Source organism: Brienomyrus brachyistius, unplaced genomic scaffold, assembly GCF_023856365.1.
Source record: "Brienomyrus brachyistius isolate T26 unplaced genomic scaffold, BBRACH_0.4 scaffold250, whole genome shotgun sequence".
NCBI lineage: Eukaryota > Metazoa > Chordata > Actinopteri > Osteoglossiformes > Mormyridae > Brienomyrus > Brienomyrus brachyistius.
The window spans coordinates 1-54,212 of NW_026042525.1; the positions used below are offsets into that span (position 1 = coordinate 1).

The 54,212-nt window shown below is 50.0% G+C and overlaps 1 pseudogene; it reads left to right on the forward strand.

The window, feature by feature from the left end:
- Positions 1-3,557: 3,557 nt before the first annotated feature.
- On the forward strand, positions 3,558-31,498 carry LOC125728341 (intersectin-2-like; annotated as a pseudogene).
- The last annotated feature ends 22,714 nt before the right edge of the window (positions 31,499-54,212 follow it).

Sequence of the window (54,212 nt, forward strand, 5' to 3'; positions counted from 1 at the left end):
CTGTTACATGTTGTTAAAATGGTTTAATTGAATATACGTGTAAAAGATAATCCATGTAGAAAACGTTAACAAAATTAGAACTTAAAGAAAGAATTCATTTATGTTTTGGAATAAGGAAAGGTTGTTAAAGGTAACTTGCTGTCTGAGCTACTAATGGTGATTATTTTCTGTACACTTTATAGCTCTTACGGTGAGTTCACAAGGCAAGGTTAAATAAAGGATTGTGAACCATCAGTTTGAGAGACCATCATTTCAACCGGGGACGCTACATTCTGTACTTTTGCCTATTTTGACGCTAGTTTCATCACCTGATTCTACTCATCAACTCTGATCTGAGGAACTTTGTTTCTAGTGTCGACGACATTCCTAGGGTGAGTTACGCCCCACTTCCGTTTTGTTGCTAATATGCTAACATGATTGTAGTTTTTTTTTTCGGTACATTGCCTATTTTGACGCTAATTTCTTCACTCGATTCTACTCATCAAGCCGGATCTGAGTAACTTTGTTTCTAATCTCTAGGGTATTCCTAGGCTGTGAGATGCCGACTTCTGGTTTTGATGCTAATATGCTAGCATGATTGTAGTTTTTTTGTACATTGCCTGTTTTGATGCTAGTTTTATGTCTTTACTCTACTCATCAACTCTCATCTGAGGAACTTTGTTTCTAGTGTCGACGACATTCCTAGGGTGAGTTACGCCCACTTCCGGTTTTGTTGCTAATAGCTAGCATGATTGTAGTTTTTTTTGTGCATTGCCTGTTTTGATGCTAGTTTAATGTCTTTACTCTACTCATCAACTCTCATCTGAGGAACTTGTTTCTAGTCTCGACGACATTCCTAGGGTGAGTTACGCCCACTTCCTGGTTTTGATGCTAATATGCTAACATGATTGTAGTTTTTTTCTGTACATAGCCTGTTTTGACGCTAGTTTTATTTCTTTACTCTACTTATTAAGATGGATCTGAGGATCTTTGTTTTCTAATCTCTAGGGCATTCCTAGGCTGGTGAGATGCCGACTTCTGGTTGTGATGCTAATATGTTAACATGATTGTAGTTTTTTGTACATTTGATGCTAGTTTTATGTCTTTTCTCATCATGTCTAATCTGAGGAACTTTGTTTCTAGTCTCTACGAGATTCCTAGGCGGAGATACGCCCACACATCTGGTTTTGATGCTAATATGCTAACATGCTAAGTTTTGAGATTACCTCATATTCTGAATCTGGGTGTTGCTATACGCCTAGATCAAACCTTTCAGCCTGATCTGAGCATGCCAAGGCAATTTTACATGCTAACAGGCTAGCATGCTAACTTTTGAAATAATTAAAATGCTTGTAGCTTTTTTATACAGTGCCTATTTTTGACGCTAGTTTCATCACCTGATTCTACTCAACTCTGATCTGAGGAACTTTGTTTCTAGTGTCGACGACATTCCTAGGCGGAGATACGCCCACTTCCGGTTATCTCACTGCTGATTTCCTGGAGCTGCTAGATTCCCTCAACCTACAACAACATGTTGATGTCCCCACACATTCCAGGTTCACACACTTGACTTGGTCATTTCAAACTTCGCCCCCATCAGTAATCTACAGGTATATGATCTTGGTATCTCGGACCATAAAGTAGTGTCAATGGAGCTGGCCTTTCTCTCCGCCCCATATCAAACCAAAACGTCAAGATCCATGTCAGAAATCTGAAGACCATCAATGCAGATGCCCTGGCCCTGGACCTTTAAATTTCTCTCCTCTGAACCTGTCAGCAGTGCAACAGCAGAGGTGCAACATGCACATCAATTTCTTCAGACAAAATGTTGATAATATCCGTTCATACCTCTCCATCACGAATATCTTGCCTCCTCCAACTGTCGACCTACTACCTGAGAAGGTCCAGCCACTTTGCTCCTTCTCTGCTACCACACGGGAAGAGGTGGAGAACGTCATCAGGAAAATGAAACCATCTACCAGTTCCCTGGACCCTTTCCCTTCAGCCCTGCTAAAGGTCAACATCTCTGCCGTCTCTCCACTCATCACCAGGATCATAAACCAATCCCTCCTGACTGGCCATATTCCTTCTACTTAAAACTGCTGTCATCAGACCTCTATTGAAAAACCCACCATGGACTCTGAAGTTCTCTCTAACTATGGGCCCATCTCCAATCTTCCATGCCTCTCTAAGTTCTGGAAAAAAACAGTTGCAGCACAACTTCATGATCACCTCAAACTGAATAACCTGTTTGAAAAATTTCAGTCCGGTTTCCGCCCTGGCCATAGCACAGAAACAGCCCTGGTCCAAGGTCACCAATGATCTTCTGATGACTGCAGATACTGGTTCCCCTTCTATACTCATCCTCCTTGACCTGACAGCTGCTTTTGACACAATAGACCATAACATCCTCTTTCACCGCCTGCAATGCACCATGGGACTCTCAGGAACTGTTTCATAACTGGTTCACGTCATACCTAACTGGCAGAACCGAACATGTCACCCTTAGCAGCGCAAAATCTCACATCCACAACGTCACCTGTGGTGTCCCCACAGGCTCTGTGCTTGGCCTCACTTGACACCAAGTCAAGTGTGTGACCCCTGGAATGTGTGGGGACATCAACATGTTGTTGTTGTAGGTTGAGGGAATCTAGCAGCTCCAGGAAATCAGCAGTGAGATAACCGGAAGTGGTCTTTACTCTACTCATCAACTCTGATCTGAGGAACTTTGTTTCTAGTGTCGACGACATTCCTAGGTGAGTTACGCCCACTTCCGGTTTTGTTGCTAATATGCTAACATGATTGTAGTTTTTTTGTCGGTACATTGCCTATTTTGACGCTAATTTCTTCACTCGATTCTACTCATCAAGCCGGATCTGAGTAACCTTTGTTTCTAATCTCTAGGGTATTCCTAGGCTGTGAGATGCCGACTTCTGGTTTTGATGCTAATATGCTAGCATGATTGTAGTTTTTTGTACATTGCCTGTTTTGATGCTAGTTTTATGTCTTTACTCTACTTATTAAGATGGATCTGAGGATCTTTGTTTCTAATCTCTAGGGCATTCCTAGGCTGGTGAGATGCCGACTTCTGGTTGTGATGCTAATATGTTAACATGATTGTAGTTTTTTGTACATTTTTGATGCTAGTTTTATGTCTTTTCTCATCATGTCTAATCTGAGGAACTTTGTTTCTTAGTCTCTACGAGATTCCTAGGCGGAGATACGCCCACACATCTGGTTTTGATGCTAATATGCTAACATGCTAAGTTTTGAGATTACTCCATATTCTGAATCTGGGTGTTGCTATACGGCCTAGATCAAACCTTTCAGCCTGATCTGAGCATGCCAAGGCATTTTACATGCTAACAGGCTAGCATGCTAACTTTTGAAATAATTAAAATGCTTGTAGCTTTTTTATACAGTGCCTATTTTGACGCTAGTTTCATCACCTGATTCTACTCAACTCTGATCTGAGGAACTTTGTTTCTAGTGTCGACGTCATTAAACAGCCATAAACGCTTTTCCTTTAATGATCTGAATGTGGGTGTTGCAGTCATAACAGTAAGTAATTCACAGAGATGTGTAAGGAGTAGATTATTCAGATGCCACCTCTGCACTTGACAGGTTCCCCAGCGGAACCCAGTTAGCACCTTTTAATGACAATTAAACACAGCATGTTATTTGTAATAAGCTTGTTCAGGATTCGTCAGGCATGTTCGTAATAATAGGAAAGCAGTTCACATTAATTACAGACTTTTGCATCACTGGTAAAAGGCTCAGGGGCTCCGGCTGTTGATTTAATTACTCCAGTAATTAAATGAGTCACAGCTCACAAGTGACATTGCAGGCTGTGTTCGACGGGAGCTAGATTATGAAACATTTTGTACGTTAATGGTGGTTTTCTTTGGGTGGGAACCCCCCTCTCCCCCCCCCCACAGTTTTCAGGTCGTTCAGCTTGAAGCTCATATTCCCCTCGCCATTTTTCTACCTTGCAGGTGTGCAGGTCAGGAACGTTCTGGCCTCATCCCAGCTCATTCAGACTCAGCTAGCCACTGTTTGGTGAGTGTCCACTGAATTCTTCACGCCGCAGTGGTGCGCTTGGTTTATTTGCCCCTCTTAAATTACGTAGCTCAATCCTTTTCAGCATCCACTCTATGCGGGCAGTGTGTGGCTCCACAGGTGAGGACCATATGTCTGTAACCGCAAGGTCGACAGTTCAAGTCCCCGGATTGGCAGTGATTTCTCTGCTGGTCCCCTGAACAACCTCTAATTGCTCCAATTGACCCTGCGCTGATTTCAGAAGCCATCATGATATTTCCAGGGCTGGTTGCTTTTCTTAAGTGGTCTGTTCCTGTTAGCACGCGTCAGGCAGCTGGTGCGACGGCTCGAGGCAGGAGGTCTGTACTTCTGAGTTGTGACTCATGGGATCCTACTGATAATCAACTAATAGGAAAGCGTGTCGCAGGTTTTTAATGTGCTGCAATAATCACTGCTTTTAAAAAAAAATAAAAAAAATTTAAAGGCATTTTGTTTTTTATATGTCTGTCTCTCAAAATACTGCTAAAAAATATATTGTTAGGTGAGAATACATTTTATTATTACAGCTCACCTAACAAACTTCATAGCCTAGCCTAGCATACCTTAAACATGCTTGGAACACTTGCATTAGCCTACAGTTGGACAAAACTCAGGGTAAGTTGTCATTTTTTTGTAGGTTAGTTTGGTTTTTAAATTGGACCCTCATGGTCTGGGTGAAGTTATGCTGGTCTTCGCCATCTGTGCACCCGGTTCGATTACTGACCTTCCCACATGTTCTCCCCAAGGGAACCTGGCAGATGTGGACAAGGACGGCAGCTGACAGGGGAGGAGTTCATCCTGGCTATGCACCTGGTGGACATGGCGAAGGCCGGACAGCCGCTGCCCCTCACGCTTCCCGGGGACCTGGTGCCCCCCTCCGTCAGGTAGACAGCCGCCGCCGGTGGCCATCGGTGAACCCGGCAGAGCAGTAAATAGAGCTCTGGAAAAAAATTGAGACCACTCTATACTGGAAAAAAAATCTGCCTTGTTTAAAGCTGGTTTTGCTGGCAGAAAGGTACGCTGAGCGTCAGGTTGCTTCCAGGTTCCTAAGTACGCAAGTGTACAAGAAATATGGTGAAACGGGAGACACTGAGAAAGGCCAGAAAGCAGCCAGGTAAAGGGTGGAAAACGACTTCCCAATGCTTGAGATGCCCGTTCACTTATCCGACAGTGCCTCATGAATCATGACCTCAAGTGACCTGTACTTGGTGGAAACGTTAAGTGCAGGTGTGAGGTGCACTGCTAGGACAGTTCATAACAGGCTCATAGAAGCAGGGCTGAAGTCCCATAAAGCAAGGAAGAAGCCCTTCATTAATGAGAAGCAGGAAAGAACCAGGCTGCAGTTTGCAAAAGAAAAAAAAACATTATTCACAGATCCATACCCCAAAGGAGAACTGAGTGAAACAAAAATTGGTTGCTATGGTCTCTAACTTTTTTCCATAGTTTATATGTAATGAATGGGGAAAGGCGGGGGGGGTTGAATATGCTGTGTCAGGCTGGACATTGACCATCTGGAATCACAGGCTAGGAGGCTTTGTTACAGAAAGGGAGAGTGTCCCCATACACTGAGATACTTCGACTGAGCCCAGCTAAGGGACTCCTGATGAGTGAGCACGGGAAGCTGTATGGTGGTTGTTCCTGTGTAGCCTGACTCAGAGTCTCAGGTTCTAGCACCTTCTACCTACACGGAGGCATGTTGTATTTTGCAGAACGGGGAAGCAGGGGAATTGCTTCCTTTGAATCGCACCATCGTCCCTGAAGAAATTCAAGTGAACCACCCCAGAAGACAAAGAGTAATGGGTAGCATTACGTAGAACGGGACAGACGGATTTACACACACACACACACACACACACACACACACACACACACAAAGACAGGCACCTTCAGCTAGGTGAAGTTTTTGGTGACACAAGTGTGTATTAGTGATGTGCCGTTCTTAGTATCTTTACAAAGAATCACCTGATTCACATTGAATTGCAGGAGGTCAAAGGTCACTGCCCCTATTGCCATGGTTACCACGTGTGCGTGTGCATGCCCTCCTTGCAGTTTCGTTCGAGGACAAGCTAAAGGAGAACTTCCAGCGGGGGAAACGCTGAGCTGGAGAGGCGGCGGCAGGGTCTTACAGGAGCAGGAGCGGCGGCGAGCAAGAGAGGCGGGCCCAGAAGGCCCGGGAGGAGCAGGAGCGGCGTGAGCAGGAGGCGCGGGAGCAGGAGAGGAGGCGGCAACAGGAGCAGGAGCGGCGGCTGGAGAGGCAACGCGAGCTGGAATGGCAGAAGGAGGGAAGAGCGCTTAAAGGAGCTGGAACGCAAGGGAGGTCAGTCTTTCTAGTATGGAATGCTAGCATTGTACTTGGGGGTTAGGCAGTCGCTCTTTGGTCATTGGTCCAGTCCCAGCCAATCACATTTGGGTTTAGCAAATTAATGTTGTTGGCGATTCACCAGCACTGTTGCCTCATACCTTTCAGAGCTGGGGGTTGGAATCCCACCTCCACTCTTTGAGAGTTTCCATGTTCTCCCAGTGTTGGTGTGGCCTTCCTCCAAAACATGCCCTTAGGTGGTCTGGTGCCTTTAAATTCTCTGCAGTGCGAGGTTCTAGTGTAAGTGCATGTTTTGTGCCCTGCGATGGGCTGACATCCCGTCCAGGGTGTACCCCCCCAGCCTGGTGCCCTGTGCTGTCCTGGATAGACTCCAGGCCCCCCCCTGTGATAATTGGCTGGAAGTTAATAAAACTTCATTATTGTAACCCTGTGTTGGGCAAATACAGCATTATAACTAATTAAACTAGTTTACTGGTGAAACTCCGTTTATGTACATCTCTGAATGGCTGGGGAAGGTTTGACAGCATGTATTTGGTTATTGGTTTAGCTTGTGTGTGAACGTGTGCGACCTGTGATTAGCGCGTGTGTGTGTGTGATGTGTGTGTGTGTGTGTGTGTGGTGTGGTGTTTGGTCGTGATCATGTGTGTGGTCCCTGCAGGCTGCTAAGCAGGAGCTGGAGCGTCAGGAGGAAGATGGAGCTGGGAGCGGAGGAGGCGACAGGAGCTGCTGAATCAGAGGAACCAAGAACAAGAGGACATCATCAAGCTTAAGGCCAAGAAGAGGAGCTTGGAGCTGGAGCTGGAGGCTGTGGTGAGGACCAGCCGTCCTGCACCTGTTTGCCCCGACCGACTGCATTCCCTTCAGGAACGTAGGAACAGCCAGCTGTTGAAATCGCACTATCAGAGACGCACGTTTTCCCTTTCAGATGTCAATGGTACACATGCTTGTGTCCACAGCGACAATATTCCCGCCCTCAGGACTCATAAGACCACTGTTTAATTTCAGAGAGACAAGCACAAGCAGAGCTCTGACCCGACTCAGGGACGTCCAGAGCAAGAGGAGCATCCAGAAGGGAGAGCTGGAACTGATCAGTCAGAAGCAGGACAGCTGCCTGCTGGAGGTCAACGCCCTGCAGCGGCAGCTTTGAGGTCTGCGGCCTTCCTCCGCTGCCGTCCAAGATCCCAGCAGCTATGGGACGAGCACCAGCTGCAACACTGATAAATAGATTCAACACGGTTCTTTTTCCAGTGATCTGGCGTTATGTCTGCTGTGCGTTATACAACAGCTGTGCCACTCCTGTCTGATTAGCAGTCTTCAGATTTTGGCAACCAAGGGAGAGACTGTTCTTCACACCTTTCCTGGAGAATGTGCAGTTTTTTTGGGGGGGGAATTTACTATAAAAGCAATAGATAGATAGGGTGAAGTTTCCAGGGAGGGTTTATTTCAGGATTCTCCAGCTTTCTGAGGGGAGTTTGGCCTGTTTTTGTGCAGGAGGGGCAGAGGAAACATTCTCAGCTGATTGTGGAGCAGCAGAGATGCAAGGAGATCCTATGCAACATGGGGCTGAACAGTAGGTCTGGTGAGTCTGATCTCCCTGCTTCTCCCTGCGTTACCTGGCGCCCCCCCCCCTGCAGTCATCTTGAAGTACTTAAATGTCATGGTGGCACATGGGTGGTACATGCTTCTTGTGCTTCTAAATGTAGGTGTACACTACCAGACAAAGTTTGGATGCACCCACTTGTAATACATCTTTATATTTTAGCTACATTATTCACCTTAGACTAAAAGGCTTGGAGGCAGTCGACAGTTTTGCTTCGATGACAGCAATGCAGAATCTTGGCGTTCTTTCAGCCAGCTTTCAGATGTAACCCCCCCTGGAAGGCTTTTCCAGCAGTACAGGAGTTTCCAGAAGTTCTGGGCACAAGTCGGCTACCCAACTCATCTCGGCTCTGTAGGGTTTGGGTGGAGTGGGGGATTGTGGGGGCCAGGTTATCTGTCACAGCCCTCCCTCTCACATGTCAACAAGAAAATACTTACCATATAACCTTGAGGTGCACTTAGGGTTGTTAATGTAAGGGCCCCCTGCTGATACAGCGCGTTGCTGCACCCTCCACACGAACCACCTCAGGGATGAGAACCTGAGTGTAGTCGTGCAGCGGGTGACACCTCAGCATCACACTAGTCCGAATGGAATGGAACAGTGTACATTTTTTTCCGGTGGCTGGAGTGCCAACCCTGCCACCAACCCCCTTGCAGTTTTCCCTGCAAGTTGGAGGACTTCCTTGCAGGCTTAGATGTAGATTGTCAGTCCCAGGATGAAGCAATTGCAGGTGAAGGGTCTTGCTTAGAGGTAGTGTTTCTGTATACAGGTCCGACACTTCCTCCGTAAAGAGGGGCGTGACTGAGAAGGACATCGTCTGTCGGAAACTCAAGGAGCAGCTGGAGTGCTGGAGAAGGATACCGTGGCAAAACTGTCGGAGATGGACCAGTACAACGTGGACATCAAGGTGAGGAGGCATTACTGGTGGTAGAAAGGCATCAATGTTGTGGCTTGCCTCTAGTTAGCCCAGTGTGCTGTACAGGGCCAGTAGCATTTGTAAATAGAATAAAGTGGAGAAGTGAAGCCTCAAAACATCCATAATCTATGGCCCAGAATCCGTGTGTTCTGAATTGATTGGTGTCTGTACCTTGTATAGCGAGTGGTGGTTGGCGGTGTGGCTTGGTGCTCTGCGCTAATGGTGGTGCGGGCCCGGTCCCTTCCCACAGGAGCTCCGGGAAAGCCAGACCCAAGCAGCAGCAGGTCCAGGGACAGACTGCGGCAGGTCAAGGCCGACAAGCTATGTGACCTGCAGCGGAGGCGAGAACTGGAGTTGGAGAGGAGGAAGAGAGAGGGAGGAGGAGGCGGTCAGGTGAGCTAGGCCTCCTGCAAGGCCTGCATGCTCTGTTGTCGTTTTTGCATTTCTGTTGGCTGTCATGGTGCCAGGTTTGTTTCCCTGCAATGGTGACTGACCTGTCCTAAATCGCTTTTTAATATCACTTTAACACTGTGCTTCCAAGCTGGTCCTTGGGGATCCAGAGCTCCCTTTTACTTATTTTTTGTTTGTTTTTTCTATTTTTAAGTGGGTCAACACATCACCTACATAATGTCAGAAACATGTCAGATGGCTAAGAGCAATTTTAATGTCAATTACAAGACCCCAGTGTGACAAAGTTCAGTTAAAGCATTAAATTTGAATGGATGACGTGACCTTGATGGTTTGTTTAAAGAAAATATAGCTGCATCACGTGATTGAAGGGCCATGATGTGGTGCTGGGCCAAATTCAGCTTCAATGTGATGCATCATGTCATTCACAGGCAAGCCAAGCTGGAGAAAGAGCGGCAGTGGCGTGTGAAGTTGGAGCGGGAGGAGGAGGGAGCGGCGGAGGAGGATCCAGGAGGAGCGGGAGGCCAAGCTGAAGGAGGAGGAAGAACGTGAGCGTGAACTCCGGGCCAAACTGCGCGCCGCTCAGGAGCAGGCTGAGCGGAAACCGCCGGGCCGCTGGAGAGGAGGAGGCAGGAGGAAGCCCAGAAGAGGGAGGAGGAGAAGAGGATAGAGGAGGAGAGGCGGCCGAGGAAACATAAAAGGGCGGAGGAGGAGAGGAGGCAGAAGGAAGAGGAGAGGAGGCGGCAAGAGGAGGAGCGGAGAAAGGTGGGAGGCAGAGAGAAGGAAGCTAGAGCTGGAGAGGAAAAGACTGGGAAGAAGAGAAAAAGAGATTTGCGGAAGAGAGGAGGAGGCAGGAGGAAGAGAGAAGGAGGCAAGAGGAAGAGAACAGAAGGAAGAAGGAGGAGGAGCAGGAGCTGGAGAGGGAGGAGGAGGAGAGAAGACGTCAGCGGGCTCAGATAGCTGCTGTCAGGGATGCAGAGGAGCGGAGGAGACAGGAAGAGGAGCGGAGGAGACAGGAAGAGGAGCGGCAGGAGACAGGAGGAGGAGCGGAGGAGGCTGGAAGAGGAGAAGAAGAGACAGGAAGAGGAGAGACGGCGAGAGGAGGACAGGAGGAGAAAGCAACAGGAGGAGGAGGCCGTGGCCAGGACAGCGGGAGGAAGAGGCCCGGCAGGCAAAAGCAGCAGCAGCAGCACAATTTAGGCAAGACAGACATTCATGAGAAGCTGTCGGCCCTGATCAGGGGCCTAGAGGAGCGAAAAGTAAGGATTATGGCCTCGATGCAGCCCCCTTCGGGAGGTGTGGAAACGCAGTGACAAATCACAATCTCAGACACGTAAAGCTACCATTAGCGGTGGGGTTTGTACAGTTTCTTCATCAGCCTCCAAATGCAAGTGTCCCCATCAGCAGACCCCGAGGTGTCGTGTGCTGGTTCAATAGCTGCAGTGCGTCATTAGTGACACAGCGTTCTGAAGAACAGTCACACAAGGAGGTGACTGACTCACTGTCGTTGCAGGGAATTTGAGACCCGTCAAGTCAACACACAGGAAATCGCCTCCTGACAACCTACAGAGCCCTGTACCCCTTCACAGCACGGAACGCGGACGAGCTCACCTTTGACACGGACAGCTTGATTGAGGTATACAGAGTGCACCCCCATATGTTAATCTGTTTTGTACCATAAATTAAATGTGCTGAATCATTGCCCTGGTGCTGATTAGCTCTTTTTTCTGAATCCTTTTCGGGTGTTTTACAGTTAGATCTAGAATCCTTTTGTTCACCATAAAGTGCAACAAGGAGCAGTTTTTTGGGGGGGGGAGGACAGAGGGGTACAAGTGCCCCTGTGACAAAATAAATAAACATGTAGACATTATTTTAATTTATTAATGGCACATTTCTCCTTTCATATGTTTTAGGGGTGTTTTCTGGCAGTCGTGACCTGGTTTTGGATAGTACGCCCATGTGTGTCATGTGGTAGCCCTTAACCAATCGCCTTGAGTCCGCAGGTGGACGAGAAGACGGAGAGGCGAGCAGGGCTGGCTGTATGGCAGCTACCAGGGCAAGATGGGCTGGTTCCCTGAGAGCTACGTCGAGAAGCACAGCCAACCGGAATCTGCGGCCAGCACCAAGCAGGCTCTGATGCCCACAACTGCATCTACCTCAGTCTCTGCAAGGTAATGTTGCCCCTTGGTGTCCAGCATCTAAACTGGTCCTGTGTCATATCTGAATGCTTATGTGGGTCTCACTGACCGTTTTCTCCTGGTCTGTCCCTACTTCAGCAAGGCGGAGGCTAATTCCAGTACCTTCCCAGCAGGGACAGAGCACTCCTGGGGGGGCAGGGCAGAACTCTTGCCTTCACTCCACCCACCCTCCAGGCTCTGCCTCTATGGAGTAATGGACAGGTAGTTATCCTGGGAGCGCCCCCTACCTGAAGAATACCGTAACTGTCTCGAGTGAGAATTCAGAACTGGCCCCACCCGATCGGTCGTGTTTCTTTTTTCTGTATTTCCACTGCATGCCTATGCGTATTTATGTGCCAGTGAGTCTGTGGCCTGTTGCATGGCTGCATCTGAACCATGTCTGTTCAGAAGCCTTCAACTGCTTCTGCGACTGTCTTGCACGTTACTGCAGTATTTTGTTCTGTACTATGCTTTTTCTTTATTTATATATAACAATCAGAAGCAGGTTTGCTGTTTCTGGGGACCCATTTAAAAAGCCACTTTGGGGCCCCTCCACAAGGTGGTGACTTGTGGCCAGCAAGGGGCCCCCAACACAAATGCATGATTTTATCGCCATAAACAAGTCAACTATGTTTGCTAATAGTGTAGTTTGTATATATGTTGTTTTTTTGGTCATATTTGTGCATGTGTTTGCACATATATAACAATACACTGAGATGTACCATGTATGCACGAGAGTGTTAACTTTCTAGGTATATTCATAAGTTGGTAAACTTTCATGTTAACATTTAATCAAAATGTCCATTTTTTGGGGGGATTTTAAGGTAGTTTCAAGTACGTTCTAGATCAGATCTTGTTTCCTGAGTGGTGTCCCGGCTGACAGGACATGTTTTCTGCGTTGTCAGGTGGCAAGTGGCCTCCAGGTGCAAGCGCTGTGCTCCTGGACGGCAAGACGGACAACCACCTGAACTTCTCCAAGGATGACATCATCACGGTGCTGGAGCAGCAGGAAAACTGGGTGGCTGGGGGAGCTGAATGGGGTGCGAGGGCTGAGCCGGGAATGAGTAAGTGACACTCTTGGCGGTTCCTCGGGAGGTTCCAGAAGGGTTCTGGTTCTGCTCAGACCAAAGCCTGTCAGCTACCTGGAGACTGGGTGGTCATTTACTGAGCCATTTCCTTATTCTAATTCCATATTTCTACGTATTATTACTGAAGTGGTATTTGATTTGCATTTTTCGGGGCAGGCATCTAGGAGTGATTTTAAATAATCCCTGCCTTTTCTTTGTGACATGTTTGAGAAAATGTGCTAGATTTAGTATGGTAAATTTGGTTTGACTGATTGACTCAACACTTATGAATGCTATTGTGATGTTTTTGTGCTTATATTGATTGGTTGAGATAAGCGAGATCAATTTGTAAGGGATTTTTTTTCTTTTCTCTATTGAAAAATGCGTATGAGCAGAATCGCCGATCCATTTTTTTTCACTTTATTTTGCCAGACCCCTTATATTCTTCTGTGGATGAGTTCAATAACCCTGACAATACTCTACAAGAAGGTAAGTTTCTTTTCCAGGGAAGAATTTGAATGAAAAGAAGTTAAATTAAGCTAAGCAGAAGCGCATTTTGCATACATTGTGTCTTTCTTTGATACCCAACATTCCATTTTTAGCCAGTCACTACTCTTCACTTTGTTTGGCCATATTGTCATCTTGACTTCTCTTGCGTACCTTTTAATCATCTTGATATTAATGGTATTGCTGCTAGCATGTCAGAAGTAACCTTGAAACAGGGTCTGGTGTGAGAGGCCATTGTCGAAAAGGAGAAAGCCGGATTTTGTCACTGGCTGTTGACCGTTGATTTTCTGTCTAATCAGAAGGCAGGTTTTGTGGCAGTTAAAAATCATTTGGCCATTCTGGTCTCTCATCCAATCAGAGTATGTAGCCTTATATACCTATGAAAGCCCAGAGTCAGGAGACCTCACTTTCAACGAAGGAGACACCGTCGTTGTGACGGAAAGAGAAGGGGACTGGTGGGAAAGGGTACATCGGAGACAGGTGTGGAGTCTTCCCTCCAACTACGTAACGCCAAAGGAATCTGAAGTAAATTGTCATGAACGACTTTCTCAGAGATACTTAAACTGCAGAGTTTATTGTCTTATAAATAATAAATCATGACAGGCTAACTTTTGCTACTCTGACCTCTACCAATATGTGTGTCTGTCTACAGACATATAGCACCACTGGAAAGGTCAGGTGGAGTCGGCAAAAAGCCAGGTAAGGATGCGGGATCCCACAGTTCCACCACTCAGTAAAGAGCCAAGAATTCACTGGCAGCCACCACACACCTTTATCTTTGCCTTTCCGTTGATGCTGGTGCATCTGCAGCTAGGCTGTGTCCTGTATACAGATGAAACACAGCTGTGTTCAATAGTCTTTGCGATTTGGGATGTGCCGACTGTTGCGAAGCTCTATCTACCTTGAACACGTGTGCTTGTTTGCGTTCGCATTCAATTTGTGAATGTGTATGACAGAGGTTGCCCAAGTGACGACTGCGTACACGGCCACCGGGAGCGGAGCAGCTGAGCCTGGCCCGGGACAGCTTATCCTCATCCAGGGCAAGAACCCATCTGGGTGGTGGCAAGGGGTTCTGCAGGTCTGTGGACCCGTGTTGTCATGATAGTGACGTTATCAAATGTGGAGGCCCGCCCATAATGAGGTCTAATCCTGGGCTGTTTTTGGGAGGAGGCATTGAAGTTTGAGTTGCGGGTCTCTCTCAGGTCAGATGCATTTGTCCTAAATTAGGTTGGGCATGTATGTCCTGATGAGGAACCTCTTGTCTTGTATCTGTCCAGGCTAGGGGTAAAAAACGCCAGAACGGATGGTTCCCCGCCTCCCACGTCAAGCTCTTGGGCCCCACCAGTGGGAAGTCCACACCAGCTCCAGTTCCAAGTAAGATCAACAGCATCACATGCCAAGATCTGCGATGATCTCCCGTCTGCATCTTCCGTAACAGCCTTTCCTACATGTTGGCTGTTCCTTCAGTTTGCCAGGTCATCACCACACATCACTACAAGGCGGGCAACGAGGATGAGATGAGCTTCTCCAAAAGTCAAACTGATCAATGTGCTGAACAAGGACGATGCTGATTGGTGGAAAGGGGAGCTGAATGGCGTCGTCGGCTTGTTCCCCACCAATTACGTCAAGATGACCACGGAGTCCAGATCCCAGTCAACAATGTAAGTTTAATTTTTTTCCCCCCCCCAAGTAATATTTGTTTGTCTTGTTGATAGTTGCAAATGTCCTTAAGATACAAAGTTTGGCAAGCCTAGTGTTTCATGCTGTTGGCAATAAATGAGAGAGCGGTAGTTCCAAAATCTAAGGTGGAAAGTGACCTTCGGGTAAAAGTTGACCCCACGTTACAGTGCCCACCTGCATTGTATGGGTCTCTCAAAGGGCTTGTTCTCCTGCTGACTGCAGCTCTACCAAGGCTTACGGTTTGGCTTCCTGCCTTGGGTCTGACTTTCTGAACAGAAATGGTTTGTGTCCAAAGATGAATCGAGAGAGTTTGCAGTAGCTGTGGTTGCTGCAGGGGAAACCTAAACACAGATAGAAATGATTCATTGGTGACCTCATGGGAGGCCTGGTGATGTGAAGTAGGGCAGTTTGAAAGATACTACCTGGTATTGGCAAATGTCTTCATAAAAAACCATGATGAGAGGGTCGATGAGTTTTCCACATCATGGCGTTGCATACTCTCTCTTCTGCCATCCGCCTATTAGGACTGGGTTTCTTCTCAGAGTTGTGCTTCAGAGAAGCACTCCTCTCCTTCCATCCATCCGTCCACCCTCCTTACACTCTTCTCCTGCCATCTTCCCTTCTTTCCCCCCCACCTTTCCCTCCATCTTTCCCTCTATCTGTGTTTGTTCTTGTAGGACGGCATCGTTGCCTCTTCCTCCACAGCTTCTCAGAGCTGTTCAGATACCTTTAGGTGCTTCCATATCAGTCAATGCTTCCTCGCTGGATAGGGCCTGCCTCTCATCAAATTCACTTTCTTTTTACTTCTGCTTAATATTATTATTATTATTATTATTTAAATTTTTTTCCTCATGTGTTGAAGCAGGTCCCACACACCTACCAGTCCAACAGCAAGTGCCCCCCTCTGTAATTTTTATATTCATGTTTTTAGTCTTTAAAATTGTTCTTGCTTATGATGCAAAGCAATACAATGCCAGTGATAGATGCTGATGCCATATTTAAAGTATAAAGCATATCATTTAAACAGCTTTTTGGTGAGAGCGTGAAGGTATGTAGAGTCATAGTCATTAACTATTTAAAACATATTTTTCTTTCAAAAATGGGCTTTTTACCCTAAGTGCAATTGAGTATCCTAACTTTTTTTTTGTTTTGTTTGTTAAAACGTCTCTCACTGACAGTTATATCTGAATGTTACTGCGCAGATGGAAAATCTGGGATAATCTGTGCAGGCAACGGTGCGTTTACGCTTAGCTTGTAGTTCAGTTATGGGCTACGTACCGTTGGGTAATTGCATAAGTGTGTGTGCGTGTGTTCACAGTATGAATTCACATGTACACAGACACATGCTTTCCATTGGTAGTTTTTTTTGCCAACCCCATGAGTGCAAACCTAACCCTAACCCTAACCCTAACCCTGCTAACCCTAACCCTAACCCTAACCCTAATCCTCTCCCTCTACGAAATCCCATGGCTTTAGCTATAGTACTGTGCTCAGTGCTGGTCAACCCATTAGGTGACATAGGCAGCCACCTGGGGGTGCCATCTTTTGGTGAGGCGCTGCCTTAGCCAGCCAATATCACTTTGTCGCAGACAGGGGGCCCCCCCTGGGTGGTGTAGCTTGCCTACGGCGACACATGAGCTTCAACGATTACTGGCTGTTTACGTACTTCTTTAAGTACTGTGTTTTGCCTATGGGTATAGTGTGTAGAATATTCGTCATACATACCTAGACTAAGGGGAAACCTTTGTTGCCTTACATGGTAAGTTGTGTATTTTGAGGGGTGTTATTTGTTATAATGTATGGAGTGGAAGGGTATTCAAGCAGGCAGTCATACACTGGTTTGCAGCCTTCATCTTTTCCCTATGTGGGGGGTCGGTGAGCCATTCGAGGGTCAAAGTTCTGGGTCCTTGCTTCACTGTTTGCTGTTTTTTTCCGAAACCACTCGCGGCGGGCTTTGGTGGACTTTGGTTTGCCCTGTTAGTGCCCCGGTGCAGTGTCTGCCGCTTTCCCGCCTGAGGGGGTTTGGACCAGGATGCTGTGAGTTTTCAGCTGATCTGCATAATACTGGAAATGTTTTAGAATATATTTTTTTTTGCTTTAAGTGACCTTAGGGAGGTAACGTCAATGTAAATGCCCCCCCCCCCCCACCAAGATGGAGTGGTTAATTCAGGTAATTATATGCATAACCTTTAACGAAACAAGGCCTGCTGGTGTTTTAACAGTACATGTTTTGCGGTTTCTGGGTTCTAACAAGTTTAAAAACTAGTTATAACTAAGATACATGTCTTTATTTAATAATAATTGATACTTTATTGAGCCCTATGGGGAAATTCTCTTTACGCCACCCCCAGTTTGCTTTCTGTAAGTGACAGCAAGCTGGCCGCAAAGGGTAGCCACCCATAGCAGCATCCAGGGAGCTGGGGGTTAAGGGCCTTGCTGAAGGACCCGCAGATGTACTGAGGCTGGGCGAAAAACGAGGCTTTAGCCCACTGAGCCTCACACTTTGCTTTTTCATGCAACTTAAAATGAAAATCTGCCTTGCAGTTAGATACCATTGATTATTTGGTTATTGATAAAATTCAGATGTTAGATGGGCTAATTCTTTTTTGGTCACTAAGGTTTAGACTCTGAAGATTATCCTTCTGCATGGTGCCTGCTGACTATTTGGTCCATGCCAGTGTAACTATTAGCCAGAGGTAAATTCATGTGTTGACAATGTCCTTGGAACAAATGCTAAAGAATCGTATTACTCGGTTAAGGATAAAAATGGCAGATTTGGTGGTTTATAAAGTGTGGTCTTTTGCTCTCACATCAGGGTGAAACTCTCTGTGCCTCAGTGTTCAAGAAATCATCACTGCTGCGGCACTTTGTAGTAAAACTACAAGCATTTTTGAATGTAACCTGGTTTGCCCAGATTTTACTCTTAGTTTGTATTGACTTATTTTATTTTATATGAAAGTGCAGTTTAATGAAAAAAAAATGGATGACTGTGATATTGTGTGCTCAGTCTACAATATGTGTGATTACTTGCAGTAAGGCATAGAAATGTCTGAATAAGGTATTTAACAGCTGAAAAATATCCTCTACTTGGAAAACATTTTGCAAGCAATTAAAGGTTTGCTCTGTTTATGCAAATTTGCAATCTGTTTATGCTGCTGGCAAGAGAGATGCATTTTGAATGAATCCCTTGCATTAATTTGTTAAACAGTCTATGCAGTTTGAGGGTTTCATTTGGCCCCACTGGGAATTTACCCCACAGTGCATTGGCAGTAGTCAAGTCAGTTTGTCTGTGTTAAAGTTCCCAGCTGTGTTACTTTGAAAATGTGCTTCAAATTATACATATGTACTTTTATCGTGAAAATAAAGGATTTGCTTAAAAAAGCACCTGCTTTTTTTTGGCAAGTCATTGTCTTACACAAGGATGGTGTGAGGTTTGGTTATTAGCGTCTAATATATATATATATCCAGGACCAGGTTATTCAAGAAGCTAAGCACTAGGATGGTTACAGTCCCAGGCAAAATGGGTTCGAGAGAGGAAACCTGGCTGCGGTTTTTAAGGCTTGGGGATGAGGCTCATGCAAAAAAGGCGTATTGAAAGTTACCCAATGGAGTTTCAGCGTCTGCGCGCATCTGAATTTTCAGCAAAAGGTAAGACGGACGGGAGGGTTGTTCTCGCGCAGTGACTTAGCGACAGCTCCGGGTAGCGGCTTTCTCAGCCAGTGGTTTAGCCACATGTTTGGGGCCACGCAAGACAGCTGCTTGACCGCGGCTGCCCCCCCCCCCCACTCCCACCCCCACCCCCGTCATCCCCGACCCTGCAGGGTGTGCTGACCTGACCAGCCTGGACACCATGAGTCCGCAGGAGAGGAAGCGACAGGGGGTTACATCCACGAGCTCATTGAGACGGAGGAGCGATACATGGGCTGACCTCAGCTGGTCCTGGAGGTATGATCTGCAGTGGGGCCCCCGTGAGGTCCTTTGCACTTCAGTCTTGCTTTAAGCATTTGCAGTTTTGAGTTTTTATATTCTTGTCATGGATCTCATGTATAGGGCTTTGAGTGTAGGTTTTGTGCCAGAACATGTTTAACTTATTTTCCCTAACATTTTGTTATCCCTCTTAACCTTTACTAACCCTTTCCAACTTTGCCCGTCTCTCATTTTTTTTTCTCCAGGTGTTTTACAAGCCCATGTCTGAGTCGGGACGCCTGACAGATGTTGAAATGGCCATGATCTTCGTCAACTGGAAGGACCTGATTATGTCCAACACCAAACTTCACAAGTGTGTCTTTCCACAAGCTTGTTTCTTCTTGGTAGCTGAAATTCTTGGAATGAAACGTGATCCGATGCTGCCACCTTGCTCTAGGAATACGAACTGCGAGTATCGTGTCCCACAACAGCAAATGTCATAGGCAGAGTGAAGTCCCAGAAATAGAGAAGTGCCAGGAAAGGAATTATCTATGCAGTCGATGGATAATAACAAAACAGCTGCACAGTTTTTGCACTTAAAGATCATGGAAACTGGAATGTTTGTTGAGAATGGCACTGGCCAGCATTCTGTTTTTGAAACTCACCTGAACTTTTACGAAGAAATTGCTTGGTACTGGACTTGGCGGCCTTTGCGGTTTTGGTGATTGTGTTTGTGAATGGGCAGGGCACTGAGGGTGAGGAAGAAAACGGGTGGCGAGAAGATGCCGGTGCAGATGATTGGGACATCCTGGCCTCGGAGCTCTCGCACATGCAGGCCTACATCCGCTTCTGCAGCTGCCAGCTTAACGGTGCAGCCCTGCTGCAACAAAAGACTGACAAGGAACCCGAGTTCAAGGACTTCCTCAAGGTGAGGAATGGTGGGCAGCAGCCCTGGAACAAATGGGAGGGGTAGATAGTTCATTGTTAAAGGCTGTTCCAGAGCGATCGGTAAGCGGGGAGAATTGCAGCCGTCCAAATGTCCTCAGTGAAAAAGCGGGGGTAGCGGGTTAAATGGATGTTGAACTGTTCTTTGTAATTCATTTCAGAAGAAAATAAAGATATCTTGCGGGCCAATACTATGTTCTATGAGACCTCTGGACTCAACTCTTCTAAGCACCTAGACTGAAATTTAGAGTGGTGCTTTAGATAAGGACGTAGGCTAGGGTTTCTGACTCCTAAGTGTGTGTGTGTCTCTCTCTCAGAAAATCGCTACAGATCACCGGTGTAAAGGTATGCCACTGTCCAGCTTCCTGCTGAAGCCTATGCAGAGAATCACCCGCTATCCACTCATCATAAAGAACGTAAGTCCTGCACATTGTCACCGTGGTCCCTCCTTCAGTGTGCGATGTGGGAGGCATGACGAATTAGCCTCATCCAATTTGCCTTGGATTTAGCTCAATTTGGGTTGCTGCTACGTATGACTTTTGCCCTGCCAAGATGCAGTTCGTGTCAATTCCTTTGGGGACCAAATGATAATGGTTGTGACCATCATCATGGTCAGCAAATACAAGAAAGAATGTGCTGTTTTGCTGGAGTTAAATACCAATGAAATGCAAAAACTTCAGGCAGAAGAGTGAGTGTTGGGGAAAGCGCCCAGCGTTTCACCCCAACTCCACATTTACGAGACACACACAGGTTACAGTTTTACTTGCAAGGGTACCCACACTCTCTGCAATGCAAACTACAGCAGAATGTGTTACAAAGGGTGGTTCCCCTTGGCTTCTTTATTTATAGTCAATGGGGGGCGCAAGAGAGGGAAGTGAGATTCTTATCTAAGTAGGCAGCTGTTAACCACCTACTTAGAGTACAATAGCTAAGAGTATGTGGCTAGAAGATAAGAAATAACGTATACATATATATTTACACTCATTGCTGATCATACAGAAATGATTAACAACTGTTCTTCAACCTAACAGTCCCTCCTGTTTATCATGACAGTATGATCAGAAGCATCAACATTGTAGAAGTTGCAAAAGCACTTTAGGTACAACCTTCATTTAGACCACATTGTCATTATCCTGGAAAACATTTAATTCCGTTTCTTCAGGTCCGAGCCCTGCACGGGTGCTTTCGGCTCGGCCGTCATTATGAATTATATGTCTTCTTCATCGCCATCGCTGGAAACAGGCTCTGTCTCTATAGTTTGGGTAAGGAGAGAAACATTGTACTGCGTGGTCCGAAAAGCAGCATTAAGAGCTTGATTAATAAACATTTCAAACATGGTATAACAGTAATAAAACAACAGAAAAATAAAATGAAAAACAAAAGAAGAGGTAGGCATGTTTTCATCAGTATTGACCACCATGTTCCTGTAATAAACCAGTCTAACCAGGATGAGGAGGACTGCGGGTCGACTGTCCATGGTCATCACTTTTTGTAAGTTTCGGAGGCGGTCTAAGGCAGATGTCATATTGGGTGAGTGCACATTGTCAGGAATGTAAGTGCAGCACGTTTGGTTCAGGAGGACACATACTCCTCCTTGTGCGGCTGTCAGTAGGTCTAATGCCATACGATTCTGGATTACCATCTGTCTGGTTATGTCTAATTGTCATTTTGTTTTTGGTTAATCAGTATCGAATCATTCATAAATAGACCTAGTCTATAATTTAGAGTTTCTACGCGTAGCATGAGTTTTCCAATTCCTAGCCCAGGGAACAGGGCCAGCATAACTTTACTGCCTGTTCCCCACAATTTATGTTCAGCGGGCACGTCGGTTCCCCACACACTATCATGGGGTTGTATTGATATCGAACGCCTTCTCCTGCTTCTGAAGAAAGTTTTACTTTCCTGTGCTATCAGGAAGGTGTGATCTGAAACAAAAATAAGAGCGCACACTCCAAACCAGTTCGGTGGTAAGACAAAGTATGCACGAGGTCCACACAACCATGCTACTCCGTCCACCCAATATGTTCCATTACTGGGGCGAAGCATCGAAATTGGAGATCCATACATGCTGTCTACATATGTTAGGTTACAGTTCGTGGTGTTTCCTCCTATCCATCGCGTACCATTATCTTGCTTAAAACAAATGGCATGCTGATATGTCAGTGGGTCTCGGTCCATCAAGACAGAAAAAGGAAGTGAGACATTAGTTTTAGCAACAGCGAAGTCTACCCAGAAATCCTGTATACAGGTACCATTTGAAACCCAACGTCATCTGGGTAGTTTCCTGTAGCTCCTGATACTTAATTCGGACCACTGTCATTCTATTAGTCCCAGGTATAGTTATGTTCACATCTTCCCCTGCTAGCGAAAATATAAGGGAAAGACGGCTCTGGTATCCTATTCCTGCGAAAGAAGCAGCGCACTTGGCTTGGGATATGTTCATAGCTTTACCATACACCGTAGGTCCTTCACTATGAGTGGGCATTACTGAACAAACATAGCAATTTGTCACATTTTTCGCTGTTACAGTATCATGTACATATCGGTACCAGTAGTTTTGCATAAAATGGATGTGAGTGGTCAGCGGCAACGGGCGTAGATGGAAGTCATCATGGGTCCATCGCCGTAGGTGCTGTAATGGAGCTGGTGAGAGCCAGGACAACCATACAAGTCCTACAACAAGAATGACCCCTAGAGTCACTTTACCACATCCCCACCCTATCAGGGCCATCCTAAATAGAGTGCAGCTCAGTTGTTTTCTTCACGGGTTGAGACAACAGCACCCTATTGGTTACTGTGCCTTTGTAGCGGACTTTCCACTGCTACTCTGTTGCTGAGGCCTCTGATAAGGGCTTGATGGGTTTACAGTGACTTTTGTGTATCCAGGAAGGTCGTTCTGCGATCTTTACTGCTGTTGGTGTTGTGAGGAGGACTTGATAAGGGACCGTCCCACCGAGGTGTGCTCCAATCTTTCCGCAACAGGACCTTGACCAGGACCCAATCTCCCGGCTGCAAGTTATCCTGTTGAGTAGAAACAGAATTTACCGGCAGACTACTGGGGCTATGTTTTTGTTGTGATGTTAGTAGTTTACGCATCCAATCAGCCAGCGTATTTTCTCGGTCTGCTTTTTCTATGTCATTCATTTCAGTTGCTAGGGGAAATGGTCTACCATACACTATTTCAAAAGGTGTTAATCCTGCAGGAGTGGGAGTTATTCTCATCCATAATTTTACTAGAGACAAACATTCTGGCCACGGCCTTTTTGTCTCTTCCATTGTCTTTTTTAGCCTTGTTTTAATAGTGCCGTTGGTCCTTTCCACTAAGCCTGCGCTCTGGGGGTGATACGCACAATGATTCTTAAGCGTAAAACCTAATGCTTGTGAGCAAAGGGACATAGTCTGATTTACAAATGAGTCCCATTGTCTGATCTTATAATATGAGGTATGCCATAGGTAGGGGAAATAATGGCTTACCAAACATTTTGCAACGGTCATTGCATCACAATGCTTTACAGGGTATATTTCTACCCACTTAGAAAAGGTGTCTATAATAACTAGACAGTATTTCTTTCCTTGTGACCAAGATAATTCAATAAAATCCATATGTACAACTTGAAACGGATACTCAGCTGTGGGGAACTGGCCACGTTTTGGTCTGATGTTTCCTTGTGCATTGTGTTTACAACAAATTAAGCATGTCCTACAAAATTGTTTTGCATAATCAGAAAAATTTATAGCATAGAAATATTGTTGTATGATATGTACCATCCCTCCTGTTGAGACATGAGTATTTCCATGGCTCACCAAAGCAGCTGTTTTGTATAAATTTTTTGGTAGGATGGGCTTGTCATTCATATAGTAAACTTTCTCTCGTTGTATTGCTCCTCTTTTGATCCAACTTTGTACTTCTATTTTAGGAGCATGAATCTGTGCATCACATAGCACATCGCTATCTATAAAAAGAATGTCTGCCACTGATAAGGTAGGTTGTTTCAGTGCCGCTTCTTTGGCGGTTTTATCTGCAAAACTATTTCCTGCGGTTTCTGCAGAGTCATCAGTCTGGTGTGCTTTGCATTTGCACAGTGCAAAGTGAGTCGGTAAATGCACAACGTCTAATAATCTAAGTAGCAAATTCGTATGAGTAAGAGATGTGCCCTGTGATGTTCTAAAACCTCTATTTTTCCAGACTCTTGCATGGTGATGGACAGCTGCAAACACATATTGACTATCAGTGTAGATAGTAAGTGACTTGTTCTTGAACAGTTCACATGCCCTGATCACAGCATAAAGTTCAGCCGCTTGTGCTGAACAAGTAGAAGGGAGTGCATTGGCTTCTAACACTTCAGTAGATGTAACTACAGCATACCCAACTTTATTTTTTTCCATATCATTTTTTGATGCGAGCCATCTACATAAACAACTTCTGATCCTGGTATAAAAGTTTGCAGAATATCTGCTCTTGGTTTTGTTTGTTCTTCTATTGTTGCTTTGCAAGAATGTGGCTCCCCATCCTCTGCGGTAGGGAGAAGCGTACTAGGGTTCAATAGGCCACACCGCTGAAGTTCAATGTTACGTTGTGAGAGCAAAAGTGACACTAAGGTAAGATGTCTTGTATGTGTTAAGAATGGAAGCGGTGTCTGCAACAAGATTAGAGACACAGAATGAGGAACTTTAAGTATGAGGGGGGTGACAAAGTACCAATTCTGCTGATACCTTTACTGCTTCTGCAGCAGCTGCACAGGCCTGTAAACACTGTGGAAAGCCAGCTGCTACTGCATCTAATCGTTTTGAATAGAATGCTAACGGTCTCTCTTTTGCTCCGAATGGCTGTGTTAATACTGCTTTCATATAACCTTGATTAGCATCTACACATAGGGTGAATGGTTGTTGATAATCTGGTAGAGCAAGGGGTCACATTGGTTTGCAACATTCTTTTTAAATTTGTAAAAGCATTTCTCCGTCCTCAGTCCATTGTATTTTGTCCTTTAGAGTCATCTCCTTCCGTATATTAAATTTTGCAAAGGTTGAACTAGAAAAGCATAATCTGGTAACCATTCTCTACAATAATTGCATCTGTTGTTTAGTCTGTGGTTTAGGTGCTTCCTGTATAGCTTGTTTCCTTATCTCTAGCAGCGAGCGACCTTTTTGTGAAAGGTTATGCCCTAAATAGACAACTGTCTTTTTGCAGTACTGCAACTTCTGTTTAGAAGCTTTATGTCCAGTATTGTATAAATGCTGAAGCACAGTTAGGGTAGTTTCTTTGCAATGTTGTTCTGAATCTGCTGCTATTAAGATATCATCCACGTATAGTAATACCTGACTATGTGATGGTATTTCACAGGTACTCATAGAGTATCTAAGGGCCATGGTATATACATGTGGGCTTTCAGAAAAATCCCTGAGGGAGTCTAGTATATGTATATTTTTTCCCTTTATAGGTAAATCCAAATAAATGTTGAGAATCAGGGTGCAATGGTACTGAGAAAAATGCATTACTAAGATCCACTACTGAGAAGTAGCTTTATCAGGAGTCAATGAGTTGAGGCAATAAGTGTGGGTTAGGCACGTCTGGTGCTGCATGTTGCACTATGTTATTAACAGGTCTTAAATCCTGCACCATGCGCCATTTCCCTGTATGTCCCTTCTGGACTGGAAAGATAGGAGTGTTGCAAGTGGCTTCAGGAGCCTCTCGCAATATTCCTGATGCTAACATGTCTTGCACTACAGGGGCTATACCTTTCTCTGCTTCAGGTTTTAATGGGTATTGCCGGACGGTGTTCTGATTTCACAGTTACTTTGTAAGGTGGGAATCCCTTTACCAGCCCTACATCAGTGGGGGGAGGACGACCACAACCCTTCTGGAAGGCGATCTAGATCTGGACATGATCCCTCCTCCAGGGTTGAAAAAATTTGTCAGGTTGGGTCCTTTAAGTGTGTGGTGGGAGTGGTTTGAACTCTCCATCCCAAAGGAAACCGCCACACATTGTGTTTCTCATCATAGCTCCAACAGGAGCAGATACGGGTTGGTAGTCATTGTAACTGTGCATAGAATCTCGTAAGAACATCTCTACATCTCTCCACTGCATCTGGGGTGGTTTTGAAAGAGATACGTGTGGTGTTCTCTCTCTAAATACAGCTTGTTGCTTGTTAGATAAAATGACTGAGGCTGCTGAAAACCCAGTGGTGGGGTTAACATACATATATTATACAAGTGTCTTGGAGGGCATGAAACGTTTTGTCATAGACGTAATCTGGTCCAAGGGTGTCTTTTGTACCACATAGTGACGTGTAAGGCATCGTCAGGCATGAACTGGGCCTGTCTAGGGGACTGCTTTTCTCTAGTTTTCCGCAATAATTCTCGTGTCTGTGCAGTTCCCCCTAGGTCCAGAGACCAGTAATATTGTGGTGTTGTGGTTCCTTGCACACATAAGCTTCCTCATTTACGATTGCTTTCATGCCAGTGGCTGTGGCAACCACGCTAATGCCCATTTGTACCATAAGGTCTCGACCTAACAAGTTAACAGGACAAGAAGGGCTTATTAACACCTGTGCTTGACATTCAAGTCCAGTTTCCTTATCTTTTACTGCAACTGGGTTTGTTAACTGATGTCTGTCTGTCTGACCTCCTGCCGTTTTTATATTTATGACTGATGAAGAATATGTGACTCGGGAGGACTGGAGGTTAGGACAGTCCTACATGCTCCAGTGTCACACAGACATTCATATACTTTGCCGTTTATGACTAACTTCCGACTTGGCAAGGTTTCCCACTGCCTTTCTGCTAATAACTGACACACTGCTTGTAAATCTATTTCCTTATCTAAAAGGTCTTGTAAAGTGACCTCCGTTTCCTTTCTTAAAATCACCTCTGTTTTGCCTCGATGGGTGTCGGTAACAGGGGCCTCCGAGGGGGGTCATTGATCATTGTTTTCAATGGAGTTTGGGTTATATGGTTGTTTCCCTACTCTACAATTCCTAGCTAAGTGTCCAGGTTTCCTGCATGTCCAGCAAATGTATCTTGCTGAGACGAATTCCTGTAATTGTTTCTGAAAACACCTCTCCCCCCTTCCTCGGCCTCTTGACCTTCCTCTGAATCCTCCCCTCCCCGGAGGATTCATTTGCACTAACGCTACTACATCTGAGGCGCTGAATATTGTGTCTGTCTTTTCCTGTTTCTGCGCTCTCTGCGCGTGTTGGCATATTCTAGTGCTTGTTGGACTGAACCAGTATTCTGATGTACCCAATGTTTGTCAAGATATTTTCGCAATCGGGCTTTAGGCCTGCGACAAAAGCTCGTTTTAGCTGTTGTTGGTACACTCCTACTGCCTCTTCATCAAATGGGATCCCTGAGTTTCCTCTAAATACAACTCTCATTCTATCCATAAAATCCTCAGGTTCCTCTCCATCTTTTTGTTTACATTGCGCTATTCTGCCATAATCTGCTCGTCTCATAAACACTATCTCTATCCTTCCATGTAATTGTTGCATACTCTGTTTTCTACGTACATCTCTTAACTTACTTTGTTCCAACCATGCATCAGAAAAAACATATTCTTTTTTTCTGTCTTTACCTTCTTTCTTATTGGTAGTCTGTAACATCTCCAGTTTTAAGTTTAGCTTTTATACAAAAGTCTGTGAGCTTTTATATATATCTGGAGTGTGGAGTTTTCCTTCAAACCCATGTTTTTTCCTCCATCTACTTATTTGTCCTGATCCCTGGCTTATATCCTTCCATAAACTTCTCATCTCCCTCTAGTTCCATTTGTTTACTTTGATTCTTCCCCATTGTTACCTTTTAATGGATACACTACAAAAAATAAAAATCCTAAAAGCAAGTATCTGGCATGAGACCTCAGGAGGACACTAACACGGCCTTCTACTGCTCCCTATTAGAGCAGCGGTGTTAGTTTTCAGGGATGAAACCCGTCCTTGATCCTTCAGTCACCAGTATGTTGTTGCTTTTAGGGTGGATCGTGTAGGTTAATCTAAAACCTATAAAAACACATCCACATACATCAATATATATTTCCAACAACGCCTACTTTCTCTCCCGGTTAATTTCCGGCTAACCTCAACCACATGCATGTCTTGGCCACCTACTTATTTAGGTGCCGTATCTCTCACTTGGCCACCTACTCACTTAGGTGCCGTATCTCTCACCTGTATAGTGTGCTCTCTGATCCGTCACCGAGGTCCTTCAGACATCACCAGACGTCGAGCGCAGTTCTAACCACCGGCCTGATGACGAATTCACATCACAGGTCTTTCTTGCACCCGACTTCGAGTGGCTGTCGACAGACTTCGGTGTCGCTTCTCTCGGCGTACTGGAGACGTCTTCGGGGTTCCTCGGATCCGGCTCGAAGGACCAAATTCTATGTTGGGGAAAGCGCCCGGCGTTTCCACCCCAACTCCACATTTACGAGACACACACAGGTTACAGTTTTACTTGCAAGGGTACCCACACTCTCTGCAATGCAAACTACAGCAGAATGTGTTACAAAGGGTGGTTCCCCCTTGGCTTCTTTATTTATAGTCAATGGGGGGCGCAAGAGAGGGAAGTGAGATTCTTATCTAAGTAGGCAGCTGTTAACCACCTACTTAGAGTACAATAGCTAAGAGTATGTGGCTAGAAGATAAGAAATAACGTATACATATATATTTACACTCATTGCTGATCATACAGAAATGATTAACAACTGTTTCTTCAACCTAACAGTGAGTATGGGTATTGTGAAATGTTGGATGTCAACTGTTACAAAACGTGCTGCACCAGTTTATTTATGGATGGATGGATGGATGGATGGATCTGATTAACATCAAACCGCCAGTAACTTCACTCTACCCTGAACTCCACAGTCCTTGTCCAAAGACAGAGTTCATTCTTAGGCAGGTCCCAGACCTATTTCCAAATCTCCTGCTCCCCAGATTCTCGAGAACACTCCAGAGAATCACTTGGACCATGGGACACTTGCGGGAGGCTCTGGACAGGGCCGAGGAGCTCTGTCTGCAGGTCAACGAGGGGGTCCGGGAGAAGGAGAACTCCGACAGGTTAGAGTGGATTCAGAGCCATGTCCAGTGTGAAGGCATCACTGAGGTGAGCACATCTAATGCAACTATATCACGAAGCTCTTGTCTATAGCCTGGGTTTTATATAATCTACAATATTCCCTCCTGAAGTTCTTAACAAATGTTTGTTTACATGCACAGCCTCTAACAAAGTCGTCTACAGAGTTAATCCTACTACAAGTTAGGGTCTGGATTTTTGCAGCTTTCCTACAGTTTACTGGACACTTCCAATTGTTCCATTTCCCTACAGAACTTGATATTCAACTCCTTGACCAACTGCTGGGTCCCCGAAAGCTGCTACACAGCGGCAAGGTCTATAAAACTAAGAGCAACAAGGAGTTATACACCTTCCTCTCAATGACTTCCTGCTGCTCACCCAAGCAGTGAAGCAGTTCACCTCATCAGGGACGGATAAGCTCTTCAGTCCCAAGTGCAACATGCAGTTCAAGATGTACAAGAACGTGAGACTCTTTTTCATGCTGGGGAGTAATGGAGGGGGCTAGCAATACCAGACAGTTACATTTACGGCACAAAAATCATACATTGCGTTTTAAATGAACTTTTCATATCCATACAATTCGGAGTAGAACTTTCTAGAAAGAGGTGCCATTTCCTTAGTTGTATGTTTAGCCCATTTTTACGGGGCTTTCTCTACTGTGTGTACTTCCAATTTAATGCGAGTCTATGACCCGATTTTGGTCTTCTATCCAACCAGCCAGTGTTTCTAAATGAAGTTCTGGTGAAGATGCCCTCCGATCCGTCTAGCGATGAGCCAATCTTCCACATCTCCACATCGACCGTGTTTATACTCTCAGGACAGAGAACATCAATGAGTGGGGAAGGAAGGGAGTTAGAGAAGAGACTAAGGAGAATTGAACAAGGAAGCTGTGGCTTCAGTCCACAAGGAGGCTCCCTCGGTGTCCTGTTCTGGTAACAAATCAGGTGTTTCTTCTTATTTAATCAATCAGGACTGCCTGGGCGCAGAAAATCAAAGCTGCTTCAGAACATTTCATAGAGACTGAGAAGAAGAAGCGAGAGAAAGCTTACCAAGGTGAACTATTTTATTTGCATTTAATCCTTTTCAGTGTCTTAGCATAACCCTTCAGTCCAGTTTGATTATGTAATGGTTTTATTCATCTGTCTACAAAATTGCTTGTCCTTTTCCTATTTAATTTAGTTATATGTATGTGTGTGTGTGTATATTTATGTATCTGTAATATAAAATCCTCTAAGTCACCAGTATATATTCATTACCCTATTCAGTGTTTCAGAACCCTGACCCCATGTTTTAGTCCATGTTGGACGTTTCACAGCCAGAACCTACAAACCCCATGAGCAAGAATTTGTTTCTTCCAACCAGTTGAGCATAGAGAGTCAGTCAAAGGCTACTCAACTGGTTTGTAAAAACAAAATCTTGGTCTGAGTTTGTAGCTGAGCACTGGTTTTTCCTGAATTTGAGTTCCCTCTTTTACACAGCCTGTCCTTCCAGTGAACACATCCGTTGCAGTTTAAGAACCTACTACTTTCCCTTTTGGTTGCTGTACAGTCTATTTATGCAGACCTTCATTACTGAACCCTTGATAACCCTATCATAGACTGCAGTGCCCATTAACTACAGTTTTTTTTTCCAGTTGCTGTATCTTATTTCTGCCAATTCCTTGGAGTTCCCTTGCATCTTAACTTCTTTATTATGAATCTTATTTATTGTTCCTTGGTCTTTCGACTCATGCATCACTTGCTGTATGCATTTCCAGCTCGTTCCCTGAAAACCCAGTGGCATTGGCCGCCTGCTGGTCACTATTTTGGAGGCCACAGAGCTCAGCCCTGCAAGCCCAATGGTGAGGGTCAAAGGTCAAGTTCCTATCTCCCGAAACTCCAGCCGCTAACCCCCTAATGCCTTGTACCTCATGTATGGCTTGATGGTTGGGTTTAATGGTTTTTTTGATGGCCTACACCCTCCAGGAAAGAGTAATCCATATTGCGAGGTGACCATGGGGGCACAGTGTTTCACCTCCCGGACAATAAATGACACAATCAACCCCAAGTGGAACTTCAACTGTCAGTTCTTCATTAAGGACCTGTACCAGGATGTTCTATGTGTCACCATCTTCAAGAGGACCAGTTCTCTCCCGATGGTTAGTCCTTTCTTCAGATGTTTATTTCTCCTCTTTTTACACGTTGACACTTCCTGAAATTCGTCTTGGGAACAGTTCTGATGTTAAATGTGCTGATGTTAAATTTCCCTTAGAAAAATTTGGGTGTCATATTTGAAGTTTCGTCTTGTTTTTTTTTTTTTTTAATTTAACTTTTAATTTATTTTTAATTTATTTATTTATTACACGTCATTTTAAGTTTCTCCATGGGGTATCACTGTGGTTTCATGCTTCAGGGTTCTGGTTCCATATCCTCCCCCTGGTTCTGTGTGTGTGAGTTTGAACATTCTCTTTGTATTTGTACGGGTTACTCCTACAGCCCAAGAACACATACAGATGAACTACGTTCTCTACTTTATGCCCTGGTATATTCTGCAGTCTCACTGCAACCCTTCTACTAGATAATTTCTTTTGTGTTTGACCGTTTATTTCTTCCCCCCCTATTGCTTAATTTCTTTCATTGTGCCACAATGGCCTGTGTTCTATTACTAGCGTTTGATGGTGGCCGCTTTCATCATGGCTGCTTGTATCATTGTTAGACTTCCTGGGCCGCACTGAAGTTCCTGTGGCCACCATCAAGAAGGAGCTGGAAAACAAGGGAGCAGCGACAAGGCGCCTGCTGCTGCACGAGGTGCCGACAGGCGAGGTGTGGGTGCGCCTGGACCTGCAGCTGTTCGACCAAAAATCTCTCAAATGAGGCGACGCGGATTGGTGCCATGCCATACGCCCCCCGCCCCGCCCCCGCCTCCACCCCGCTTCCCAAGACAAACGGACAGAGCTGAGGCTTCCTGACGAGATGCTCATTCCGATCCCCGGAACCAGCGGCAAGCATCAGCAGAGCAGGTTCTAGGCTGATGCCACGGGCAGTCCGGCTCCAGCACAGACAGGGTTCTGCCATGTTCACTCGCCAGGTGGCGTCTGTGAGCTGAGAGCTGTATGCCAGTGCTGCTGGAGACCGTCTGGACTCCTGAGTACTTCTGATAATGTGGACGTTTGACACAAATGCAAAATATAGGAAAGCCCTTTTGGGACTGATTATTGTTTACCACTGATATGGTAATATCTCAGGTTTTTGTTTTTCCTGTCAGTTGTTTATAAAACCAAAAATATATTATGTCAATATCTTATCTTATTTTAATTATACAAATTCGGTACCTGTGAGACAAACCAACTTTACCAAGGAACAAATTTTTTTTTTTTTTTTAAAGAAAAATCTTCCCTCACTGAAAGCAAGATGGATGTATGCAGTGTATGTTGTACTGAATACTAACACAGGACTAAGTTTATTACAAGAATCACACTACCCTGTAACTGTCAATAGGTCGTTTTTTTGTTTCCCCTAACATTATTTAGTGTCAGCAAACCACAGCACATACAAATGTTTGGAAACATATTGTCACTCCTAGATACATCACATTTTACTACTAAAGACGTTATGTTGCTTCATGTGGATTTAACTAACAGTTCCTTAATTGCTTATGCATTCATTCCACTGTTAAAATATTGTTATATGATTTTAACATTTCCACTCAGAAAATCTTAATTCATAAAGGTATGAATGGAAACTAAAACAGGTAATTCTGAACCTTATATGTAAGACACACATCAGGTCAGGGTCAGGGTGCTGCTTTGTCAGGGTGCTGGTTTGTCAGGCTGGTGGTTTGTCAGGGTGCTGGTTTGTCAGGCTGGTGGTTTGTCAGGCTGCTGGTTTGTCAGGCTGCTGGTTTGTCAGGGTCAGGCTGCTGGTTTGTCAGGGTCAGGCTGCTGGTTTGTCAGGGTCAGGCTGCTGGTTTGTCAGGGTCAGGCTGCTGGTTTGTCAGGGTCAGGCTGCTGGTTTGTCAGGGTCAGGCTGCTGCTGGTTTGTCAGGCTGCTGCTGGTTTGTCAGGCTGCTGCTGGTTTGTCAGGCTGCTGCTGGTTTGTCAGGCTGCTGCTGGTTTGTCAGGCTGCTGCTGGTTTGTCAGGCTGCTGCTGGTTTGTCAGGCTGCTGCTGGTTTGTCAGGCTGCTGCTGGTTTGTCAGGCTGCTGCTGGTTTGTCAGGCTGCTGCTGGTTTGTCAGGCTGCTGCTGGTTTGTCAGGCTGCTGCTGGTTTGTCAGGCTGCTGCTGGTTTGTCAGGCTGCTGCTGGTTTGTCAGGCTGCTGCTGGTTTGTCAGGCTGCTGCTGGTTTGTCAGGCTGCTGCTGGTTTGTCAGGCTGCTGCTGGTTTGTCAGGCTGCTGCTGGTTTGTCAGGCTGCTGCTGGTTTGTCAGGCTGCTGCTGGTTTGTCAGGCTGCTGCTGGTTTGTCAGGCTGCTGCTGGTTTGTCAGGCTGCTGCTGGTTTGTCAGGCTGCTGCTGGTTGGTCAGGCTGCTGCTGGTTGGTCAGGCTGCTGCTGGTTGGTCAGGCTGCTGCTGGTTGGTCAGGCTGCTGCTGGTTGGTCAGGCTGCTGCTGGTTGGTCAGGCTGCTGCTGGTTGGTCAGGCTGCTGCTGGTTGGTCAGGCTGCTGCTGGTTGGTCAGGCTGCTGCTGGTTGGTCAGGCTGCTGCTGCTTTGTCAGGCTGCTGCTGCTTTGTCAGGCTGCTGCTGCTTTGTCAGGCTGCTGCTGCTTTGTCAGGCTGCTGCTGCTTTGTCAGGCTGCTGCTGCTTTGTCAGGCTGCTGCTGGTTTGTCAGGGTCAGGCTGCTGCTGCTTTGTCAGGGTCAGGCTGCTGCTGCTTTGTCAGGGTCAGGCTGCTGCTGCTTTGTCAGGGTCAGGCTGCTGCTGCTTTGTCAGGGTCAGGCTGCTGCTGCTTTGTCAGGGTCAGGCTGCTGCTGGTTTGTCAGGCTGCTGCTGGTTTGTCAGGCTGCTGCTGGTTTGTCAGGCTGCTGCTGGTTTGTCAGGCTGCTGCTGGTTTGTCAGGCTGCTGCTGGTTTGTCAGGCTGCTGCTGGTTTGTCAGGCTGCTGCTGGTTTGTCAGGCTGCTGCTGGTTTGTCAGGCTGCTGCTGGTTTGTCAGGCTGCTGCTGGTTTGTCAGGCTGCTGCTGGTTTGTCAGGCTCAGGCTGCTGCTGGTTTGTCAGGCTGCTGCTGGTTTGTCAGGCTGCTGCTGGTTTGTCAGGCTGCTGCTGGTTTGTCAGGCTGCTGCTGGTTTGTCAGGCTGCTGCTGGTTTGTCAGGCTGCTGCTGGTTGGTCAGGGTCAGGCTGCTGCTGGTTTGTCAGGGTCAGGCTGCTGCTGGTTTGTCAGGGTCAGGCTGCTGCTGGTTTGTCAGGGTCAGGCTGCTGCTGGTTTGTCAGGGTCAGGCTGCTGCTGGTTTGTCAGGGTCAGGCTGCTGCTGGTTTGTCAGGGTCAGGCTGCTGCTGGTTTGTCAGGGTCAGGCTGCTGCTGGTTTGTCAGGGTCAGGCTGCTGCTGGTTTGTCAGGGTCAGGCTGCTGCTGGTTTGTCAGGGTCAGGCTGCTGCTGGTTTGTCAGGGTCAGGCTGCTGCTGGTTTGTCAGGGTCAGGCTGCTGCTGGTTTGTCAGGGTCAGGCTGCTGCTGGTTTGTCAGGGTCAGGCTGCTGCTGGTTTGTCAGGGTCAGGCTGCTGCTGGTTTGTCAGGGTCAGGCTGCTGCTGGTTTGTCAGGGTCAGGCTGCTGCTGGTTTGTCAGGGTCAGGCTGCTGCTGGTTTGTCAGGGTCAGGCTGCTGCTGGTTTGTCAGGGTCAGGCTGCTGCTGGTTTGTCAGGGTCAGGCTGCTGCTGGTTTGTCAGGGTCAGGCTGCTGCTGGTTTGTCAGGGTCAGGCTGCTGCTGGTTTGTCAGGGTCAGGCTGCTGCTGGTTTGTCAGGGTCAGGCTGCTGCTGGTTTGTCAGGGTCAGGCTGCTGCTGGTTTGTCAGGGTCAGGCTGCTGCTGGTTTGTCAGGGTCAGGCTGCTGCTGGTTTGTCAGGGTCAGGCTGCTGCTGGTTTGTCAGGGTCAGGCTGCTGCTGGTTTGTCAGGGTCAGGCTGCTGCTGCTCTGTCAGGGTCAGGGTGCTGCTGCTCTGTCAGTGTCAGGGTGCTGCTGCTCTGTCAGTGTCAGGGTGCTGCTGCTCTGTCAGTGTCAGGGTGCTGCTGCTCTGTCAGTGTCAGGGTGCTGCTGCTCTGTCAGTGTCAGGGTGCTGCTGCTCTGTCAGTGTCAGGGTGCTGCTGCTCTGTCAGTGTCAGGCTGCTGCTGCTCTGTCAGTGTCAGGCTGCTGCTGCTGCTCTGTCAGTGTCAGGCTGCTGCTGCTGCTCTGTCAGTGTCAGGCTGCTGCTGCTGCTTTGTCAGGCTGCTGCTTTGTCAGGCTGCTGCTTTGTCAGGCTGCTGCTTTGTCAGGCTGCTGCTTTGTCAGGCTGCTGCTTTGTCAGGCTGCTGCTTTGTCAGGCTGCTGCTTTGTCAGGCTGCTGCTTTGTCAGGCTGCTGCTTTGTCAGGCTGCTGCTTTGTCAGGCTGCTGCTTTGTCAGGGTCAGGCTGCTGCTTTGTCAGGGTCAGGCTGCTGCTTTGTCAGGCTGGTGCTGCTTTGTCAGGCTGGTGCTGCTTTGTCAGGGTCAGGCTGCTGCTTTGTCAGGGTCAGGCTGCTGCTGCTTTGTCAGGGTCAGGCTGCTGCTGGTTTGTCAGGGTCAGGCTGCTGCTGGTTTGTCAGGGTCAGGCTGCTGCTGCTTTGTCAGGGTCAGGCTGCTGCTGGTTTGTCAGGGTCAGGCTGCTGCTGGTTTGTCAGGGTCAGGCTGCTTTGTCAGGGTCAGGCTGCTTTGTCAGGGTCAGGCTGGTTTGTCAGGGTGCTGCTGGTTTGTCAGGGTGCTGCTGGTTTGTCAGGCTGCTGCTGGTTTGTCAGGCTGCTGCTGGTTTGTCAGGCTGCTGCTGGTTTGTCAGGCTGCTGCTGGTTTGTCAGTGTCAGGCTGCTGCTGGTTTGTCAGTGTCAGGCTGCTGCTGGTTTGTCAGGGTGCTGCTTGTTTGTCAGGGTGCTGCTGGTTTGTCAGGGTGCTGCTGGTTTGTCAGGGTGCTGCTGGTTTGTCAGGGTGCTGCTGGTTTGTCAGGGTGCTGCTGGTTTGTCAGGGTGCTGCTGGTTTGTCAGGGTGCTGCTGGTTTGTCAGGGTGCTGCTGGTTTGTCAGGGTGCTGCTGGTTTGTCAGTGTCAGGCTGCTGCTGGTTTGTCAGTGTCAGGCGGCTGCTTGTTTGTCAGGGTGCTGCTTGTTTGTCAGGGTGCTGCTGGTTTGTCAGGGTGCTGCTGGTTTGTCAGGGTGCTGCTGGTTTGTCAGGGTGCTGCTGGTTTGTCAGGGTGCTGCTGGTTTGTCAGGGTGCTGCTGGTTTGTCAGGGTGCTGCTGGTTTGTCAGGGTCAGGCTGGTGCTGGTTTGTCAGGGTCAGGCTGGTGCTGGTTTGTCAGGGTCAGGCTGGTGCTGGTTTGTCAGGGTCAGGCTGGTGCTGGTTTGTCAGGGTCAGGCTGGTGCTGGTTTGTCAGGGTCAGGCTGGTGCTGGTTTGTCAGGGTCAGGCTGGTGCTGGTTTGTCAGGGTCAGGCTGGTGCTGGTTTGTCAGGGTCAGGCTGGTGCTGGTTTGTCAGGGTCAGGCTGGTGCTGGTTTGTCAGGGTCAGGCTGGTGCTGGTTTGTCAGGGTCAGGCTGGTGCTGGTTTGTCAGTGTCAGGCTGGTGCTGGTTTGTCAGTGTCAGGCTGCTGCTGGTTTGTCAGGCTGCTGCTGGTTTGTCAGGCTGCTGCTGGTTTGTCAGGCTGCTGCTGGTTTGTCAGGCTGCTGCTGGTTTGTCAGGCTGCTGCTGCTTTGTCAGGCTGCTGCTGCTTTGTCAGGCTGCTGCTGGTTTGTCAGGCTGCTGCTGCTTTGTCAGGCTGCTGCTGGTTTGTCAGGCTGCTGCTGCTTTGTCAGGCTGCTGCTGCTTTGTCAGGCTGCTGCTGCTTTGTCAGGCTGCTGCTTTGTCAGGCTGCTGCTTTGTCAGGCTGCTGCTTTGTCAGGCTGCTGCTTTGTCAGGCTGCTGCTTTGTCAGGCTGCTGCTGGTTTGTCAGTGTCAGGGTGCTGCTGGTTTGTCAGTGTCAGGGTGCTGCTGGTTTGTCAGGCTGCTGCTGGTTTGTCAGGGTGCTGCTGGTTTGTCAGGGTGCTGCTGGTTTGTCAGGGTGCTGCTGGTTTGTCAGGGTGCTGCTGGTTTGTCAGGCTGCTGCTTTGTCAGGCTGCTGCTTTGTCAGGCTGCTGCTTTGTCAGTGTCAGGCTGCTGCTTTGTCAGTGTCAGGCTGCTGCTTTGTCAGGGTCAGGCTGCTGCTTTGTCAGGCTGCTGCTTTGTCAGGGTGCTGCTTTGTCAGGCTGCTGCTTTGTCAGGGTGCTGGTTTGTCAGGGTGCTGCTGGTTTGTCAGTGTCAGGCTGCTGCTGGTTTGTCAGTGTCAGGCTGCTGCTGGTTTGTCAGTGTCAGGCTGCTGCTGCTTTGTCAGGGTGCTGCTTTGTCAGGGTGCTTTGTCAGTGTCAGGCTGCTGCTGGTTTGTCAGGCTGCTGCTGGTTTGTCAGGCTGCTGCTGGTTTGTCAGGCTGCTGCTGGTTTGTCAGGCTGCTGCTGGTTTGTCAGGCTGCTGCTGGTTTGTCAGTGTCAGGCTGCTGCTGGTGTGTCAGGCTGCTGCTGCTTTGTCAGGGTGCTGCTTGTTTGTCAGGGTGCTGCTTGTTTGTCAGGGTGCTGCTGGTTTGTCAGGGTGCTGCTGGTTTGTCAGGGTGCTGCTGGTTTGTCAGGGTGCTGCTGGTTTGTCAGGGTGCTGCTGGTTTGTCAGGCTGCTGCTGGTTTGTCAGGCTGCTGCTGGTTTGTCAGGCTGCTGCTGGTTTGTCAGGGTGCTGCTTGTTTGTCAGGGTGCTGCTTGTTTGTCAGGGTGCTGCTTGTTTGTCAGGGTGCTGCTTGTTTGTCAGGCTGCTGCTTGTTTGTCAGGCTGCTGCTTGTTTGTCAGGGTGCTGCTTGTTTGTCAGGGTGCTGCTGGTTTGTCAGGGTGCTGCTGGTTTGTCAGGGTGCTGCTGGTTTGTCAGGGTGCTGCTGGTTTGTCAGGGTGCTGCTGGTTTGTCAGGGTGCTGCTGGTTTGTCAGGGTGCTGCTGGTTTGTCAGGGTGCTGCTGGTTTGTCAGGCTGCTGCTGGTTTGTCAGGCTGCTGCTGGTTTGTCAGGCTGCTGCTGGTTTGTCAGGCGGCTGCTGGTTTGTCAGGCGGCTGCTGGTTTGTCAGGCTGCTGCTGGTTTGTCAGGCTGCTGCTGGTTTGTCAGGCTGCTGCTGGTTTGTCAGTGTCAGGCTGGTGCTGGTTTGTCAGTGTCAGGCTGGTGCTGCTTTGTCAGTGTCAGGCTGGTGCTGCTTTGTCAGTGTCAGGCTGGTGCTGCTTTGTCAGTGTCAGGCTGCTGCTTGTTTGTCAGTGTCAGGGTGCTGCTTGTTTGTCAGGGTGCTGCTTGTTTGTCAGGGTCAGGCTGCTGCTGGTTTGTCAGTGTCAGGCTGCTGCTGGTTTGTCAGTGTCAGGCTGCTGCTGGTTTGTCAGTGTCAGGCTGCTGCTGGTTTGTCAGGGTGCTGCTTTGTCAGGGTGCTGCTTTGTCAGGGTGCTGCTTTGTCAGGCTGCTGCTTTGTCAGGCTGCTGCTTTGTCAGGCTGCTGCTTTGTCAGGCTGCTGCTTGTTTGTCAGGCTGCTGCTTGTTTGTCAGGCTGCTGCTGGTTTGTCAGGCTGCTGCTTGTTTGTCAGGCTGCTGCTGGTTTGTCAGGCTGCTGCTGGTTTGTCAGGCTGCTGCTGGTTTGTCAGGCTGCTGCTGGTTTGTCAGGCTGCTGCTGGTTTGTCAGGCTGCTGCTGGTTTGTCAGGGTGCTGCTGCTTTGTCAGGGTGCTGCTGCTTTGTCAGGGTGCTGCTGCTTTGTCAGGGTGCTGCTGGTTTGTCAGGGTGCTGCTGGTTTGTCAGGGTGCTGCTGGTTTGTCAGGGTCAGGGTGCTGCTGCTTTGTCAGGGTCAGGGTGCTGCTGCTTTGTCAGGGTCAGGGTGCTGCTGCTTTGTCAGGGTCAGGCTGCTGCTGGTTTGTCAGGGTCAGGCTGCTGCTGGTTTGTCAGGGTCAGGCTGCTGCTGGTTTGTCAGGGTCAGGCTGCTGCTGGTTTGTCAGGGTCAGGCTGCTGGTTTGTCAGGGTCAGGCTGCTGGTTTGTCAGGGTCAGGCTGCTGGTTTGTCAGGGTCAGGCTGCTGGTTTGTCAGGCTGCTGCTTTGTCAGGCTGCTGCTTTGTCAGGGTCAGGCTGCTGGTTTGTCAGGCTGCTGGTTTGTCAGGGTCAGGCTGCTGCTTTGTCAGTGTCAGGCTGCTGCTTTGTCAGTGTCAGGCTGCTGCTGGTTTGTCAGTGTCAGGCTGCTGCTGCTTTGTCAGGGTGCTGCTTTGTCAGGGTGCTGCTTTGTCAGGCTGCTGCTTTGTCAGGGTCAGGCTGCTGCTTTGTCAGTGTCAGGCTGCTGCTGCTTTGTCAGTGTCAGGCTGCTGCTGGTTTGTCAGTGTCAGGCTGCTGCTGGTTTGTCAGGGTGCTGCTTGTTTGTCAGGGTGCTGCTTGTTTGTCAGGGTGCTGCTTGTTTGTCAGGGTGCTGCTGGTTTGTCAGGGTGCTGCTGGTTTGTCAGGGTGCTGCTGGTTTGTCAGGGTGCTGCTGGTTTGTCAGGGTGCTGCTGGTTTGTCAGGGTGCTGCTGGTTTGTCAGGGTGCTGCTGGTTTGTCAGGCTGCTGCTGGTTTGTCAGGCTGCTGCTGGTTTGTCAGGGTGCTGCTTGTTTGTCAGGCTGCTGCTTGTTTGTCAGGGTGCTGCTTGTTTGTCAGGGTGCTGCTTGTTTGTCAGGGTGCTGCTTGTTTGTCAGGGTGCTGCTTGTTTGTCAGGGTGCTGCTTGTTTGTCAGGGTGCTGCTGGTTTGTCAGGGTGCTGCTGGTTTGTCAGGGTGCTGCTGGTTTGTCAGGGTGCTGCTGGTTTGTCAGTGTCAGGCTGCTGGTTTGTCAGTGTCAGGCTGCTGCTTTGTCAGTGTCAGGCTGCTGCTTTGTCAGTGTCAGGCTGCTGCTTTGTCAGTGTCAGGCTGGTTTGTCAGTGTCAGGCTGGTTTGTCAGTGTCAGGCTGGTGCTGCTTTGTCAGTGTCAGGCTGGTGCTGCTTTGTCAGTGTCAGGCTGCTGCTGGTTTGTCAGGGTCAGGCTGCTGCTGGTTTGTCAGGGTCAGGCTGCTGCTGGTTTGTCAGTGTCAGGGTGCTGCTGGTTTGTCAGTGTCAGGGTGCTGCTGGTTTGTCAGTGTCAGGGTGCTGCTGGTTTGTCAGTGTCAGGGTGCTGCTGCTTTGTCAGTGTCAGGGTGCTGCTGCTTTGTCAGTGTCAGGGTGCTGCTGGTTTGTCAGTGTCAGGGTGCTGCTGCTTTGTCAGTGTCAGGGTGCTGCTGCTTTGTCAGTGTCAGGGTGCTGCTGCTTTGTCAGTGTCAGGGTGCTGCTGCTTTGTCAGTGTCAGGGTGCTGCTGCTTTGTCAGGGTGCTGCTGCTTTGTCAGGGTGCTGCTGCTTTGTCAGGCTGCTGCTTTGTCAGGCTGCTGCTTTGTCAGGCTGCTGCTTTGTCAGGGTCAGGGTGCTGCTTTGTCAGGGTGCTGCTTTGTCAGGGTGCTGCTTTGTCAGGCTGGTGCTGCTTTGTCAGGCTGCTGCTGGTTTGTCAGGCTGCTGCTGGTTTGTCAGGCTGCTGCTGGTTTGTCAGGGTCAGGCTGCTGCTTTGTCAGGGTCAGGCTGCTGCTTTGTCAGGGTCAGGCTGCTGCTTTGTCAGGGTCAGGCTGCTGCTTTGTCAGGGTCAGGCTGCTGCTTTGTCAGGGTCAGGCTGCTGCTTTGTCAGGGTCAGGCTGCTGCTTTGTCAGGGTCAGGCTGCTGCTTTGTCAGGGTCAGGCTGCTGCTTTGTCAGGCTGCTGGTTTGTCAGTGTCAGGCTGCTGCTGGTTTGTCAGGCTGCTGCTGGTTTGTCAGGCTGCTGCTGGTTTGTCAGGCTGCTGCTGGTTTGTCAGGCTGCTGCTGGTTTGTCAGGCTGCTGCTGGTTTGTCAGGGTCAGGCTGCTGCTGGTTTGTCAGGCTGCTGCTGGTTTGTCAGGCTGCTGCTGGTTTGTCAGGCTGCTGCTGGTTTGTCAGGCTGCTGCTGGTTTGTCAGGCTGCTGCTGGTTTGTCAGGCTGCTGCTGCTTTGTCAGGCTGCTGCTGCTTTGTCAGGGTGCTGCTGCTTTGTCAGTGTCAGGGTGCTGCTGCTGGTTTGTCAGGGTGCTGCTGCTGGTTTGTCAGGGTGGTGCTGCTGGTTTGTCAGGGTGGTGCTTTGTCAGGGTCAGGCTGCTGCTTTGTCAGGGTCAGGCTGCTGGTTTGTCAGGGTCAGGCTGCTGGTTTGTCAGGGTCAGGCTGCTGGTTTGTCAGGGTCAGGCTGCTGGTTTGTCAGGGTCAGGCTGCTGGTTTGTCAGGGTGCTGCTGGTTTGTCAGGGTGCTGCTGCTTTGTCAGTGTCAGGGTGCTGCTGCTTTGTCAGTGTCAGGCTGCTGCTTTGTCAGTGTCAGGCTGCTGCTTTGTCAGTGTCAGGCTGCTGCTGGTTTGTCAGGCTGCTGCTGGTTTGTCAGGCTGCTGCTGGTTTGTCAGGCTGCTGCTGGTTTGTCAGGCTGCTGCTGGTTTGTCAGTGTCAGGGTGCTGGTTTGTCAGGCTGCTGGTTTGTCAGGCTGCTGGTTTGTCAGGCTGCTGGTTTGTCAGGCTGCTGCTTTGTCAGGCTGCTGCTTTGTCAGGCTGCTGCTTTGTCAGGCTGCTGCTTTGTCAGGCTGCTGCTGCTTTGTCAGGCTGCTGCTGGTTTGTCAGGCTGCTGCTGCTTTGTCAGGCTGCTGCTGGTTTGTCAGGCTGCTGCTGGTTTGTCAGGCTGCTGCTGGTTTGTCAGGCTGCTGCTGGTTTGTCAGGCTGCTGCTGGTTTGTCAGGGTCAGGCTGCTGCTGGTTTGTCAGGGTCAGGCTGCTGCTGGTTTGTCAGGCGGGTGCTGGTTTGTCAGGCTGGTGCTGGTTTGTCAGGCTGGTGCTGGTTTGTCAGGCTGGTGCTGGTTTGTCAGTGTCAGGCTGGTGCTGGTTTGTCAGTGTCAGGCTGGTGCTGCTTTGTCAGTGTCAGGCTGCTGCTGCTTTGTCAGGGTGCTGCTTGTTTGTCTTTGTCAGGGTGCTGCTTGTTTGTCAGTGTCAGGGTGCTGCTTGTTTGTCAGTGTCAGGGTGCTGCTTGTTTGTCAGTGTCAGGGTGCTGCTTGTTTGTCAGTGTCGTGCTGCTTGTTTGTCAGGCTGCTGCTTTGTCAGGCTGCTGCTTTGTCAGGCTGCTGCTTTGTCAGGCTGCTGCTTTGTCAGGCTGCTGCTTTGTCAGGCTGCTGCTTGTTTGTCAGGGTCAGGCTGCTGCTGGTTTGTCAGGGTCAGGCTGCTGCTGGTTTGTCAGGGTCAGGCTGCTGCTGGTTTGTCAGGGTGCTGCTTGTTTGTCAGGGTGCTGCTTGTTTGTCAGGGTGCTGCTTGTTTGTCAGGGTGCTGCTGGTTTGTCAGGGTGCTGCTGGTTTGTCAGGGTGCTGCTGGTTTGTCAGGGTGCTGCTGGTTTGTCAGGGTGCTGCTGGTGGTTTGTCAGGGTGCTGCTGGTGGTTTGTCAGGGTGCTGCTGGTGGTTTGTCAGGGTGCTGCTGGTGGTTTGTCAGGGTGCTGCTGGTGGTTTGTCAGGGTGCTGCTGGTGGTTTGTCAGGGTGCTGCTGGTGGTTTGTCAGGGTGCTGCTGGTGGTTTGTCAGGGTGCTGCTGGTGGTTTGTCAGGGTGCTGCTGGTGGTTTGTCAGGGTGCTGCTGGTGGTTTGTCAGGGTGCTGCTGGTGGTTTGTCAGGGTGCTGCTGGTGGTTTGTCAGGGTGCTGCTGGTGGTTTGTCAGGGTGCTGCTGGTGGTTTGTCAGGGTGCTGCTGGTGGTTTGTCAGGGTGCTGCTGGTGGTTTGTCAGGGTGCTGCTGGTGGTTTGTCAGGGTGCTGCTGGTGGTTTGTCAGGGTGCTGCTGGTGGTTTGTCAGGGTGCTGCTGGTGGTTTGTCAGGGTGCTGCTGGTGGTTTGTCAGGGTGCTGCTGGTGGTTTGTCAGGGTGCTGCTGGTGGTTTGTCAGGCTGCTGCTGGTGGTTTGTCAGGCTGCTGCTGGTGGTTTGTCAGTGTCAGGCTGCTGCTGGTGGTTTGTCAGTGTCAGGCTGCTGCTGGTGGTTTGTCAGTGTCAGGCTGCTGCTGGTGGTTTGTCAGTGTCAGGCTGCTGCTGGTGGTTTGTCAGTGTCAGGCTGCTGCTGGTGGTTTGTCAGTGTCAGGCTGCTGCTGGTGGTTTGTCAGTGTCAGGCTGCTGGTGGTTTGTCAGTGTCAGGCTGCTGGTGGTTTGTCAGTGTCAGGCTGCTGGTGGTTTGTCAGTGTCAGGCTGCTGGTGGTTTGTCAGTGTCAGGCTGCTGCTGGTTTGTCAGTGTCAGGCTGCTGCTGGTTTGTCAGTGTCAGGCTGCTGCTGGTTTGTCAGTGTCAGGCTGCTGCTGGTTTGTCAGTGTCAGGCTGCTGCTGGTTTGTCAGTGTCAGGGTGCTGCTTGTTTGTCAGGGTGCTGCTTGTTTGTCAGGGTGCTGCTTGTTTGTCAGGGTGCTGCTGGTTTGTCAGGGTGCTGCTGGTTTGTCAGGGTGCTGCTGGTTTGTCAGGCTGCTGCTGGTTTGTCAGGCTGCTGCTGGTTTGTCAGGCTGCTGCTTGTTTGTCAGGGTGCTGCTTGTTTGTCAGGGTGCTGCTTGTTTGTCAGGGTGCTGCTTGTTTGTCAGGGTGCTGCTGGTTTGTCAGGGTGCTGCTGGTTTGTCAGGGTGCTGCTGGTTTGTCAGTGTCAGGGTGCTGCTGCTTTGTCAGTGTCAGGGTGCTGCTGCTTTGTCAGTGTCAGGCTGCTGCTTTGTCAGTGTCAGGCTGCTGCTTTGTCAGTGTCAGGCTGCTGCTTTGTCAGTGTCAGGCTGCTGCTTTGTCAGTGTCAGGCTGCTGCTTTGTCAGGCTGCTGCTTTGTCAGGCTGCTGCTTTGTCAGTGTCAGGCTGGTTTGTCAGTGTCAGGCTGCTGCTGGTTTGTCAGGCTGCTGCTGCTTTGTCAGGCTGCTGCTGCTTTGTCAGGGTGCTGCTTTGTCAGGGTGCTGCTTTGTCAGGGTGCTGCTTTGTCAGGGTGCTGCTTTGTCAGGGTGCTGCTTTGTCAGGGTGCTGCTTTGTCAGGGTGCTGCTTTGTCAGTGTCAGGGTGCTGGTTTGTCAGTGTCAGGCTGCTGGTTTGTCAGTGTCAGGCTGCTGGTTTGTCAGTGTCAGGCTGCTGGTTTGTCAGTGTCAGGCTGCTGCTTTGTCAGTGTCAGGCTGCTGCTTTGTCAGTGTCAGGCTGCTGCTTTGTCAGTGTCAGGCTGCTGCTTTGTCAGTGTCAGGCTGCTGCTTTGTCAGTGTCAGGCTGCTGCTGCTTTGTCAGGCTGCTGCTGCTTTGTCAGGCTGCTGCTGGTTTGTCAGGCTGCTGCTGGTTTGTCAGGCTGCTGCTGCTTTGTCAGGGTCAGGCTGGTGCTGCTTTGTCAGGGTCAGGCTGGTGCTGCTTTGTCAGTGTCAGGCTGGTGCTGCTTTGTCAGTGTCAGGCTGGTGCTGGTTTGTCAGGCTGCTGCTGGTTTGTCAGGCTGCTGCTGGTTTGTCAGGCTGCTGCTGGTTTGTCAGGCTGCTGCTGGTTTGTCAGGCTGCTGCTGGTTTGTCAGGGTCAGGCTGCTGCTGGTTTGTCAGGGTCAGGCTGCTGCTGGTTTGTCAGGGTCAGGCTGCTGCTGGTTTGTCAGGGTCAGGCTGCTGCTGGTTTGTCAGGCTGCTGCTGGTTTGTCAGGCTGCTGCTGGTTTGTCAGGCTGCTGCTGCTTTGTCAGGCTGCTGCTGCTTTGTCAGGCTGCTGCTGCTTTGTCAGTGTCAGGGTGCTGCTGCTGGTTTGTCAGGGTGCTGCTGCTGGTTTGTCAGGGTGGTGCTTTGTCAGGGTGGTGCTTTGTCAGGGTCAGGCTGCTGCTTTGTCAGGGTCAGGCTGCTGCTTTGTCAGGGTCAGGCTGCTGGTTTGTCAGGGTCAGGCTGCTGGTTTGTCAGGGTCAGGCTGCTGGTTTGTCAGGGTCAGGCTGCTGGTTTGTCAGGGTCAGGCTGCTGGTTTGTCAGGGTGCTGCTGGTTTGTCAGGGTGCTGCTGCTTTGTCAGTGTCAGGCTGCTGCTGCTTTGTCAGTGTCAGGCTGCTGCTGCTTTGTCAGTGTCAGGCTGCTGCTGCTTTGTCAGTGTCAGGCTGCTGCTGCTTTGTCAGTGTCAGGCTGCTGCTGCTTTGTCAGTGTCAGGCTGCTGCTTTGTCAGTGTCAGGCTGCTGCTTTGTCAGTGTCAGGCTGCTGCTGGTTTGTCAGGCTGCTGCTGGTTTGTCAGGCTGCTGCTGGTTTGTCAGGCTGCTGCTGGTTTGTCAGGCTGCTGCTGGTTTGTCAGGCTGCTGCTGGTTTGTCAGGCTGCTGCTGCTTTGTCAGGCTGCTGCTTTGTCAGGCTGCTGCTTTGTCAGGCTGCTGCTTTGTCAGGCTGCTGCTTTGTCAGGCTGCTGCTTTGTCAGGCTGCTGCTGCTTTGTCAGGCTGCTGCTGGTTTGTCAGGCTGCTGCTGGTTTGTCAGGGTGCTGCTGGTTTGTCAGGCTGCTGCTGGTTTGTCAGGCTGCTGCTGGTTTGTCAGGCTGCTGCTGGTTTGTCAGGCTGCTGCTGGTTTGTCAGGCTGCTGCTGGTTTGTCAGGCTGCTGCTGGTTTGTCAGGCTGCTGCTGGTTTGTCAGGCTGCTGCTGGTTTGTCAGTGTCAGGCTGCTGCTGGTTTGTCAGGGTCAGGCTGCTGCTGGTTTGTCAGGGTCAGGCTGCTGCTGGTTTGTCAGGGTCAGGCTGCTGCTGGTTTGTCAGGGTCAGGCTGCTGCTGGTTTGTCAGTGTCAGGCTGCTGCTGGTTTGTCAGTGTCAGGCTGCTGCTGGTTTGTCAGTGTCAGGCTGCTGCTGGTTTGTCAGTGTCAGGCTGCTGCTGGTTTGTCAGTGTCAGGCTGCTGCTGGTTTGTCAGTGTCAGGCTGCTGCTGGTTTGTCAGTGTCAGGCTGCTGCTGGTTTGTCAGTGTCAGGCTGCTGCTGGTTTGTCAGGGTCAGGCTGCTGCTGGTTTGTCAGGGTCAGGCTGCTGCTGGTTTGTCAGGGTCAGGCTGCTGCTTTGTCAGGGTCAGGCTGCTGCTTTGTCAGGGTCAGGCTGCTGCTTTGTCAGTGTCAGGCTGCTGCTTTGTCAGTGTCAGGCTGCTGCTTTGTCAGGGTGCTGCTTGTTTGTCAGGGTGCTGCTTGTTTGTCAGGCTGCTGCTTGTTTGTCAGGCTGCTGCTGGTTTGTCAGGCTGCTGCTGGTTTGTCAGGCTGCTGCTGGTTTGTCAGGCTGCTGCTGGTTTGTCAGGCTGCTGCTGGTTTGTCAGGCTGCTGCTGGTTTGTCAGGCTGCTGCTGGTTTGTCAGGCTGCTGCTGGTTTGTCAGGCTGCTGCTTGTTTGTCAGGGTGCTGCTTGTTTGTCAGGGTGCTGCTTGTTTGTCAGGGTGCTGCTTGTTTGTCAGGGTGCTGCTTGTTTGTCAGGCTGCTGCTGGTTTGTCAGGCTGCTGCTGGTTTGTCAGGCTGCTGCTGGTTTGTCAGTGTCAGGCTGCTGCTGGTTTGTCAGGCTGCTGCTGGTTTGTCAGGCTGCTGCTGGTTTGTCAGGGTGCTGCTTGTTTGTCAGGGTGCTGCTGGTTTGTCAGGCTGCTGGTTTGTCAGTGTCAGGCTGCTGCTTTGTCAGTGTCAGGCTGCTGGTTTGTCAGTGTCAGGCTGCTGCTTTGTCAGTGTCAGGCTGCTGCTTTGTCAGGGTGCTGGTTTGTCAGGGTCAGGCTGCTGCTTTGTCAGTGTCAGGCTGCTGCTGGTTTGTCAGTGTCAGGCTGCTGCTGCTTTGTCAGGGTGCTGCTTTGTCAGGGTGCTGGTTTGTCAGGGTGCTGGTTTGTCAGGCTGCTGCTGGTTTGTCAGGCTGCTGCTGGTTTGTCAGGCTGCTGCTGGTTTGTCAGGCTGCTGCTGGTTTGTCAGTGTCAGGCTGCTGCTGGTTTGTCAGGCTGCTGCTGGTTTGTCAGGCTGCTGCTTGTTTGTCAGGCTGCTGCTTGTTTGTCAGGCTGCTGCTTGTTTGTCAGGCTGCTGCTGGTTTGTCAGGGTGCTGCTGGTTTGTCAGGGTGCTGCTGGTTTGTCAGGGTGCTGCTGGTTTGTCAGTGTCAGGCTGCTGGTTTGTCAGTGTCAGGCTGCTGGTTTGTCAGTGTCAGGCTGCTGGTTTGTCAGTGTCAGGCTGCTGCTTTGTCAGGGTGCTGGTTTGTCAGTGTCAGGCTGCTGCTGGTTTGTCAGGCTGCTGCTGGTTTGTCAGGCTGCTGCTGGTTTGTCAGGGTGCTGCTGCTTTGTCAGGGTGCTGCTGCTTTGTCAGGGTGCTGCTGCTTTGTCAGGGTGCTGCTGCTTTGTCAGGGTGCTGCTGCTTTGTCAGTGTCAGGGTGCTGCTGCTGGTTTGTCAGGGTGCTGCTGCTTTGTCAGGGTGCTGCTGCTGGTTTGTCAGGGTGCTGCTGCTTGTTTGTCAGGGTGCTGCTGCTTTGTCAGGCTGCTGCTGGTTTGTCAGGCTGCTGCTGGTTTGTCAGGCTGCTGCTGGTTTGTCAGGCTGCTGCTGGTTTGTCAGGCTGCTGCTGGTTTGTCAGGCTGCTGCTGCTTTGTCAGGCTGCTGCTGCTTTGTCAGTGTCAGGCTGCTGCTGCTTTGTCAGGGTCAGGCTGCTGCTTTGTCAGGGTCAGGCTGCTGCTTTGTCAGGGTCAGGCTGCTGCTTTGTCAGGGTCAGGCTGCTGCTGGTTTGTCAGTGTCAGGGTGCTGCTGGTTTGTCAGTGTCAGGCTGCTGTTGGTTTGTCAGTGTCAGGCTGCTGCTGGTTTGTCAGTGTCAGGCTGCTGCTGCTTTGTCAGGGTCAGGCTGCTGCTTTGTCAGGGTCAGGCTGCTGCTTTGTCAGGGTCAGGCTGCTGCTTTGTCAGGGTGCTGCTTTGTCAGGGTGCTGCTTTGTCAGTGTCAGGCTGCTGCTTTGTCAGTGTCAGGCTGCTGCTTTGTCAGTGTCAGGCTGCTGCTTTGTCAGTGTCAGGCTGCTGCTTTGTCAGTGTCAGGCTGCTGCTTTGTCAGGGTGCTGCTTGTTTGTCAGGCTGCTGCTGGTTTGTCAGGCTGCTGCTGGTTTGTCAGGCTGCTGCTGGTTTGTCAGGCTGCTGCTGGTTTGTCAGGCTGCTGCTGGTTTGTCAGGCTGCTGCTGGTTTGTCAGGCTGCTGCTTGTTTGTCAGGGTGCTGCTTGTTTGTCAGGCTGCTGCTGGTTTGTCAGGCTGCTGCTGGTTTGTCAGGCTGCTGCTGGTTTGTCAGTGTCAGGCTGCTGCTGGTTTGTCAGTGTCAGGCTGCTGCTGGTTTGTCAGTGTCAGGCTGCTGCTGGTTTGTCAGTGTCAGGCTGCTGCTGGTTTGTCAGGCTGCTGCTTGTTTGTCAGGGTGCTGCTTGTTTGTCAGGGTGCTGCTGGTTTGTCAGGCTGCTGGTTTGTCAGGCTGCTGGTTTGTCAGTGTCAGGCTGCTGCTTTGTCAGTGTCAGGCTGCTGCTTTGTCAGTGTCAGGCTGCTGCTTTGTCAGTGTCAGGCTGCTGCTTTGTCAGGGTCAGGCTGCTGCTTTGTCAGGGTGCTGGTTTGTCAGGGTCAGGCTGCTGCTTTGTCAGGGTGCTGCTTTGTCAGGGTCAGGCTGCTGCTTTGTCAGTGTCAGGCTGCTGCTTTGTCAGTGTCAGGCTGCTGCTGGTTTGTCAGTGTCAGGCTGCTGCTTTGTCAGGGTGCTGGTTTGTCAGGGTCAGGCTGCTGCTTTGTCAGTGTCAGGCTGCTGCTTTGTCAGTGTCAGGCTGCTGCTGCTTTGTCAGTGTCAGGCTGCTGCTGCTTTGTCAGGGTGCTGCTTTGTCAGGGTGCTGCTTTGTCAGGGTGCTGCTTTGTCAGGGTCGTGCTGCTGGTTTGTCAGGGTCAGGCTGCTGCTGGTTTGTCAGTGTCAGGCTGCTGCTGGTTTGTCAGTGTCAGGCTGCTGCTGGTTTGTCAGTGTCAGGCTGCTTTGTCAGGGTGCTGGTTTGTCAGGCTGCTGCTGGTTTGTCAGGCTGCTGCTGGTTTGTCAGGCTGCTGCTGGTTTGTCAGGCTGCTGCTGGTTTGTCAGGCTGCTGCTGGTTTGTCAGGCTGCTGCTGGTTTGTCAGGCTGCTGCTGGTTTGTCAGTGTCAGGCTGCTGCTTGTTTGTCAGGGTGCTGCTTGTTTGTCAGGGTGCTGCTTGTTTGTCAGGGTGCTGCTGGTTTGTCAGGGTGCTGCTGGTTTGTCAGGGTGCTGCTGGTTTGTCAGGGTGCTGCTGGTTTGTCAGGGTGCTGCTGGTTTGTCAGGGTGCTGCTGGTTTGTCAGGGTGCTGCTGGTTTGTCAGGGTGCTGCTGGTTTGTCAGGGTGCTGCTGGTTTGTCAGGGTGCTGCTTGTTTGTCAGGGTGCTGCTTGTTTGTCAGGGTGCTGCTTGTTTGTCAGGGTGCTGCTGGTTTGTCAGGGTGCTGCTGGTTTGTCAGGGTGCTGCTGGTTTGTCAGGGTGCTGCTGGTTTGTCAGGGTGCTGCTGGTTTGTCAGGGTGCTGCTGGTTTGTCAGGGTGCTGCTGGTTTGTCAGGGTGCTGCTGGTTTGTCAGGGTGCTGCTGGTTTGTCAGGGTGCTGCTGGTTTGTCAGGGTGCTGCTGCTTTGTCAGGGTGCTGCTGCTTTGTCAGGGTGCTGCTGCTTTGTCAGTGTCAGGCTGGTGCTGCTTTGTCAGTGTCAGGCTGGTGCTGCTTTGTCAGTGTCAGGCTGGTGCTGCTTTGTCAGTGTCAGGCTGGTGCTGCTTTGTCAGTGTCAGGCTGGTGCTGCTTTGTCAGTGTCAGGCTGGTGCTGCTTTGTCAGTGTCAGGCTGCTGCTGGTTTGTCAGGGTGCTGGTTTGTCAGGGTGCTGGTTTGTCAGGGTGCTGCTTTGTCAGTGTCAGGCTGCTGGTTTGTCAGTGTCAGGCTGGTGCTGCTTTGTCAGTGTCAGGCTGGTGCTGCTTTGTCAGTGTCAGGCTGGTGCTGCTTTGTCAGTGTCAGGCTGGTGCTGCTTTGTCAGTGTCAGGCTGGTGCTGCTTTGTCAGTGTCAGGCTGGTGCTGCTTTGTCAGTGTCAGGCTGGTGCTGCTTTGTCAGTGTCAGGCTGGTGCTGCTTTGTCAGTGTCAGGCTGGTGCTGCTTTGTCAGTGTCAGGCTGGTGCTGCTTTGTCAGTGTCAGGCTGGTGCTGCTTTGTCAGTGTCAGGCTGGTGCTGCTTTGTCAGTGTCAGGCTGGTGCTGCTTTGTCAGTGTCAGGCTGCTGCTGGTTTGTCAGGGTGCTGGTTTGTCAGGGTGCTGGTTTGTCAGGGTGCTGCTTTGTCAGTGTCAGGCTGCTGGTTTGTCAGTGTCAGGCTGCTGGTTTGTCAGGCTGCTGGTTTGTCAGGCTGCTGGTTTGTCAGGCTGCTGGTTTGTCAGGCTGCTGGTTTGTCAGGCTGCTGGTTTGTCAGGCTGCTGCTTTGTCAGGCTGCTGCTTTGTCAGGCTGCTGGTTTGTCAGGCTGCTGCTTTGTCAGGCTGCTGCTTTGTCAGGCTGCTGCTTTGTCAGGCTGCTGGTTTGTCAGGGTCAGGCTGCTGGTTTGTCAGGGTCAGGCTGCTGGTTTGTCAGGCTGCTGCTGGTTTGTCAGGCTGCTGCTGGTTTGTCAGGCTGCTGCTGGTTTGTCAGGCTGCTGCTGGTTTGTCAGTGTCAGGCTGCTGCTGGTTTGTCAGGCTGCTGCTGGTTTGTCAGGCTGCTGCTTGTTTGTCAGGCTGCTGCTTGTTTGTCAGGGTGCTGCTTGTTTGTCAGGGTGCTGCTGGTTTGTCAGGGTGCTGCTGGTTTGTCAGGGTGCTGCTGGTTTGTCAGGGTGCTGCTGGTTTGTCAGGCTGCTGCTGCTTTGTCAGGCTGCTGCTTTGTCAGGCTGCTGCTTTGTCAGGCTGCTGCTTTGTCAGGCTGCTGCTTTGTCAGGCTGCTGCTTTGTCAGGCTGCTGCTTTGTCAGTGTCAGGCTGCTGCTTTGTCAGGGTGCTGGTTTGTCAGGGTCAGGCTGCTGCTTTGTCAGGGTGCTGGTTTGTCAGGGTCAGGCTGCTGCTTTGTCAGTGTCAGGCTGCTGCTTTGTCAGGGTCAGGCTGCTGCTTTGTCAGTGTCAGGCTGCTGCTGGTTTGTCAGTGTCAGGGTGCTGCTGCTTTGTCAGGGTGCTGCTGCTTTGTCAGGGTGCTGCTGCTTTGTCAGGGTGCTGCTTTGTCAGGGTGCTGCTTTGTCAGGCTGCTGCTTTGTCAGTGTCAGGCTGCTGCTTTGTCAGGGTGCTGCTGGTTTGTCAGTGTCAGGCTGCTGCTGGTTTGTCAGTGTCAGGCTGCTGCTGGTTTGTCAGGGTGCTGGTTTGTCAGGGTGCTGCTGGTTTGTCAGGGTGCTGCTGGTTTGTCAGGCTGCTGCTGGTTTGTCAGGCTGCTGCTGGTTTGTCAGGCTGCTGCTGGTTTGTCAGGCTGCTGCTGGTTTGTCAGGCTGCTGCTGGTTTGTCAGGCTGCTGCTGGTTTGTCAGGCTGCTGCTGGTTTGTCAGGCTGCTGCTGGTTTGTCAGTGTCAGGCTGCTGCTGGTTTGTCAGTGTCAGGCTGCTGCTGGTTTGTCAGTGTCAGGCTGCTGCTGGTTTGTCAGGCTGCTGCTGGTTTGTCAGGGTGCTGCTTGTTTGTCAGGGTGCTGCTTGTTTGTCAGGGTGCTGCTGGTTTGTCAGGGTGCTGCTGGTTTGTCAGGGTGCTGCTGGTTTGTCAGGGTGCTGCTGGTTTGTCAGGGTGCTGCTGGTTTGTCAGGGTGCTGCTGGTTTGTCAGGCTGCTGCTGGTTTGTCAGGCTGCTGCTGGTTTGTCAGGCTGCTGCTGGTTTGTCAGGCTGCTGCTGGTTTGTCAGGCTGCTGCTGGTTTGTCAGGCTGCTGCTGGTTTGTCAGGCTGCTGCTGGTTTGTCAGGCTGCTGCTGGTTTGTCAGGCTGCTGCTTGTTTGTCAGGGTGCTGCTGGTTTGTCAGGGTGCTGCTGGTTTGTCAGGGTGCTGCTGGTTTGTCAGGGTGCTGCTGGTTTGTCAGGCTGCTGCTGGTTTGTCAGGCTGCTGCTGGTTTGTCAGGCTGCTGCTGGTTTGTCAGGCTGCTGCTGGTTTGTCAGGCTGCTGCTGGTTTGTCAGGCTGCTGCTGGTTTGTCAGGGTCAGGCTGGTGCTGGTTTGTCAGGGTCAGGCTGGTGCTGGTTTGTCAGGCTGGTGCTGGTTTGTCAGGCTGGTGCTGGTTTGTCAGGCTGGTGCTGGTTTGTCAGGCTGGTGCTGGTTTGTCAGGCTGCTGCTGCTTTGTCAGGCTGCTGCTGCTTTGTCAGGCTGCTGCTGCTTTGTCAGGCTGCTGCTGCTTTGTCAGGCTGCTGCTGCTTTGTCAGGCTGCTGCTGCTTTGTCAGTGTCAGGCTGCTGCTGCTTTGTCAGTGTCAGGCTGCTGCTGCTTTGTCAGTGTCAGGCTGCTGCTGGTTTGTCAGTGTCAGGCTGCTGCTGGTTTGTCAGGGTGGTGCTGCTTTGTCAGTGTCAGGCTGCTGCTGCTTTGTCAGTGTCAGGCTGCTGCTGCTTTGTCAGTGTCAGGCTGCTGCTGCTTTGTCAGTGTCAGGCTGCTGCTGCTTTGTCAGTGTCAGGCTGCTGCTGCTTTGTCAGGCTGCTGCTGGTTTGTCAGGCTGCTGCTTGTTTGTCAGTGTCGTGCTGCTTGTTTGTCAGTGTCGTGCTGCTTGTTTGTCAGTGTCAGGCTGCTGGTTTGTCTGTGTCAGGCTGCTGGTTTGTCTGTGTCAGGCTGCTGGTTTGTCAGTGTCAGGCTGCTGGTTTGTCAGTGTCAGGCTGCTGGTTTGTCAGGCTGCTGCTGGTTTGTCAGGCTGCTGCTGGTTTGTCAGGCTGCTGCTTTGTCAGGGTCAGGCTGCTGCTTTGTCAGGGTCAGGCTGCTGCTTTGTCAGGGTCAGGCTGCTGCTTTGTCAGGGTCAGGCTGCTGCTTTGTCAGGCTGCTGCTGCTTTGTCAGGCTGCTGCTGGTTTGTCAGGCTGCTGCTGGTTTGTCAGGCTGCTGGTTTGTCAGGGTCAGGCTGCTGGTTTGTCAGGGTCAGGCTGCTGGTTTGTCAGGGTCAGGCTGCTGGTTTGTCAGGGTCAGGCTGCTGGTTTGTCAGGGTGCTGCTTGTTTGTCAGGCTGCTGCTTGTTTGTCAGGCTGCTGCTGGTTTGTCAGGCTGCTGCTGGTTTGTCAGGCTGCTGCTTGTTTGTCAGGGTGCTGCTTGTTTGTCAGGGTGCTGCTTGTTTGTCAGGCTGCTGCTGGTTTGTCAGGGTCAGGCGGGTGCTGGTTTGTCAGGGTCAGGCGGGTGCTGGTTTGTCAGGGTCAGGCGGGTGCTGGTTTGTCAGGGTCAGGCGGGTGCTGGTTTGTCAGGGTCAGGCTGCTGCTTTGTCAGTGTCAGGCTGCTGCTTTGTCAGTGTCAGGGTGCTGCTGCTTTGTCAGGGTGGTGCTGGTTTGTCAGGCTGCTGCTGGTTTGTCAGGCTGCTGCTGGTTTGTCAGGCTGCTGCTGGTTTGTCAGGCTGCTGCTGGTTTGTCAGGGTGCTGCTGGTTTGTCAGGGTGCTGCTGCTTTGTCAGGGTGCTGCTTTGTCAGGGTGCTGCTTTGTCAGGGTGCTGCTTTGTCAGGCTGCTGCTTTGTCAGGCTGCTGCTGCTTTGTCAGGCTGCTGCTGGTTTGTCAGGCTGCTGCTGGTTTGTCAGGCTGCTGCTGGTTTGTCAGGCTGCTGCTGGTTTGTCAGGGTGCTGCTGCTTTGTCAGGGTGCTGCTTTGTCAGGGTGCTGCTTTGTCAGGCTGCTGCTTTGTCAGGCTGCTGCTGCTTTGTCAGGCTGCTGCTGGTTTGTCAGGCTTCTGCTGCTTTGTCAGGCTGCTGCTGCTTTGTCAGGCTGCTGCTGCTTTGTCAGGCTGCTGCTGCTTTGTCAGGCTGCTGCTGCTTTGTCAGTGTCAGGCTGCTGCTGCTTTGTCAGGCTGCTGCTGCTTTGTCAGTGTCAGGCTGCTGCTGGTTTGTCAGTGTCGTGCTGCTGCTGCTTTGTCAGTGTCGTGCTGCTGCTGGTTTGTCAGTGTCGTGCTGCTGCTGGTTTGTCAGTGTCGTGCTGCTGCTGGTTTGTCAGTGTCGTGCTGCTTGTTTGTCAGTGTCGTGCTGCTTGTTTGTCAGTGTCAGGCTGCTGGTTTGTCAGTGTCAGGCTGCTGGTTTGTCAGTGTCAGGCTGCTGGTTTGTCAGTGTCAGGCTGCTGCTGGTTTGTCAGTGTCAGGCTGCTGCTGGTTTGTCAGTGTCAGGCTGCTGCTGGTTTGTCAGTGTCAGGCTGCTGCTGGTTTGTCAGTGTCAGGCTGCTGCTGGTTTGTCAGTGTCAGGCTGCTGCTGGTTTGTCAGTGTCAGGCTGCTGCT